The 64,894-nt window shown below is 52.0% G+C and overlaps 1 protein-coding gene across 3 annotated transcripts; it reads left to right on the forward strand.

The window, feature by feature from the left end:
- The first annotated feature begins 8,298 nt into the window (after positions 1 to 8,298).
- Pcdh1 (protocadherin 1) lies at positions 8,299 to 33,570 on the forward strand. Of its 3 annotated transcripts, XM_041659699.1 has the most exons (6): positions 8,299 to 8,369; positions 15,568 to 16,430; positions 19,171 to 21,366; positions 26,342 to 26,561; positions 27,473 to 27,511; positions 28,859 to 28,994. In XM_041659699.1, exons 1-5 carry the CDS (start codon positions 8,324 to 8,326, stop codon positions 27,496 to 27,498), a joined length of 3,351 nt encoding a protein of 1,116 aa, XP_041515633.1. In that variant the 5' UTR covers positions 8,299 to 8,323; the 3' UTR covers positions 27,499 to 27,511; positions 28,859 to 28,994. The 3 variants fall into 3 exon arrangements, with proteins under 3 accessions (XP_041515633.1, XP_041515631.1, XP_041515634.1); XM_041659697.1 differs by lacking the exon at positions 27,473 to 27,511 and having other exon boundaries at positions 28,859 to 33,570; XM_041659700.1 differs by lacking the exons at positions 26,342 to 26,561; positions 27,473 to 27,511; positions 28,859 to 28,994 and having other exon boundaries at positions 19,171 to 21,992.
- The last annotated feature ends 31,324 nt before the right edge of the window (positions 33,571 to 64,894 follow it).

Below are 64,894 nucleotides of genomic sequence, written 5' to 3' on the forward strand. Positions count from 1 at the left end.
AAGAGAGAGAGAGAGAAAGAAAGAAAGAAAAAAGATTCTCTCTCTTCCTTTGAAAACTCCCACCTTCCTTTTTTTCCCACTCTGGTGGCCTCAGTGACATGAACAATGATGAAGACAAAAGAGGCATGTATGTTAGAAGGATAAAAATCCAGGGGACAGCTGAACTTGGTGGCACGCGCCTTTAAAGCCAGCACTTGGGAGGCAGAGGCAGGTGGATCTCTGAGTTTGGGACCAACCTGATCTACAGAGTGAGGTCCACAGAGTGAGTTCCAGGATGGCTAGGACTACATAGAGAAATCCTGTCTCAAAAAGAGGGGGGGTGGTGGAGAGATGGCTCAGAGGTTAAGAGCACTGGCTGCTCTCCCAGAGGTCCTGAGTTCAATTCCCAGCAACCACGTGGTGGCTCACAACCATCTGTACTGAGATCTGGCTCCCTCCTCTGGCGTGTGGGCATACATCGAGGCAGAATGTTGTATACAAAAGAAAGAAAGAAAGAAAGAAAGAAAGAAAGAAAGAATCGAGGTGACAATAAGAGAAAGAGAGAAGGAAGGAAGGAAGAATGGACAGGGAACCACAATGGCAGAGCAAAAGTAGACAGGTTACAATGGGAGTGAAGCTAAGCTGAAGTGAGGGAAGGAGGTGGATGAAGGGGTGTTTGAGGGACATATGGGTCACTTCATGGCTGTTGCAAAATGCCTGGAAAATAGAAGACATTTTATAAACATTTACAGAACCAACTCAGGGAGGTTCTGGGAGCAGGGTAACACAGCATGGGGCATACTACCAACATTTATGGAGTTTCGGCATAAGCCAAACTCCACTGAACATTTTTATCTTCACTAACACTCCATGAGCCCATTTAATAGATGAAGAGACTGGGGCTCAGAAAGTTGAAGGAGCTTAATCACAGGGGCAGTAAGTGACAGAGATAAGAGTTGAATACTTGTTTGTCTAAATTCTTTCCAGTACACTGTATGAACTCCCCTTTGAGTCAAGGGTCAGTTTGTACCCCTCACTTCCCTTACTAATTTAAACAGCCGAAAGTCTAGAGGGGACCCCCAAAGGTATTGTCCTGAGAAAAGTATTAAAAGAGGGGAGATGGGGTGCTTTCCCCCACCGAGGAGGGATCATATTAAAGCCTCATCTTCAACAACAGAAAGAAAAACAATTTGAAACTTAATCATCTCCCAGAATTATGATCCCTCCCCGCAGCAGGGAGCACATTAGTAGAACTGAGAAATGATAATTCAGCAGCCCCCAACCCAGCAGGGAGGAAAAGAGGAGGGAAGGGAGGAGAGAGGGAGGAAAGCGGGCATAGGCAGAGAGGTGGGGGAGGGGATGCAAGGCCTGAACTCCGAGGGTTTTTTTTTTTTTCCTGCTCCGATCTGAGACTGTGTTCGGAGGAGCAGTCTCATAACAATCTCTTCTTCGGTTCTCCTGAGATAGAGTAAGGGCATGTTGCTCCCCAGGACAGTTCTAAGCATCGAGGGATCCCCCCTCCCGCTCCCCGCCAGAGCATCCAAGCCCACCTAGGATAGTTGTAGCCTGAGGTCTTAACTTAGGTGAGGAAGACTTCATGAGCTCTTAGGGTTGGCTCCAGAGCCCGTGTCTATAGGCACCTAGGCGAATTAGCAGTTTCTCAAACCTGAAGTGCTGGACAGCTCCCGACTCTGCACTGGTTTTTCCCGAGTGCAGAGAGGTGGGGCCAGACTTCGCCCGCCCCTTTTCTAACACCGCAGCAGTCCCCACCCTCAAGGGATGCGCGAAGGCTGCTGGGAACTACAGGGGACCCAACTTGGGGTCACGAAAGGGTCCCGACTGAGATCTGGTGGGGACCTTGAAACTAGAGGCCCCCTCCCCGGAGGGGCGGGCAACTTCTCCAGACGCATTCCTTCCTTCTGAGTCGAGACCCCTCAGTCCCCAAGCTACATGCCCCCCCCCGCGGGGGGGGGGGACAATGGTGCCTTCAGCCCCCAGACATGAATGAGGCCTTTGAGAGCTGCACGCCATGAGGTCAGCAGAGGCCACTGGGTCCCCTGGGGCTGCCCAGCCTTCTAATTCCAAGTCGCTGGGCTAAGAAGGATGAGGAGCTGTTGGGGGAGAGGTGTCCCATGGTCCCTGTCTTAGAGACTAATGGGTCCTGCCTGGGAAGAAAGTCATTCCCAATTAAGCAGTTTCTGATAAACAAGGATCTTAAAGAGGTGAAGATGGTGGCATATGTGTGTGTGTGTGTGTGTGTGTGTGTGTGTGTGTGTGTGTGAGAGAGAGAGAGACAGAGAGAGAGAGACAGAGAGACAGAGAGAGATTCCCTTTCTCTGTGCCAAGCGAAGATAGTTCTGCGTTCCCTTCTCAGGAGGCAGCAGGGCAAACTGCACACAAGTAGAATCTAGCAGGCATTTTCTACCTCTTACCTCCCCTCCCCAAAGCAGGGTCCCACTCTGGATGGAGCAGATCCCCACGTTCTCTCAGTACCCATGTTACTTCATCTGGGGCTGCCCTTGAGGCCTGGTCCCTCTTTCCTTCTGTCTCCCCTCCCACTCCTGCACTGCACAACCTACCAGGTTTCTATGGAAACGGGCTAGGAAGGCTCTGCCAGGAGGCCAAGGCCACTACTGCTCTTGAAGGGAGGGGAGAAAAGAAATTGAAAGTGAAGATCAGGAAACAAGTTCTCTCGGCATTCCCAGAGGGAAAGCAGGTGTGTTGGGAGTGGGGCACAGGAACAGAGAGAGATGTAACTGAATGATTAAGGGGTTCCCTCTTATACCCCCAATTCCCAGTGCTACAGACAGACAAGCTCCCACAGAGGGATCATTAGTGAGGGTTAAAGGACGAGGTGGGGGACACAGGACAGGTAATACCAAGACTTCTGATTCTTCCTCCCTTGCCACCCACGGTTCTCTTCGTTTTAGAATCTGTCCTTTGGAGAGGATATCTCTCCAGGGAAATAAGAAATGAGAGAGGAAATAAGAGTGGGGTTAGAGTATTTGGGGTGCTGAGGAACCACCCTTAGGAAGGCAATGCTAGAGGTGGCCAGATACCTAGTACTGTTAAGTTCTTTAATGGCACCCTTCTCTACTCACTGAGGAGCTGGGGATGGCTAGGGTGGTCTGAGGGACGGCAGTTTTCTTGCCTCAGTCCATCCCTTTAAGATGGATGAAAAAAAGAGGAAAGTGGAGGTGACCAAGCATGGGCTAGGAACAGAGGAGGAGGGATAAGCCTAAGACAGGGCAGGGGAGGGGTGAGTGGGTGGGTAGGTGGGTGGGTGCAGAAGGATTCTACTAGGGAAGGTATGGAGACTCTTAGATCTTACTCTCTCCTCATATGCTAAGCCCAGGAAAAGCTGTCGCTTGACCAAGGACTGCTGAAAATCTCAGAATCCCAGGAAAGTATGTTATGTGATCCCTTGGGAGCAACCTCCCAGGTTATCAGAAGGTTCAGAAGCTTCTCTAAAGAAGAGGGGGAGTGGAAGGGCTCCCATGAGAACCAAGGGTTTCCAGAATATCACCCATCAACACTTTTTTGGCCATAGCCCCAAGTATAGCCATCCTGGTGTTTGCTTATTTTGGTTATTTTTTGATCAGATATTTTGGCACTATGCACACTGCCTCCTGTTGCCATGGCAGCCGTGACAGGGGCTGAGGCACCGTGAGAAAAATACCAAAATTAATGAGTGAGCGAAAGTGCAGCCGAGAGAAAAACAAGGTTAAAAAAAGAGTTAAAACAGTAATGAAAACAGTCTTCTGAGCTCCACAGCAGAGCAGCTGCCGAGGCCTCCTGGAGCAGCAGCTCCAGCCTGACCTTAGGTTGCTGGCATCTCCCAGACCTCTAGACAGGACTCACCTGCCCTCCCCCACCTAGCCCATCCCAGACCCAGCAATGGCCGCTGGAGGACCATCCTAAGCTGATCCGCTCCCATCTCCAGTAGCATGCTACCTCCCAGAACAGCATCTTGGGGAACAGCTCCTCATCTCCTAGACAACGGAGTCTTAGCTACAGCCCCCACACAACAGTGGTCCAGCTATATTACCAAGAAATGGCGTCCTAGCTACACCAGAGCTTCAGAGCTTTAGCTGCAGGCGTAACAGCATCCCAGTGAGAGCCTTGCACACAAGAACAGCCCAGTCACAATCCTGGGCAATAGCATCTTAGCTATAGCCAATCCTCAATACGCTGTCATCACAGCTATAGCTTCAGGACCAATAGCGTGCCAGCTACAGTCCTATATACAACAGTAGCTCGGCTCTTATCCCAGCGAACAGCCTGCTTCTCAGGTACAGGCTCCTAGCAACAGCTTTTTTATCTCCTAGACCTACACAGCGTATTTCAGCTACAGCCCTAACCACATCAAATTAACACGGAACAGCTTAGCTATAGCCAGTCCCAGGGGTACCAGTGTCTTACCTACAGCTTCCAGACCAAAGGCTTTTCAGTGACAGCCCCCCTTCAGCACGCACACAGGCATATAAACCCATTACTTCACAACAGCTTCTTGGGTCCTGTGATTATCTGGTTACAACCTAGGCACGCCAGCATCACAGCAAACAGAGGCAACAGCCTTTCTCTTGGTCTCAGATTCCAATGTATCCTAGCCTTCTCAGCTAGAGCCCAGCCCAGGTAAACACATATCAGCAAGCATCCCAGCCATTTTCCTACCTAGCAGCACCCAGGCTTCATTCTCTGGACACAGTCCCAAATGGACTCTCAATCACTGTCAGTTTGAGGAGCCTCCCCCAATGCCTCACTTGCCAACTGGTCCTCCTCCCAGTTTGGTACAGGGCCAAGAGCCTGGCTTCTCTTCTTCAGACGCTACCCTCTCTACTCTCCAACCATTCTCCTCAAAGTGTCAGTTCTGCCTGTCCTCCCAGGGGAAAACAAGCCCCAATACTCATACCTACATTGTCCCAACTCAGTTCCCCACAGACACAACCTGGCAGCAGGAGTAGGAAGGGACATATAGCAGGAGAGACTAATAAGCACTTCCCCTACTATTACTGCCTTGGCCCAGTTCGATTCCAACCACTTGGTGCAGGATTAGGGGTTGATGGTGGTGGAGCAGGGAGGACGGAGGGGAACATCTGGGAGATTAGCATTTCCTGCCCAGCTCTGAGGCTGCTGATCCTGCTCAGCCCTGAGCAAAGGAGGAGAACAGAGGAGCCTTTGAATAGCTCCCAGCAAGCAGCCCGGGGCGGGTTTGCTGCAGTGGGCAGCAGGCACATGCTGGGGGCAGGGAGTCTGGGGCAGCTCCTCTGTGGAAGATTTCTTCCCTCCGGCCCACTGATTTGCTTCTCCTCGGTGCTGTGCTCTACGATGGGGCGAGTTTTGCAAGGGACAGAGAAAAGCTACTTAAAGGACAGGCCCTCCTCCTACCAGCATTCTGCGTCTCCTGTTGAGAACCCCAGCTGGGCTCCTGGGGCTGAAGGATAGGGCTATGGGCGAGTAGAGGGTCCAGATCAGGAAGGGAGATGAGTGGAGATTAGGGATGCCCTTCCAGATGGTAGGTCTCCATTGCTTCTTCAGCTAGCTACAGATCTCACCCCGACCTCAAAGAATGTCCCACATAAAGAGGCCCAGAGGCTAGAAAGATGAGAAAGCAGAAGAAAAAAAAAACACGAGACAGAAGAAAGATAGGTTGGAAAGAGATAGGTAGGGGAAATGAGGGAGGGACAGAAATGGAGTGGGGGTGGGGGTCGGTGGCTATGACAGAGACCCAGAGAACAGTCGTCTCATGTAAGTGCCTTTCCCAAACATAGCACCAGACCTTGCTACAGATGCTCTTCCCCATTCGTCTGACCTGGAACATGGGGCCTTGGCTTAGAAAGCAGCGCTAGGCAGGAGGTCCTACTGAATTGGGGCACTTGGCAGCCTGGGTACCAAAACCTGAGCAAGAGGGAGTGCCCAAGCTGCTCAAGCACCTCAAGATGGCGCCAGAGAGCCAGAGCTGAGCGCTAGAAACCAAGTATTGGGAGTGTGAGACACTGCGTGTGACACGGTGTGTGACTCGCCCAGTGTGTGACAGGGAGCCTGTGGCACTGTGAGGGCGTGTGACACAAGTCGTGACACTGGGCAACTTCACGGGGTAGCGATCCCTTTGACTCTATGAGGTGTGTTAAATCACCGCCTCAAGTGCATCTCTATCTACACCGCCCAAGAGGGCAGGTGCTGAGGGGACCCTCCAACAGCTTCAAATCAGGAGCGTCATTTCATCCTCACACTTGAACACCTACCTTCCTCGCCCTCACTCTAGAGCTCCAAGATCCCCTGCCCTAAGCTTTCTACGGTCCCCTTTCCAGTCTCACCCCCACCGCAGCTCCGTCCGGAGGGGGAGGGGCGGACTTCCCCTGAGCGCAAAGAGAAGGGAGGGCCACTCGGGGTGACCCGGGGGTCTGACTGGGAAGAGGGTGGACCTGGTTGGTCAGCTGCCCAGGGAAGATGCTGGGGGGAAGAGCTAGAGGAGACACTTCCCCTGCCTTGACTTTCCAGGAGGCAGAGTGGGGGGGACAGGTGTTTGAGGCAGGAGAGAGCATTTCCGACGGGGTCCTAGATGGACGCTTGGGTGGGATGAGTGTAAGGTGAAGAAGAGCCGAAAAGGAAGCCAGTGCACCCGGCCTTAGGCAGGAGTGTGTGGTGGTGGTGTGTGTGGGGGAAGCGTAAGAGGAGGGGGCACTTGTTTGGGGGAGCGGTGCTCAGGGTCCCCTCCCAGCGGGACCACAGCGGTCCCGGCTCCACCTCCCGGCCTAAGGGGGGGGGGAGGGCGGGCAGGCCGGGAGGGAGGGGGAGGGAGGGGGCGGGCCGGCTGTGCGCTCCGCTCGCTGCTGGCTCCGCCGCCGCCGCCGCCGCCGCCGCTGCTACCGCCTCACACACTAGCGGAGCGGGAGCGCGGCGCGGACGCGAAGCCGCCTGGCTGCTGCGCCCCACACAGCCTGCCGGAGCCGGAGCCGGAGCCTGAACCGCAGCGCCAGCCCCTGCCGTGTCGAGCCGCAGCCCGCGCCGGGGCCGGCGGCGGCTCACGGACAGCGGGGCGGGCGGCGGGTGCTGCCCCGAGGCGGGTAAGAATCTAGCAGCGGCGGCGGCTCGGGGCCCAGAGCGGCCATGGCCGGCGGGAGCTGAGGGAGGGGCGCTCGGTGGAGCAAGGCGACCGGGGCCCAGCCGGTGTCCAGCGCGCCGGGGCTGAGGTGGGGGTCGTGGGGACACTGAGTGAGGAGGCTGCGGCTGGGGTTCCCTAGTCTCCGAGGTCCACTGCAAGAAGCCGAGGGAAGGGAGGGGGTGCTGAGTTGGACCCCAGCCCCGGCGTCCGCACCCGAGCGCGCTCCAAGCCGCGGAGATGAGAGAGAGACTCCAGGAGCGCGCGGAATGGAGAGGGTTTGGGGGAAGCGCAAGGCCCTCAGTGGAGCCAGGGGCTGCCGGAGGAGCAGGCAAGCTAGGAACATTATCCAGCACACACACACTTGTTGGGCGATCTGCTCAGCTCACTCAGGCGCTTCCAGCTCGTTGCGGACACCTGGAAGAGTCACAGCACAGACCCAGGCACATATACATTCATCCGTACATATATGTGAACACAGACATACCTCCCGCACACCAGCGCCCACTGGGCACAGTCACCAAGCTCAGAATCTGCTTCGGCGCCTGCACGATCAGCAGCGAGGACACACAACCCGTGGCCATAGATAACTACAACACAATCGGGTGTGATACTAGGCAGTGCCAGACACACAAACACAACCTCGTGCCTTCCTGTAGGGAGAAGACTGCCTCGGTTCGCCAGATGAACGCTCCAAGCCTAGCTCCTTGTACACACCGCTGAAGGAACACACCCTGACATAAACGATTGCCCACTCCTTGGCCAGGATATAGGTACACGGCACAGGTCTTCCTTGCCCCCTCTACTGTACCCACACACACACAACCCAGCGTCTCATCACACGCCTTGGTAGCACACACCCTAGCACAGAGGTACCTACAGCAGAGACTCATAAACAGAATCCACAGCTCAGAGCATCTTAGCACTGGTTGTCACACACACACACCTTACACCAACAGTGTCACATTACACTCCGCAGCGCGCGCGCGCACACACACACACACACACACAAAAACACACACACTCCACTTTTGCTGGTCAGATCCCCTCAGGAGAAGCCTCCAGGTTCTCCTAGAAAGCACCCTGTCACCTCGATCGGGACTTTGTTGTTGTAAATATCCACACAACTGGAGCCCCGGGGCCGGCCAGACCGGCTTCCAGGCGGCACCTCCCCCCACTTTGCACTCCAGGGCCCGACCGGCTGGGTATTCCGAGAACAAGGTGGACAGGGCAGGCCGCGCCATGCCGCCACCCTGGGGTTGTGTGACCCTAGGTCCTAAGGCAAAAGGTACATTACTGAAGGAGGTGTTGGGTGTTTGAGATTCCGGGCCGTTTAGCTGAGTTCTCCGGGCCACCTGGGTCCCCAGCACACCTGGGTCCCGCACACCTGGGTGCCCCGCTACGGGACCCGGTCGCAGGCCTGTCCTGTGTGCTGACAGGGCCCAGGGGCCGGAATGGGGACCGCAACATGCGCAGAAGAGCTGGTAGGCGAATAGGACTTTCGTCCCTTCCCTCGGCCACTCTCTGGTAGTTCAGGCTCTGGCCTCAGTTTCCCCAGCAGTAGAGGGCGACTATTCTTTCAACAGGAAAAACGGGTGACGCTGAGGCCACCGCGGACTGAGCGCAGGGCTAGTACCCCGTTTCTGCCGCCGCGAGAGGATAGGTTTTATGAGAATGTCCCCGCCCGGCCAGGCTCGCGGCTTTGTGATTCCGGCGCCGGCTTCCTCCCTGCCCCCTCCCGGCGCCCGCTGTGCTTCTCCCGCCGGCGCCGGCTTGTGGGGGACCTAGGCGAGGCCGGAGATGCGGGAGAGGTGGGATTCCCCGCGGCGATTCTGGAAGCAAGGGAAGCGAGTGGCCGCCTGGCCTAAGAGAGTTCTCCCTGTGCTGCGCCTCACCTAGCCTCACCTTGGGCTCCAGAAGACCAGGCGTCACCCTGGTGGGGGGCGGGGGTGGGGTGACTAGAGCTTTAGGAGTGGCCGCCGTCCCCCCCACCACACACACACACACACACACATTTGGCGTCCTCTGGGAGAAGGCGCTCGGGCGTGCTGGGTGTGTGCTGTGAGCGCTCACTGACTGAGCTGGTGAGGACGAGGGTTGCTTATGCTGGCTGAGCCCAGGACTTAGGAACGACCGGAAGGTGCAGGGCTCTTTCCAGCACCTGCTCTCGGTCAGATGCCTGGACAGGGACAACCCAGAAGGTGGTTGTGGCACCCTTAGAAGAGGTCTGGATGTGTGTGAGAGCGCCTGGATGGTACTTTCTTGAGTGTGTGTGTGTTGGGGGGAGGGTGTCCGCGGTAGGGTTGAGACCTATACTAACAACTAGGCTAGAGCATCGGATGGGTTTCAGGAGAGAATCTACCAAACCTCCGAAAAGAGCGAGAAACAGAGTAGGGGGAACAGGCCTGGGTTCTGGTGCAACCTCATCTTGTTGTCTCGCTTCCTTCAGCCATCCCTAGTTCCTTCCATATTAGAGGGGAACAACTGTAACGGATATCTTGCAGCTCTGGCTACTTCAGCAGAGAGTACTGGGCAAGAGATGGTGATACCGCCTGGAATGGGGCCTGCATGGGTGGGGAGGAGCTAAGAGGGAGCCCAGGTTCTGATTTGGGGTGAGAGGTATCCCTGCCTGGAACAAAGCTAGTTGGTGTTGCAGAGAGCGGTTTCGTTAAACAATGTTTTGAGCAGATGCCGTTCGTCAGTTGCCCACTATGGGTGCAGCAGTAGAGCACACACTAGCTCTTCTTTCATAGGCTAGCAGATTCGTTTGTTCCTTCTTTGAGCCGGAGAGCACCTACTATGTGACTGGTGGTGGGATAAAACGCACCGCTGCAGGACTGGGAGGCTTACATATCTCATCTTTCTTGCAATGTAATAGAGCTTAGGTGCATTAGATCTCATTTAGTTCTCCCAAATAACTTCAAGAGGCAGGATTTTTTTTAAAAAGCGTATTAACTTTATTTATTTAGTTTATCTGTGCGTGCACACACATTTGGAGGTCAGAGAATGACTTCCAGTCGTTAGTTTTCTCCTTCCACTATGTAGATCTCAGAAATCAAACTGCAAGTCCCCTTATCCACTGAGCCATCTTGCTCACCGGAGAGACAGGACCCCCCCCCCCCCACACACACACCATTTAATAATGTGGAAATGGGTTCAGAAAAGTGAATCACTTGGATAAGGTCACACAGCTAGGAAGTGTTAGGGTGAGGGTTTGAACTCAGCAATCTGGTTCAAGAATGCAGGTGCCTGGAAGCCTGCAGAGGCTAATAGAGGGTTCTGGAATAGAGGAAAGGAACCGAGTACTGCTCGCAGTGGGAAGCCTCTGAACAGCTCCACCCCATGCAGCTTCACTTACTTACCCTCCGCCCAGGCTCTCAGATGGTCCCTTTGTCCTTTGGTGTTTCGAGCTTGCTGCACCAGGGGCTGTTGTGTAATGGTGCTGGGGCAGGGGTGTGTGTGTGGGTGTGTGTGTGTGAGGGGGTGTCAGAAACTTCAGAGCTGACCTGGTCACTGCCACAGTAAAAGCTCTTCTCACAGCATCCAGCAGGAAGTGGACCTTAGTCCCAAAGTGGTGTGCAAATGAAGGTTCCTAGTGAACCCTCACCCGCGCTCATAACTTCTCAGATGTTGACACAGATGAAGTTTCCTTCTACCTTTGGGGACTCTTGTCCCCTTGTCCCTCACTCCTAAAGCTTTGATGGGCTTTTGTTGATGCTGTTTTGTGGTCTGTTTGTTGTTGTTGTTTTCTTTCTTCTTGGCTCCTCAGTCCTCCTGGAGGTGGGTCGCTGTGCCTTTCTCTCCTTAGGCTCTGTCTTGTCAGGATCGTGGGCACCCATGTCTCTGGGTGGAGCGGCACCCTTGCCTAGGATAGCCTCTGCAGATAAGGCAGCTTCAAAGGCTGCCGCCTGAGACTAATGACTCCCAACACCAACCGCCTGGGACAAAGTTCAGCAATGTTGGGGGTAGGGACATGGAAAGGCCACTTTACTGCTTCTCCCAGCTCCTTCCTGGCAGGCCACATGACTCTCTCCACAGCTGCAAATGGCTGGGAGGCTTGGGTTCCCTCCTGGCTAGGCCAGATTGGCAATCTAGGGTTGGATGAGAAGTAATAAATGTGATAAATACCATATTTCAGCCTCATGCTTCTGTTGATTCTTTTCCCAAATCCGGTCTTTAAGAGGAGATCCTGCCTGTTCATAACTGCTTCTGTGACCCAGACTGTTTTACATATTTTTGAGTCTTAGAACATCAGTTATGGGGGGGCGGGGGCAGATGGTGGTGCACACCTTTAATCCCTGCACTTTGGAGAAAGGCAGAGGCTGGTGGATCTTTGAGGTCAGCCTGGTCTACAGAGTGAGTTCCAGGATAACCACCGAGAAATTCCTGCCTCAAACCCAAAAAAGATTTGGGGAGGGTGCTATAATAAATTAGTAATATCTACTTCAAATGATTAAATTTTAGCAATACATTAGTAGAACATTAGTTTTTTTGGGATGGTGGTAGCAAAGGTGGTGATGCTATAGTTTGCAGGGCTTAAGCTCCTTTTCAACTCCCTGAAACTACTTTCTCCCAAGGTTGTTTTCTAAGACCTTTGCATCACAGTCGCCTAGGGGGTTTCTTCAGGTCCCACCTCCAGATCAAAATTCCTAAGGGCAGGGCCAGATAATCCTTATTTTGGTAGAACTCTTCAAGTACCTAACCCCTCTTTAACACCCATTTGGGGCCACCCTCCCTCCAGACCCATCTCCATCCCCATAACTTTCTTGAGTTGTGCCTTACCCTGTGGTAAGCCCTTCGTGACTGCTGCTGACTGGAAGGGAAGCAACCTCTTACAGGGAGGTGGGGCTGGGAGGCCCAAGGGGTTTATGTTTCAGGTTGTGATTCCCCAAATAGGATAAAAGTCCCAAGTGAAGGGCTTAATATTTAGCTATCAAAGTGGCCATGAATCAAAATCACCCTGACTTTGTCAGACTACAGACCCTTCGATTTGTTGCCAAATTTTGTGGGCAGACATTTTCCTAGAAAAATCCTGCTGGATAACGTTGTACAGTTCTCAAAAGGGATGTGATCCCCAAACATAAAGTCTTCTTGACCTGGTGGTGGGGAGCAAAAGTGGGGAAGCACTCTGGGCAGTTTTGGGTTGGAGCTTGAAGTATGATTGGGTGGGCTCAAATGGGGCACCGTAAAATCCTTCCTTCATAGAGAATAAGCATGTGTGCTTACCTCACAGGCTGAGGAGTGGCCAGGAGGGGCCTGCCTTTGGGGGAGGCTCCTCAAGGGAGGTGAAGTGCTTGAGTTGTGCAAGGAACCTGTACATTTGGTGAACATTTGCTGAGCGTTCCAGCAGAGTAAACTCTAAGTGGAAACTTACACTTTATCCCAGTAGATTCCTAGGGAACTGGCAAATAGGCAAGTGAAAAAAACCATTTACCATACAGCCAAGGCCACCAGGAGTTAAACCCCGGGAATCACACAAGAGCCGTTTACTTCAGGCCTGCTGTGTGTCTGGTCCAGTGCTGGATAGCTTCTAGGCACAGCAAACAATTAGAGGGTTGTAACTGTGACTTCAGCTCTCAAGAAGCTTGAGTTTAAGGTCATCTTGGACAGCATCTTGAATTCTAGGACAACCTGGGTTACAGTGTATGAGACCCTGCCTCAAGAAATGCTCCCCACTTACAGTCCTGTAGGAAAGATAACCAACCATTCGCCAATTTTCCAAACAGGCCTGAAGCTACCATTGTGCTAAGTGCTTTGAAAGGAAAAGACCATTTGTTGAGTGTCTGCATTGCCATAAACATTCAACCTACGTTAACTTCAACCCAATAGGAAAGAGATAGTATCATTTCCATTTGACAGGTGAAGAAACTGAGGCTTTCAATTGTTTACTTCAGGAAATATCCAGCAGGGGCTTGTCTCAAATTATCTGAAGTCACAACCCAGGATTATCTCCACCCTGCTGCCTTCTTTGTGCCAAATGGGTACACAGAAGTAACCCGGCAACCTGCCTGTCACTGAGCTAGAACCCTTGCAACATCAGATGGGCCCAGTCTTTACTGTTGTGTTCTAGTGCCCAGGACATAACCTAGTACATTCTGGTTGACTAAAACTTTTGCTGAGTACGTGAATGAGCACTTGCTTTATAGCCAGTTTGACCTAGCTACATCAGTCGGGGGGGGGGGGGGCAGGAGGGGGATTGTGTGAGTGAGTATATGAACTCTTGCCTCTTTGGAATGTCTGGCGTCTTCCTGGGGAGTCAGAGAACTCAAGAATAGGTGCTCAATACTATAGTTGAACAACAGGGCCGGGCGGTGTCCGGGGCAGCCCCGTGATTCATTGCCTTGGGATTGGAGTAGACAATAAGTGGCTGTGAGTTGAAGGAAGGAGAGGTCACTGTGGGCTGAAGAGGCCTAGGAAGGCTTTGTAGGGCTGCGGGCGGTGTCAAAACCCGTCTTCAGTGGGATGGGCATAGTCAGGGTCAGACCTGGGATAGAGATTCTAGAAGAAGGGAAAATGAACGGAACCTGAAACCCTCTTCTCTCCCCACAGAAAATGGTGGGCCAGAAACTTGGGATTTGAATAGAGGAAGGGTTTGCTATCATTGTTTAGAGATGTTGGACCAGTGACGGGGACAGTACTGGCAGGTCTGATAACATAGGCAGGCGGACAGCCTCAGATTGGGGTGATGAAAGAGGCAGGCTATTGTGGTGATGGTGGTGTAACTTGTAGTCTAGGGTGTGCACAGCATAGCCCTTCCTGGAAGGATCTGGGACCGGCAGAGAGAGGAGGGTATGGCATACACTGGACCAGTTAGAGATGGGGGAAGGGATGAATATGCAACAGGTTCTGGATGTAGGTGGGATAAGGGTCAAACAAGAGCCAAAGCCAGGTGTGGTAGCGCACATCTGTAATCCCAGCGTTCTGGGTTTGTTGTTTTGTTTTGAGACAGTGTTTCAGGTTCTGATTCCAGCATTCCAGAAGCTGAGACAGGAGGAGTTCAAGGCTAGTCTGGGATACCTAGTGAAACTGTCTTTAAAAAAAATAAAGTCTGGGAAATGTAGCGCAGTAGTAGACTATTTATCTAACATGTGCAATGCCCTGTGCTCAATTCTCAGCATAGGGCCGGGGTGGGGGTGGGGCGTATAAAGAAGCAAGCAAGCAAGCAAACCAGGAGGCAGCAGACACAGTGAACCAGTGAAGGCTGATAGTGTCATTGCAGCTCTGTCCAGTTAGATCTGCTGAGCTCTCTGTTGCTAAGGACAGGCCAGGGCAGCTCCCAATGTCAACTTGAGGGTCAGTCAGTCCTAATCCCAATTGTGACCTCTACTCCTTTCTTCTACACACCTGCCTATGGCAACAGGCAGCAAGGAGTATGAGAACTGTCTGTGTGTGTGTCATACAGTGCTTTGAGATATATTTGTGGGGAAGTGAGGGAGGACTAACACCTACTCAACTTTAACGTTTTTTTAATTTTTTTGTTTTTGTTTTTCGAGACAGGGTTTCTCTGTGGTTTTGGAGCCTGTCCTGGAACTAGCTCTTGTAGACCAGGCTGGTCTCGAACTCACAGAGATCCACCTGCCTCTGCCTCCCGAGTGCTGGGATTAAAGACGAGCACCACCACCTATTTATTCGTGTGTCTGTGTGGGGAAATGCTTGTCACAGAATGTGGATAGAGGCAGAGGATAGCTTACAAGGGTCGGTTCTCTCCTTCTGATGTAGGTAGGTCCCAGGGATTGAACACAGGTCATCAGGCTTGGCAGCAGGCACCTTTACCCACTGAGCCATCTCATTGGCCCTGCTGCTAACCATTTTCAGTGGTGGGAGTGGGGAGCATTGGACACTGTGGATCCCAAAAAAAGGAGGATTTGGGATGTAATAATAACTCATACACATAGCTTATTTGGCACCTCAGAAGAAAGGGGAAAAAACACTCTTCCCCTCTTCCTCTAGCTAACACGAGTGGAAAGTGTAGGACAATACTAACTCTCAGGGTCTGGGGGACCTGTGGGGTGGGCACATGTTGCTTTTGTGCAGCAGATGTGGGGAGGAGCGCTGCAGCAGGAGGCGTCCCAGACCTAACCCTTCCACTTGGTTTTGCTCCCTATCTCAGTATCAGGGTAATTACCATGGGTGACTAAGGCAGGATGCTGGTGAGAAGGAGGTGTTGTGCAAAGCAGGGAGCTGAAAGCCGGGTGGGGGGGCGGTACCCAGGGAACGTCAGCTGGGTAAGGGCGTGCCATGGGCAGGAGCTGCTGTAGACCTGCCTGTCGTCTTACCAACTTCTCCAGCTGGGTCAGATGCAGCTGCTACACCCCACTGTGGGTGAGGCTCTGGGTTCTGGAATCACATATCTGGGCTGGGGTTGACTCTCTCTGTGGGAGGATGGTGAATCAGTGGGAGAGGGAGAGAGGGGTTGGCTCTGTCAGCCTTTTGGGTCAACTTCCTCTTCCTACCTGACGGAGCCTCTACTTTGTGTCTTCTTGTAGTTCTCCTGATCCTGGAGCCTGCTGGGATGGGGCCTCTGAGGCCCAGCTCTGGGCCCCGGGGGCAGCGGTTGCTGCTGCCCCCCTTATTGCTGGCACTGCTACTCCTATTGGCTCCATCTGCAGGCCATACCACCCAGGTAGTATACAAGGTGCCAGAAGAACAGCCGCCCAACACTCTCATCGGGAGCCTTGCCGCTGACTACGGTTTTCCAGACGTGGGTCATCTGTACAAACTAGAGGTAGGTGCTCCATACCTTCGAGTGGACGGCAAGACTGGCGACATTTTCACCACAGAGACCTCCATTGACCGAGAGGGACTCCGTGAATGCCAGAACCAGATCCCTGGGAACCCCTGTATCCTGGAGTTTGAGGTGTCTATCACGGACCTCGTGCAGAATGGCAGCCCCCGGCTGCTAGAGGGACAGATAGAGGTGCAGGACATCAATGACAACACACCCAACTTTGCCTCGCCAGTCATCACCCTGGCCATCCCTGAGAACACCAACATCGGCTCGCTCTTCCCCATCCCACTGGCCACAGACCGTGATGCTGGCCCCAATGGCGTAGCATCCTACGAGCTGCAGGCTGGGCCTGAGGCCCAGGAGCTATTTGGACTGCAGGTGGCTGAGGACCAGGAAGAGAAGCAGCCACAGCTCATTGTCATGGGCAACCTAGACCGTGAACGCTGGGACTCCTATGACCTCACCATCAAGGTACAGGATGGAGGGAATCCTCCACGAGCCAGCAGTGCCCTGCTGCGTGTCACTGTGCTTGATACAAATGACAACGCTCCCAAGTTCGAGCGGCCATCCTACGAAGCCGAGTTGTCTGAGAATAGCCCCATTGGCCACTCCGTCATCCAGGTGAGTAGCTTCCTCCACCTTTAGAAATGGGACCTACCGAAACCAGGTGGGAGGTTTCTTCACTTGGGGTGGGGGAGAAAAGCCAGAATGTTTTGGGAAGCTCCCTTCTCCCCAGCCCCAGCCAAAGGAGAATTGATCATCACCTTCCTCTCCTCCATCTGAGCAAGTGACAGTGACATAATAACATCATACCTCCCCATTAGACTCAGGAATTACCTTCTCTTAGCCTGGGCTGCATCAAGTAACTCACCTCTTACCCTGTAGACCCTCTCCTGCCGTTAGAGTAACTTCCCACCCAGGGGCAGGTCCCTTTAGTCAGGTGAGAGTTTGCTTTGGTTGGGCCTCATTGTGCCCCTTCTCAATAAAATCACGAGATTGTGTCAGCCAGGAGGGTCCTCGGTTTGAATCACACTGGATTGTTTGCACATTTGCCTTCTTCCCCAGACACGGGGTACCAGGGTTTGTGGCGGTCAGCAACTATGAAATTTCTCACCACCCTTCTCCATGGGAACTGCCCCAGGGGCTGGGCAGCAGCTTGGTGGGGCTGGGGCCTGGGAAGGAGCGGAGAAGCGTCCCTGCAGACAGGTGGGTGTATCTCCCGCTGTCATCTCAGCCCTGGCCTCCTGCCAGCCTCATCCTCTTTCTCCTTCGCCATGGGCTGAAGCTATCTCTGTCCATGTTGTGCGCTAGCTAAAGAGAGCTCAGCCGGCCTGGACACCGTTACCCAACCGGAGAGACCCTTCGTTCTGGGTCCTGGAGCTGGGGTGAGTGGGTGGCAGGTTTTATCTCTTCTGGAGACTGGCGGACTAGAATAAAGAAATGAGGCTGAGAAAGAATAGAAAGACAGCCGTTCAGGATGGTGAATAATAATAGCCCAGGTGCCAGGCACTGCTCTAAGTGCACTATGTGTGTTATATAATTTAATCCTTATAGTACAAGGTAAGTAAGCATTATCCCCATTTTACAGACGGGAAGCTGAGCCCATGGAGATTTCTTAATTTGCCTGAGGTCAGAGCCCACCTTAGCTCATGCCCTTCAGTCTTGTTACACATACTCTCAGTGAGATGACACAGGACACACAGAGTCCTTAGAGGTCGGCAGTACTGAAAAGTGGCAGAGGGAGAACCGAGCAAGAAGTCACAGACAGAAACAAAGATGGGAGGTGGGGGGAAGGGGATAGCTAAGAAGTAATATGGCCAATCTAGAGACAGGGAGGGCATAGGAGCATAGCCATAGAGCTGGTGGCAGACAGACTGGGGTGTGAAGGGACACCAGGATAACTGGGAGCCCTTGTCCGGGAGTCTCCTCTGCAGAAAGCCTTGACAGCTATGGACAGAGCTTCCCTTCCTAAGGGGACAGAAGTCCAGCTGTTGCATGAGGGCCTCTAGGTATAGTGCTCAGTACTGCATAATTGAATTTCTTAGAAACAGATGCATGGAAAAATGAATGAATGAATGAATGACAGGCAGATCAAAAGAAAAGGGGAATTATTTAAGAATCACTTGCTGTGTTCTAGGCAGCATTAGGTATTTCTTTATATTATCCCATTTAACCTTCACCATAACCTTATGAAGCAAGTTCTATTATTCATCCCCATTTTATACATTTGTAGAGCGAGGCTTGGGAAGACTAAATAATTGGCCCAAGGTCACATAATTAATTGGAAAGCAGTAGAACTGGGATTTGAACCCAAGATTTTGGTTTTGTTCCCTAGAGACTGCCAAGGTACACCTACCATTCCTTTCTACCCTCTGCCCCTCAGACAGACAGACAGACACACACACACACACACTCTATTACATTCTGTTTGGTTGTAAATACTTTCAACCCCTCATAGCCATCCCCACCTGGCTTCTGTTGCCCCATTACCACCCATGTTTGTATAGACTTGGTCCCAGTGTAGGGCGGCATTGGCGTGGGAGGGCGTGCCCACTGCAAAGGGACAGGCAGTTCATTGTTTGGTGCTGGAAGCCCAGCCCGCTGCCAGCAGGCTCTGTGGCCTGCACAAACCCCTCCCTTCTGGCCCCAGGCTCAGGCCGGATTCCTCACACTGGTGCCTTGCCAGCAACAGACAACAGTCAAGGAGCTGCAGAAACAGGTTCCCCCAGTTTGACAGCAGTGGCTGGGTTGGGCCTGCTGGGCTCTTTCTGACCCGTATCTCTATCTGGCTGCTTTCAATAGAAATCTCCTCACCTGGGGCCTCTAGTTGGGCATGGGGGTCTCCACTGATACATGCACACACATGAACAAACACACCTTCTCGCACTCAAATATCACGGCTTACAGTCACATACTTCTGTGTATGTGACATGCCTGCATACAAGGTATGCGCATAAGTGCATGCATGCCCACTATCTCTACAGCTCAAACACTTTCTCATCTCTTTAGAAAGTGGTGGGGGTTGGGGATGGGAGAGCAGTTCATTCGGCTGTAAGGGTTTGCTCAATGATGGTGAGCTAGCTCTGTGTTTAGGTGGAATGGTGCAAACCAAGAGTGGAATATAATTCTGCCTGGTCCTAGGGATTCAGTGTCACTAAGAAGGATTTGCAAGCTACAATCTGGGTTCTTTAGGAAAATAGGTTAGCAGTGTCTACCAGGGTGTCGGGCCTAGGGGAAAGACTGTAAAGTGCTGCTATTGGAAAGGGTGCTGAGTTCGCTTCATTGAGTCTGGTGTGCTTGTGGGAAAGGACATTAGCAACACATGCACCTTAACTTACTAACCTGTCCCTGTTCCCTGTAGGTGAAAGCCAATGACTCGGACCAAGGTGCCAATGCAGAGATTGACTATACCTTCCACCAGGCGCCTGAAGTTGTCAAGCGTCTTTTGCGACTAGACAGAAACACTGGACTTATCACCGTTCAGGGTCCTGTGGACCGTGAGGATCTAAGCACTCTGCGCTTCTCAGTGCTCGCCAGGGACCGAGGCGCCACCCCGAAGAGCGCCCGTGCCCAGGTAGTCGTTACTGTGAAAGACATGAACGACAATGCCCCCACCATTGAGATCCGAGGCATAGGGCTGGTGACTCACCAAGATGGGATGGCTAACATCTCAGAGGATGTGGCGGAGGAGACTGCAGTGGCCTTGGTGCAGGTATCTGATCGAGATGAAGGAGAGAATGCAGCGGTCACCTGTGTCGTAGCAGGGGATGTGCCCTTCCAGCTGCGCCAGGCCAGTGAGACAGGCAGTGACAGCAAGAAAAAGTACTTTCTGCAGACCACCACCCCTCTTGACTATGAGAAAGTCAAAGACTATACCATTGAGATTGTGGCCGTGGACTCCGGCAACCCCCCACTCTCTAGCACCAACTCCCTCAAGGTCCAGGTGGTAGACGTCAATGACAATGCCCCTGTCTTCACCCAGAGCATCACTGAAGTCGCCTTCCCAGAAAACAACAAGCCTGGGGAAGTGGTGGCCGAGGTCACTGCCAGTGACGCTGACTCCGGCTCTAATGCAGAGCTGGTGTATTCTCTGGAACCCGAGCCAGCTGCCCAGGGCCTCTTCACTATCTCACCTGAGAACGGAGAGATCCGGGTGAAGACGTCGCTGGATCGGGAACAGAGAGACAGCTATGAGCTGAAGGTGGTGGCGGCTGACCGGGGCAGTCCCAGCCTTCAGGGTACAGCCACGGTCCTTGTCAACGTGCTGGACTGCAACGACAATGACCCCAAGTTTATGCTGAGTGGCTACAACTTCTCTGTGATGGAGAACATGCCCGCACTGAGTCCAGTGGGCATGGTGACTGTCATTGATGGAGACAAGGGGGAGAATGCCAGGGTACAGCTCTCGGTAGAGCAGGACAATGGTGACTTTGTTATCCAGAATGGCACAGGCACCATCTTATCCAGCTTGAGCTTCGACAGGGAGCAACAGAGTACCTATACCTTCCAGCTGAAGGCGGTAGATGGTGGTGTCCCACCTCGCTCTGCCTACGTCGGCGTCACCATCAATGTGTTGGATGAGAACGACAATGCACCCTTTATCACCGCCCCCTCCAACACGTCTCACCGACTGCTGACCCCGCAGACGCGGCTTGGTGAGACAGTCAGTCAGGTGACGGCGGAGGACATTGACTCCGGTGTCAATGCTGAGCTGACCTATAGCATCGCTGGTGGCAACCCTTACGGACTCTTCCAGATTGGATCACATTCAGGTGCCATCACCCTGGAGAAGGAGATTGAACGGCGCCACCACGGGTTACACCGCCTTGTGGTGAAGGTCAGTGACCGGGGCAAGCCCCCACGCTATGGCACAGCCTTGGTCCACCTTTACGTCAATGAGACCTTAGCCAACCGCACATTGCTAGAGACCCTCCTCGTCCATAGCCTGGACACACCACTGGACATCGACATCGCTGGGGACCCAGAGTACGAGCGTTCCAAGCAGCGTGGCAACATTCTCTTTGGTGTCGTGGCCGGAGTCGTAGCCGTGGCCCTACTCATCGCCCTGGCAGTGCTTGTGCGCTACTGCCGGCAGCGGGAGGCCAAGAGTGGCTATCAGGCTGGCAAGAAGGAGACCAAGGACCTGTATGCTCCCAAGCCCAGTGGCAAAGCGGCCAAGGGAAGCAAGAACAAAGGGAAGAAGAGCAAGTCCCCGAAGCCCGTGAAGCCAGTGGAGGACGAGGATGAGGCCGGGTTGCAAAAGTCCCTCAAGTTCAACCTAATGAGCGACGCCCCTGGGGACAGTCCCCGAATCCACCTGCCCCTCAACTACCCACCAGGCAGCCCCGACTTAGGCCGCCATTACCGCTCCAACTCCCCACTGCCTTCCATCCAGCTACAACCCCAGTCACCCTCGGCCTCCAAGAAGCACCAGGTGGTGCAGGACCTACCGCCTGCAAACACTTTTGTGGGCACCGGGGACACCACGTCCACGGGCTCCGAGCAGTACTCCGACTACAGCTATCGCACCAACCCCCCCAAATACCCCAGCAAGCAGGTAGGCCAGCCCTTTCGGCTTAGCACACCTCAGCCCCCACCCCACCCCTACCGTGGGGCCATCTGGACCGAGGTGTGGGAGTAATGAAGCAGATGTGTCTTGCCTGCCATGATCAACTAAATCATGTGGGAACATCCTGAGCTAGCTGTGGGAGGTGGGGATACTGATCCGGGGTACTGAGGCCTCACTAAGGACCCTGCTGCCTTACTCAGATATGAAGGGTTAGACTGAGTGGAAACGGATGGGGAGGGGGGCTCTGTAGTGTCTTCCCTGCTCCTCCCCACAAGGGAGAGAAGTCTGTGACTTCTCATTAGATCCCAGGATGCTGTACTAGCTACTGGGTCTTTCAGGTGAAGCCGATGATGGGCAGGTGAACAGGTTTGGAGACAGAAGGGAACAGGGTAAAGTGGGAGACTCTTCCAAACCTGGGTCTCCCTCAGAGATCAGCTATACAGGTGCTCCTTTGGAGGGGACTCTGCTGGGGAGGGAGGAGCCTCCCCATTTGTGCCTTCTGTATGTATTGTGTATTAATTTCTTCCTCATCCCCAGGCCCCGGGGGCTGGCCCCGCATCCCCTACCCCAGCCCTATTCACGTGGCCCTGATAATAAAGTTCTCTATTTTTGGAGTTTTGGTTTCTTATTTTCCTGGAACTGAGAGAAGCAGCGAGAGAGACTGGAAGCAGTTTTGTTCTCAAGTCCTGCCTCCATTTCCCCATGTCTACCCTTTATCCCTCCCTACTCCCCTCCATTTCCCCATGTCTACCCTTTATCCCTCCCTACTCCCTAGGCCTGCCTACTTTACTCCAGCCCTATCTTAGTATATCATCTCCTGCCCACCCCCACACCCGTTTCCATGTCTGGAGAAAGTTCCAGCCTTCAAATGGGGGAGTATGCTAGCACGCTCCCTCACCCCATGTCTGTGGGGCCTTCTCCCTGGCATGAGACTCCTCACCAAGAAAGGGTAGGAGGGGAGGCTCTGCCTCCTAGTCCAAGTCAGTGTTTTCCCATCTGCCTTAATGGAGTAGCTTCTGAGAACACCTGTGTGGGGTGGCAGCCAGCCTCCTGCCTCAGGTGAAGCCAGAGAACCTTTTGATTACACCATCTACCTTCCCTCAGGGCAAGCTCTTCCCCCAAGTCCCTTTCCCAGACTCTTCAGCACACCAACACTCAGCAATTAGCTGGCCCTGCCCTGTGTCTCCCCACCATCATCAGCCTGGGCTCCAGAGAGGGAGGGTCCTGGGAGAGGCGAGGGGCTCCTCTGAGGCTTCAGAGATCCACTTTACACCCTCCTGCTCGGGTGAGCCATTGTCATAGGTGTCCCAGTTCTGCCTCCTGCCCAAGGCCACCTCCTTCCCCTTCCTTCAGATCCTTACTCTAGCCAGGACTGCCAGCTAGCTCTCTTTCTCTCTCTCCCTCCGTCTCTCACTTCTTGCTCTCCTGGGTCTTCCCTGCCTCTGGTTATGCCTGAGGGAAGTTAAGGTGTGGTTGAGGGGCCTCTGGTCCTCAGGAAGTCTCTGAGGCCAGAGGCAACCATCTCCATGGTGACCGAAGAGGCTTGAGACACTCCCAGGAGGTCCAAGGCACCAGCTCTCTTCTGGGTTCCATCTATAAACTCCCAAAAGCCCTGGGGTACCCCCAAAGTGAAAAACATCTGAAGAGTTTTGGAGGAACGGAATATAGGGAGGTCATATCTAGTTACAACTTCTTTCTCCTGAGAAGTTAGCTTTCAGGTGACCTCCAGAAACTTCTGGCCTCACACTCTTCTTTTCCATTTCTGCCTTGCAACCATTGCTTCTTCCATTCCTTAGTTCATTGATACTTTTTTTTTTCTCCCAAGGTCTGAGGGATTGTCCCTCACTGGGCTCCAGCCCAGCCAACCCATCCATGAAACCACAATGAATACCTCCTCCCAACATCTGACTCTAACCAAACCTTTCATTGTCTTCACCAGAGCACACAGACCAAGTTCCTACTGCATGCTCAGTGTGTATTCAACTTTGATAGAAAAATGGTGTCAAGTGAGAAGGACCATAGGCAGCTTTTCCTTATGTGTACTTTTCTTAACAGGATCTCACTATGTTGCTTTGAGTGGCCTGGAGCTTGCTATTTAGACCTGAGTGGTCTTGAATTCAGAGAGATCCACTGTCTCTGCCTTCCTAGTGCTGGAAGTAACTCATGTGCCACCACGTCTGACTCTGTGAAACTTTTATTACTGCTGTTCTTTCTCATTTTGGGAGGCCTGGCTAGGTGCAAGGTACCCTGTGTAAGTTCACTCGGTGCTCATGACTGTGTGACACAGGCCAGTTTATTATAGTCATTTCATAGAAGTGAGAACTAGCAGTTGGTGGAGTCAGAAATGAAGCATAAAGCATCAGGGAATCTGGTTTCCAGACTCTGCCATTATCTACTATACAATTAAAAGCTGATTCCATGATTAAGTTAGTGAGAGACTAGCTATCACATCCTATAAAAAGTTCTTCAAAACCCTGTCACAAAGGGTGAACTTGTTAAACTTGTATAACTGAGTTTTCCACATTTGTTTGACTATAGTGACTCCTCCTACTTTTAGGACATAATATGGGGGGAATAGGAATGAGCTTCTGGGAGGAGACTAGGAACCCAGAGCTAGCTTGTGATGGGTAGGATTAGAGCAGAAGGGCCGCCTTGCCTAGGGTTACTGTGTGAGCAGCTCTTGAAGCAGATGGGCATGGCACAGTTGGAAACTGGGAGAGGGCAGAAAGGGAGTGATCTAGTTGGATCGCTGGTGGAGGCTGTAGGAGAAAGTACAGTGAGCCGGGAAGAACTATATATTGAAGAGAGCTAGGATACCTTGCTAAACATCCCTCAAGAGGAAAAGTCCCACACATCCCAGTTTTGCAGATGAACTGACTTTTAGAAAGGGCATTGGCTTTGCCTAGCCTGTGTAGAGCCCTAGCTCTATTCCTATTGTGCTAGAGGTGGGGGGACTGGAGCACTGAGGTTTGGACTAAGGATGGCAGTGAGGATGACAAAGACAGGTGGATGGATCTGGCTGAAGTAAGGGAGAAAGGGCCAACGATATTCACGATCCTAATTGATAGGGCATAGGGGTGGGTTTGAGGGAGATATCAGCTTTCTGAGCGCTGGTGATGGGCTAGTGATGAGCTCACTGCTTATGTGAAAGGTAATCAATGAGAAATAATTTGATTTCAGACATGTTGGATCTGGAGGTTCGGTATGGGTAGCCCATGAAATACTCAGCAAGTACTCAGGACTAAAGATTGAGTGATTTGGGGAACTGATCTTTTAAGATTTGACTGACGTGCAGAAGCAGTTAAGGTTGAGTATAACCACCCAGCATAGGGGTAAGCCCAAGGGACTTGTCCACATGCAAGACTGAAGCCCCTGATAACCAGGTTCTTCAGGGAAGAAGGAGAAGCACCAATAACCAGGCTGCCTTATGCCTTTGAGGACCATCCTGGAGCCTGTTTATCCCATTACCAGGTGGACCTCGCTCCTTTATAACCTCCTAGCTCCAAAGTTGTAGATCAGTTCTGGAGACCTTGTTTCGTCACTCAGACCTTGCATTATTTGGAACTGAATGGGTCCCTGCAAAGGAGGGGAGGTAGCAGTGGACTGTCCTACCAGAACCAAAGTTCCTTGTCCTGATATTCCTACCCTTGACCTCAGACATCAATAGGAGGTTGCAGAAGGGGTGGGGAGTGGGATTACAACCCGAGATCACCTCTCTTGGCTAGTCCCTTGACCTTTTATGAAATGGCTACAGAGCTGAGACGTGGTGCTTCTGTCTTGGAGGATTAGAGTCTGTTGATTCCTCAACAGGACCTGGGCCTTTGATGCTCCTCTGGCCTCCAGGGATCCAGGATCTGTGCCCTCCACAACTCTTAATTTCTGGTTGGCAGGAAAACCAGTGGAGGTCCCAGGTGGGTGGCTTGATGGTTGTGCCAAGTGCCAGGCTGAGGTTGCCAGGTTCCTGGTCTGATCATTAACCCATGGCAGGCAGATAGGATTGCTGGCAGGAAGCAGCCCACCGCTGTTCCATTCTTCCAATGCCAGTACCCAGTCTAAACTCAAGTCTAGATTCACCAAGCAGGGCATCCCTCCTCGAGCTCCTTTCTGTTTCCTAGAGAGGACTCCATCACGTGTTCTGCCACACTGGGTCTTGTCATCTACAGCCCCTTCCCTGACACGGAGCACTGAAGGGGTCTATTTATGTTCTCTGACACCACAAGTTTGACTTACCAAGTTCCCTCTCCTCCCTCCATCCCCTCCCACACTCAAGCCTCTATAAAGGGATTTGTAGAGGGCTGGGGCCTGAGTAGGAGGGGCTCTTGGAAGCCTCAGCACTGCAAACTTGGTCTGAGGAGCAAGATGCGAAAGGTTGGTACCCCTTTGGATGGAGGCAATGGGAAGTTGCAGAGCAGTGAGACAGGAGAGGAGCCCAAGCCTGGAAGGTACAGTTAGACGGACAGCGGACGGTTCTCTGTGGAAGAGCTGAGTGGGAGAGAGTCCTCTGCTTCCAGGAAGCTGTTCCAGAAGCTTGAGGCTGTGCTGGTGTTTAGAGGCTAGGCTGGCATCTGGAGTTGGCTGAGACTGTGCTGTTCTGCTCTCGGGCTCTACTCTACTGCAACTCACTCTGTCCTGAAAGACAACGGGAGGCCATGCCTGCATCGGGAAGCTGTGCTGGCACAGGATTAGGGTGGTCATGGCAGTATGGGGCTGTAATAACAGTGGGGCCTATGCTGCGTTGGGACTTTCAGCGTGTGAACTTGGCTGCACTGGGAGCGAGCCTCGAAGTAAGAGGCATCTCTACTAGAGTCTACGCTTTCTGGGGCCTATGCTGTACTAAAGGGGCTGGGCCTCTTCTTGGCTGTTGCTGAGATCTGGGAGGGTCTTTGTGGGTTTGGGATCGGTGTGGTGCTGGGCCCCATGGAAGAAGCTAGCCAGCCATGACTAATACCCTCTCTCCCTGCAGTTACCTCACCGCCGTGTCACCTTCTCGGCCACCAGTCAGGCCCAGGAGCTGCAGGACCCATCACAGCACAGTTATTATGACAGTGGCCTGGAAGAGTCTGAAACGCCATCTAGCAAGTCATCCTCAGGGCCCCGACTTGGTCCCCTGGCCCTACCTGAGGACCACTATGAGCGCACCACCCCTGACGGCAGCATAGGTGAAATGGAGCACCCCGAGAACGGTGAGGAGCGTCTGCATGTCCGAGGCATCCTAGGAGGGAGTAGAAGTTCAAGAGAGACGATGATGCTTTAGAATGGTCCTCCATGTCTTGAGTTCCATTTGTGTGTGAGCGCCATACTCATTGGCTCCTCACACTCTCTGACCTGAGAACGTTATGGTACCCGCTTTACAGTGGGGAAAACTGAGACTCAGAGAGGTCCTGCAACTTGTCCAAAATTACACCTCTGGAAAGTGACAAACCCGAAAGGGATTTGTATCTATGTCTGACTCTGGGGTCTTTGGGGTCAGCATTGCCTTACACTGACTTACTGGGGACAGGGACCCCTGAGGATGGTGGCCTGGAGGCTCAGATAATGGTGAGGAAACTGGAAGGACGATGGTGGTCCCCAAATGAGTGAGAGGATTTGAGATGAGAGCATAAGGCTCCCAGATGCTATGAAGGACTCAGAGAAGGATGGAATCTCCCTTGTCCCCAGGAGAAGAATGGGAGAAGGTTTGGCTAAAGAGGAGCTGGGAGGAAGTCTGGAAGGGGTGGGCCTCCCTAGGAGGAGTTTGAAGGGAGGAGCTGGAGCAGAGGTGAGTGTGGGAGTGGATGGTGAGATATTTTGTGAGTCTGCCTGTGCTGCCCCGGATGTGTGTGTGAGAGGGTATTCATGGCAGCCTGTGGAGGAGAATCTGAAGGAGCCAGCCCTTGGGATAGAAAGACTGTCTTAGAGCTGTCCTTAGGCCTCACACTTCTTAGTCCAAAGTCTCCCTCCTCCCCAAAGATGAAAAGTACCAGTCTTTGGCCCTGAGTCCTAGGGCCCTGTCTAACCTCCCCGGCCCTGGGCCCAGAGCACCCTCTGCCCCCTCCCCTGCCATTCCCTGCCTGCGTGATCTCATGCCAGTCTCGTCCTTTTTGTGCCCGCGCAGAGCCGGCTGGCCGGAGCAGGCCCTGAGGCAGAGTGCCAGGTAGGTGGGAGCTGCTCTGGGGTCTGGGGTCTATGGGACTCGCCCCAGCACCCAGCCCCGCCCACCCAGTGCTCTGTGCCGAATTGGGTCCCCCAACCGTGAACTAAAGAGCTTTGGTGCTTTAAGGGTTAATAACAAAACTATCCCCTCCTCACCTTACTCTGGCAGGAGGCCAAGCTAGAGTGGGTGGTGCTGGGGGAGCCCCTGCCCCAGGCAGATCTTCTCAGTCATGTCCCTGAGGGGGGTCACCGCCTGGTGCTGTCCCTGAGTGAGGGCGGCCCAGGGGCAGCTGTGACAGGAAGTGCTCATGGCCCAGCCGTTCCCATGGAGACTCTCGCTGCCCAGCAACCACACTGGCTACTGCTGATGTCAGGCGGCCAACTCCTGTTCCCGTGGGTGTTCTGGGCAGGGAGCTGGGGGCAAGGCCAGGGTGGTGGCTGGTGAGGGGCTGGTGTGAGGTGGGCAGGGGCTGCATGTGTGCGCTGTTGTGTGTGTGTGCTTAAGCGTGAACATCCCACATAGAAGCTCACCCCTCCCCTTGGCTTTAAAGTAAGGCCTTGCTGTGCTGGGGTGGGGTGGGGTTCTAAGGAAGCGGGGAGCATGTAAGGCTTGAAGGGACTCGGAAGGAAGGTACGTGCTGTCTTTGTCTGAGGACCGAGGTGTCCAATGGCATAGATTTGTATAACCATGACTCTGTATGTGTGGGGGGAGGGGCCTCTAAATCAGGATGGGATTTCCTCAACCCTCTCTGAGGGTGGAATTCCATGATTGAACCTGTCTGGAGACAGGTGATGGTTTGTAGATGAGCTGTTTGTGCACCTGTCTGAGGGCAGATTTGGTGGGTGTGTGAGGAGTGCTAGAGGGTAGATGAAGCTGGAAGAGCAGCACCTAGTTAAGGAGCGTGTGTGTGTGTGTGTGTGTGTGTGTGAGAAAGAGATTGTGTGTGTGCATATGTGTGTGAGAGTGTTGTGTGAGACAGAGTGTGTGTGTGTGTGTACGAGAGTGTGTGTGAGAGAATGTGTATGTTTGTGTGTGCGTGTGAGAGTGTGTGTGTGTGTATGAGAGAGAGAGAGAGAGAGAGAGAGAGAGAGAGTGAGTGAATGTATGAGAGAGAGTGTGTGTATGAGAGAGAGAGAGAGAGAGAGAGAGAGACTGACCTAGAGAGCAGCAGTACAGTGGGTTACAGGTAGATAAGAGAGTCTGTGCTTGCCTGAATGGTGTGTGTTGCTCTGTGGGCAGGAGAAACCGCCCCTCAGTATAGAAGCCAAACGCATATGATAATCGGAGACCACGGAGCAAAGGTTTTCGCTGCTACCATCTCCAATGGCTGTCTTTGCTTTCCTGCAGACCTCCGCCCTTTGCCCGACGTCGCCATGACGGGCACTTGTACCCGGGAGTGCAGCGAGTTTGGTCACTCTGACACATGCTGGATGCCTGGCCAGTCGTCTCCCAGCCGCCGGACCAAGAGCAGCGCCCTCAAACTCTCCACCTTCGTGCCTTACCAGGACCGAGGAGGGCAGGAGCCTGCGGGCGCCGGCAGCCCCAGCCCCCCGGAAGACCGGAACACCAAAACGGCCCCCGTGCGCCTCCTGCCCTCCTACAGTGCCTTCTCCCACAGTAGCCATGACTCCTGCAAGGACTCGGCCACCTTGGAGGAAATTCCCCTGACCCAGACCTCGGACTTCCCACCCACAGCCACACCGGCATCTGCCCAGACCGCCGCCAAGCGTGAGATCTACCTGTGAGCCCCCTTCTGGCCGGCGGCCACCCCTCCCCCAGTCGCCGGCCAGCTCCCAACTGGGTCTATTCCAGGGCCCCACTCAATCCCTCCAGCGTGGACTCTGTGGCCAGGTCCCGTTCCGTAGGAGAACTGGCTTCAAGACCACGTTGGCCCTTGCCCCTATGCAGGGTCCAGGTCCTTCCCCCATTCCTACCCCTTAGCTCCAAGGAGCCCCTTCTTCCCCGTCTATGGGGCTCCTCCACCCAGCGGATGCCCACGGGCTCCTCTGCAATGACTGGGCTCCCTTCCATCTACTTCCAGGGAGTACCCCTTGCTTTGGGCAGATGGTGGAGTCAAGAGTCAGCAGCACACTTTAACTCGGTGTTTCCTTCACGGATGACCAGGGCAGTGTAGCCTTGCAGCTGGGTAAACTGGGGGACTTTACTCCCTGGGAATGCTCAGAGGAAACTCTCCACCACAAGGGGCTCTCTGAAGGGCTGTTGTTACCAAAGGTGGGGTGGGGATTGGGGTGAGAGCGCTGCGAAGGCCTTCTTCCAGTACTGCTCCTGGGCTGGCCCACCTGCCTACAGGCTCATGTCTGATCCCGTCTGGGCACCCCCTTCCCTGCTGGTCTTGCGGTGTCTGTATATAAGGACCTTGGAATGATGTCCCCATTTCTGCCTGATTTGCAACTTTTCTCGTTGATGTTGTGTTGTCTTGGGGGGGGCCCTCTGGGGGGACCTGCCCTGTGCCCCTCCTCCCTGCCGCAGTGCCCCCCCCAGGCCTCTATTGTTCCATGTTGTAAATACCCCTGGGGCCGTGGTGGGATGGGGGTGCAGGCCAGGGAAACAAATGGTGGGTGGGGGTGGGGACAGGGGTAACATTTGCCTATCAGCAGAGCTGGGCTTTTATTTAATTTTTTTTAAAAAAAAAATACAAATCTCTATTTTTTTGGAACTGTTGCGCTGTGCCCTGGGGGGTGGGGAATCCCCTCTCAGACTGGCCTCCCACACCCAGACAGATGAGCATCACAGAGGGGCCCTGAGGCTGTGGGGGGCAGCTGGACAGGGATGGGATGACTGTGCCTCTGGCCTGGTTGGGTGAGTTGGGAGCAGGAAAGTTTGCTCAGGGGGTGGCTGGTTTGCTGCCTCCTATATGGGGGACCCGCACCTTGCCTCCTCCCTGCCCCCCAACCCCCAGCCCCCGCCATGACTGACCCATCAGCCTGTAAAACCACCATTGCCTTGATCTCAGGGGGTGGGAGGGCTGCCTCAGGGCACCCTGGGCTCCAGGCCCCTTCTTCCAGTTGGGCTTCCCTTCACCAGGGTCAGGGGTCCCATGGGGGAGGGGGTTGGGAGGTTAGGGGGCAGAGAAGCCCAGTCAGCCATGATGAGGTGGGGGTTTTCTTCACCTCAGGGGGCCAAGGTGTGAGGGGTATCCTGCAGAGCCCCCGTCTCCCACTGTGGCCATCTCAAAGCCTCAGCCTCTCTTCCTTCCAGAAGCCCCCACTGCCTTGGCCCCTACCTCTCCAGCTCCCCAAGGGCCCAGGCTGGGAGGCTGGAGACTCAGGGTATGGCCCCCACTTGACTTAGTCTAAGCTTGGGGGGGGTGGCCCATGTGTGGAGGGGTGGACAGGCTGGTGGGTTGTCTGGTGCCTTTGGGAGCTGTGCTGCTGGAGTTTTGACTCCTGTAACCCCAGAGACCCCACTCCCACCCCAGAAAAGCCAGGGGGCTGTAGAAATCACCCTATTCTCTGCCTCCTTACCCCTGCTTTTGTTTGGGGTAACAGTGCTGGGAAGGAGTGCATTGTTAGGGTGGTGGCCCTGGCAATCACAGCCCTTCTGTGGAGGGCAGTGAGTAGGGTGGCTAAGGTGACAACAACCAGGTCTAGGGGTTGGCCAAAGGCTCCTTTCCCTGGGGGAGGCCCAAGAAGCGGGCCAGGGGCTTGTTAAAGACACAGCCCTTTCCCCTGCACAAATGGGGCAGGTGCAATAGCGGTGGAGCTGGTAGAAAGAGGGGCAGTGGCCTGGAGGGCTGTCCTGGGTCCTGAAGGTTAGGATCCGGACAAAAAGATTGTATGAGGCCCATCTGCTCAACGGAGAGGGTAATCCAGCCAAGAGGCATCCCTGGGGTCAGCAGACTCCCACTGGAAGCCCCTGGTGGCCTGGGTACCCTGGCCTGGCCTTGGAGACTCCTGAGCACTGAGCTGGAGGGCAGAGGAACATTTTGCACAATGGAGAAGCCAGAAGAAGGAAGGGGGTAGCCTAGATGGCTGGGAGGGCTCAGAAGCACAGAGCAGAAGTCCTTCCACAGACAAATACAGAGCCCTGGCCCCCTGGTTGGGGTAAGGGCACTGAGTCTGTCACCACCTGGGCACTCAAGAGGTGAAACCAAAGGTGGGCAGGGGACGGGTGACAGCACTAAGGACTAGCCTTGTTGGTCCTAGGTCTGTAAAATCCCTCCCCAATGCCTTGTGTCGCGTACAGTTTTATGTACCAATAGGCGACATTTGGCCAGAGGAGACCCCCCTCAAACCCAGCCTGACCCAGTCAGTGTCTTCCTAGAGGGGACCAAGTTGGTCCCCATCTCCCTACTTCAGAGCATGTCTCTTAGTAGGGGAAGGGTATGTGGGGACATACTTTCTAGGGTCCCTGAAGCATCTCTCACATCAGAAGGGGAGCTGTCTCTAGGCATCCCTAACCTGGTGGCTTCCTAGTCCTATGTCTCCCCTTGGGAGTCTCTGGGGACATGAATTCCCACCAGGGACCATGGGAACATGTCTCGCTTCCCTATCCAGGCTCTCTGAGGAGCCTGTTTGCCTCCCAGGGTTCCTGGGAGTACCTAAGACAAGTCAGTCTTGGGCTGGCTCTCTTTCCAGGGAAAAGCTGTCTCTGAAGCTCCCGGGAAGAGATGTCTCTGGCCCTCCCCCATCTCTCCTATGAGGGTGTCTGTCCTGCAGCACTTGGAATAAGGCTGAGCATCTCTGAATTGTCTTTTCTCCTTGGGGCTCGAGGATACCACTCTCTCCTGAGGGAGGCCCCCTGGAGCCATTTCTTCCCTGGGCGGGGGCTGTCCTGGTGTTGGGAGGGCTTGTGTTGACCATGTGAAAGTCTCTTAGGGAGGCATCTCCTTGTGAGACTTCTCTGGGAGGGAGGGCCGTCTCGCCCATGGGGGTTCCAGGGCGGGTATGTCTGCCCATGGGAGGGGAGACTGTGTCTCTTCGGGTTATCTGAGTGGGGAGGGGGGCCGTGTCTCTCTCGTGTGTCGGGGGGTGGGGTCGGGAGGGGGGGTTTGGGCGCGTCGGGTGCCCACTTCGGGGTCGTGTTTCTCTTGGTTCGTGCCACTTCCCACCGCCTCGCTCCTCCCGGGAAGGGCCCCCGCCCCCACTCCATCCCCAACCCCGGCGCTGCGAGCACAATCCCGTTGATTTGTAATGATTTCTGTCTTTTCTGTCTTTCTCTTTCTCTGACCTCCCTCCCCTCGCCGCGAGCATGCGCAGGCACCGCCCCTACCCCCTCCGGTTCGGTTCGTTTCCGGTTTGTTTGCTGAGCTGTCAATGAAAGACCCATGTAATTATTCCCGAGCTTTACAATAAAAGTGTGAAAACCGGACCCCACTTCGCTTCTTCCAGCCCCTCGGGTCCACAGCCCTGGGAGAGTAGAGCTATTCTTGGGTGGAGGCCTTGGGCTAGGAGGACGTGTGTGTGAGAGAGACCCATACTGGAATCACAGTGCCTTGGGGGTTGAGGGGGCAGGGGGCGGCGGAAAGAACTCAGAGATCCCCGGTTAGCACACCTCAAAGTGACGCCTATTGGCTCCTGGCACTCCACCCGCCCCGAGCTCAGGTGCAGGTCAGGAACGGAGGGGCTCTCTGGGAGGATGGTACCGTATGATTTTCTTCAGTGGGGAGCCCTCCAGGGACTCGGGGGGTGGGGGAAACTGGGCCCCGGGTGTCGTTCCCTGGTGTATCACTTCCCGCTCCTTTGGCAATGAGTAGGCATTGCGGAACTGGATGGGAGGGGGGCGGGAGGCATCTGTGTGTCTGGCACTTCCTCCCACGCTCAGGAACGAGGGTTGGAAGTTGATTTTGGGGAAGGGGACTGACAAGGTTTCTGTCCTGGGCTCCAGCTGCGCTCTCTTTCCCCTTTCTGGACTGCAGCTGCCTAGCCTTCTCATGCTCAGCTCCCGGGTAAACACCGGCTGGAGAGAGGTCGAAGAACTGACACCGGATCGGCCAGTTCCCGGTCCCGCCTTCGGGGACACACCTCCTCTCCTCGCCAGGCGTGTTTCCGCTCACCCTGCGTCCTGTCCAGGGCCTGTGCTTTCAGGGCCTAGGACTCTGGGTCCATCCAGCCACTGGGATTAGTTGAGCACGGGACTAATCCGGGATGAGCCATGGTGTAAACCCGGATTGACTGGGGGACGGGGGGGGGGGGGGGGGGGAGGGGGGAGGCGGTGTCGGTCGCTGGTGCCCCATCATCCATTCCCAGAGGCATGGCATGATGGGGTCTAGAGTCTCAACTCCAGGTCTCTGCTACTTTTGAAGTGCCCTGCTGTGTGTTTGTTGAGGGGTGAGGATGGATGGGGGGAAGTGCTCCAGAGCTAGAGAGCATGCATGGCGAAGATGCAGTGCATCAGGCACCCACAAGTGTGACGCGCATTGGTACTGAGGTGGGGGAAGAGAGGAGAGAAGCAAGGTTCTTGGTAGCCTTGAGTCCATAGGGTTAGGTCAGCTCCCTAGTTGAGTCTGCAGCCCAGTCAGTCACCCTATACCACAACTACAGACTCACAAACCCTCCCTCTCTCAGTGGCCATGGTGATGCCCCCAGACTTTAGATCTCACTGAATCAGGAGGCAGGTTAATCAGTATGGAGGGCCCAGATCATTCCCACCCTGATTTGATTAGACAGTGGAGGATGGGGAGCCCCTCCAGTTAAGGCCAAGCCCAGTAAAAAAAAAAAGTCAAAGGTCAAGGGAGTTGAAGGAGATGGGAGTGGCCAGCCAGGTACCAGAATTCTGATCCTGGCTCACTTACTAATTCTACAAACATTCCCCAGCCTCTCCCTCTTACTAGCCCGGCACCAGATACTGGGACACCACAAGAATGACACATGATCTCTATGGGAATGAAGACGGGTAAACAATGACCACGTCTTGACTTGAGCCTGAAATTCTAGCTCAAGAACCACCAATGAGGGTGGCTTCCGAAGGCCAGAAGGCTTTCCGGAGGGGTTGGGTCAAGGAGGAGTTTCAAAGGTTCAAAGGGCAGGGTGACTGAAAACTCACGAGGGTGGGGGTGGGATGGTTCTTCCTGACAGGCAAAGGAAGGCGATTTGGGAAGGCCTGGAGGTGGAATTTCTATAGGGTGTCTTGGAAAAGCCAGTGAGGTTGAGTAGAAATACAAGCCAGAACTAGAAGGACCTGCTAGTTCATCTAAGAACTGCGGGGAGGAGAGGGCCAGAGAGTCTACACCTCCGAGAGAAAAGGTCAGATTTACATTTTTTATAGATTCTGTCTTCCTTCCTTGCCCAGTTTCTCTGGGGATGTCTGGACTGTGGAGAGGCAAAGACAGGAAGAGGAATCAGGTTTGTTTCCGTTTAGTTACCATAGTCCCATGTCCGTCTGTCCGTCCGTCCGTCACTTGTGGACTTAGTAATAGCAGAAACCTACCTAGAGTGACCTGGTTGGGGCCGAGTATCAGCGGCAGTTTCTTCGTCTATAAAACGGGGATGGTAGTAGGGAGATTGTAAGATTTCAGTGTAGTCAATCACCTGTTTTTTTATCTATAGCATATGGAAGGCCCTGTGCCAGGTGCTGGCATCAGGGCACTGAGTTAGGCGGGGTCCTTACTCTCTCCCCTGGAACTTACACTCCAGTGGAGAAGACAGACAACAAACAAACAAACAAATGAGGTAATTATAGACTGTGCTGGGAAGGAAACAGTGGGGCAGAAAGGAAGATAAATAGAGGTGGAGTAAGGGAAGGGGCTGCTTTATTCAACATAGCCAGGGATCTTTTTGATTGTTGAATTCGACAAGCTTTGGTGCTTAGGGAGAACCTTCAGGTGCTGGGAACTGCAGCTGCTAAGGGTTGGATATGGAAGATAGACTTCCTTTTGAATCCCACTAAGATGTCAAGCTTCCTGAGGGCAGGTACCTTGAGCTCCTTCGACATCAAACCTTCAGGCTAAATCCAGGGGAAGCAACTAGAAGAGAACCTTGTCCATTTTTCTGACACCCTCTCCTGCCATTCATTGGAATGGTGTCAGGGAGCTGTTGGTCTCTTTATTAGTCAGCCAATCTGTCTGGCTGCTCTACAACTGCCTTCCCCGGTTCTCTAGGTGAAGTTAACCCTAGACCAATTGAGTTCTATTCACGCCTAATCTTTCTCTAGGCTTCTTTCTCTCTTTAGAGGCTGCAGAGGCAGGTTCTATACCTTCAGAATCTGCCTGTCCAATGCCTGGACTAGATAGAATTTAGTATCTGACCTGGGGGAGAGTGTTCCCAGAGGAAAAATACCCAATATTTAAAGGTTTAGGTCTCCAGAGTGCCGCCGCCTAGAACAGTCTCATTTCGGGGAGGTGACCCGGATCCCTGTCCAATCCCCCTTGCAGAATGCTTCCTACACACCCATGCATTTCCCACAGAGCCGCCCGCCCCTACTGCAAAGTGCATACAGCTCCTCTCACACACTCACCATCCAGCTGCACACTGCGTCTCCATGGCAACTGGGAGGCCTGGTCCATGGATGTTAGAAACAAGTGCCAGAGGAAGAAGAGAGAAGGTGGGGGAAGAGAATGGGAAGAGAAACGTCAGGGGAAAAGAAAAGGTTTTAAAAGATGGCCTTGTGGGGAGACCCCTAGCCTAGCTTTGTATCTGCTTGTCAGGAGGCTTCAGTGGACTCAGGGCCTGAGAAGGAGGGGTGGAAGTGGGAGGTTGAGAGTGGACGAGGAACCAGGTGGTCACAGGTAATGGTGCTCCTGTCACTAAGAAAGAAGCAGAAATAGGAGAGCGTGGATGACAGTGTAGAGTCTTGGGAGGAGACTATTCCTTTTGGGTAAAAGACAGATATGGAGGGTAGGCTGGTGGGGGAGGGACTTGGGGAGCTACTTTCCCTTATTCCTGACCTAATTGGTTGTTCAGGCTGAAACCATCTCTTAGTCACTTAGGCTAATTAGAATTGTTCTGGAGAAGATGTTGGGGGAGGGGAAGGAAATAATGGGGGGAGGGTGGGTGGAGACAGGAGTGGGAATGGGCCTTCTGGTTCCACCTCTCGTCATTGAATGGGGTGGTCTGTAAGAGTCCGGGCTGCGAGTCACCCCACATCTGTCTTACTGTCACGGGACACCGTGCTCTTACTTGCCTGCTTTCTACTCCCCCTCCCATCTCTGTCTCAGTGTGTCTCCTTCCTTCTACTCTCCATTCTCTCCTGGTCTTTCTTTGGTCCCTGAGCCCCAGCACTTTCCCTCTTCCCCTTCTTCAAGGTCTCCCAGCCTCTGACTACTGACAAGTTTTATTTAATGAACAGATAAGGCATTTGGGAATCAAAACTGGGGAGCTGATCCACTGGGACACAGAGACTGACCTGGAGGGGACAAAGCAGAAGCTGGCCTGACAGAACTCCCCAGACTGGTGGGGACAGCAGATAGAAGGACTAAGATGCACTCAGCGTCTTTCTGCTTCCTAAGCCTCACCTCTTGGGAGGTTATCAAAGAGAAGAGGGAGGCCTGTGTGAGCTCAGCTGCTGGACTGTCTGATTGCCTTGGGCAAGTTATTTAACCTCTGTGAGCATCAGTTTCCCTCGATGGAACGAGGATAATAAAGCCAAAATCTGTCTTGTGGATGTAAGGTGATCTTGCACACAAACTGCTAAGTAAATGCTCAGGAAGAGCTTGTAAATGGTAGCTTTAAGTCAAGCATTGTGAAATATGCTCATAATTCCAGCACTTGGGAAGCTGAGGCAGGTGGATTGATACAAAAAGTTCAGGACAACCGCTAGGTTACATAGTGAGCTCAAGACTGGTCTGCGCAAGAAGGGAAGATGGTGTCTCAAAAATTTAAGTGGATAGCCAGGCATAGTGGCGCATGTCTTTAATCCCAGCACTTGGGAGGCAGAGACAGGCAGATCTCTGTGAGTTTGAGGCCATCCTGGTCTGTGTAGTATGTTCCAGGACAGCCAGAGCCAAATAGTAATGCCCTGTCTCAACAGTAAATAAATAAATAAAATGAACACACACACACACACACACACACACACACACAAATAATGACCAGACTCTTTTTCTCTAGAGCACTTCAGGGGCATTGTCCTCTTGAAACTTCCTCTTTCACAGGAAGCAAAATGACCCCTTCCTAGGTCCAGATCCACCCCTTCCCTTGCTCTTAGGCAACTAAATGGGTAAGCTCTTTCAGAGGGTATAGCTGCCTGGGGGTGGGGCTTAGGCTCTGCCTCCTGTCCACAGGATCAGAAAGACTTTTCTAGCTTCGGGGCTGCTTTTTCCTGCTCTGCCCGCCTCTGAGGGGAGGAAAGAGGACAGCCATAAATGATGTAGAGGAGAAGTACCCTTGCAGAGGGGGACAGTAAGAGATGTGCAGCATCCAGAAGCCTAAATATTTCATGGGACTGCAGCACCAGGAAGGGCAAAGTCCCTGGGCAGTGTTTGCCATGTGCACATGGTTCCACCATGTGGCTTGGACCTATTCCACCGGCCCAGTGTCCTCTGCACTCCCCGCCCTCCATAGCCTGCGCCCACAGAAAGCTGCCCCGTGAGCCCTTTCCTGGCCAGGGTTCTTCACGAACCCTCCCAGAGCATGCATATTTTATTCTTGCAGCAGTAGAAGCTTGTGTAGCATGGACTCTGCTAATACCCTCTACCTGAGGGCGGGGAGATGGCTCCGCAGTTCAGAACACTTGCTGCTCTTTCAGAAGGCTTCAGTTCAGTTCCCAACCCGTGGGGAAGCCAACGCCCTCTTCTGGCCTCTGAGCACACGCCACCCAGATGTATAGGCATACACATACATAAAATCAATTTAAAAGAAAAAAAAATTTTTTTTTGGCTTGGCCATGACTTTTTTTTGTTTTGTTTTTCGAGACAGGGTTTCTCTGTAGCTTTGGTGCCTGTCCTGGAACTAGCTCTTGTAGACCAGGCTGGCCTCGAACTCACCCTGCCTCTGCCTCCCGAGTGCTGGGATTAAAGGCGTGCGCCACCACCGCCGGGCTCCATGGCTTTTCTTGTCCATGTATTCAGCACCTCCTTTTGCTTGTTTGTTTTGTTTTTTGTTTTTTTTTTCTGTGTAGTGATGGAGATTAAATTTAGAGTCTCCATGCATGCTAGGTAAAATTTCAATCATTGAGCCCCAGCCTAAGTTTCTTTATTTAAATTTCTCTCAAAAGGTCTAACATAGTAATGCACACCTTTATTCCCAACACTCAGGAGACAGAGGCTGTGGATCTCTGTGAGTTCAAGGTCAGCCTGGTCTACAGGGTGAGTTCCAGGATGGCCAGGACTGTTACACAGAGAAACCAATATCGAAACAAACAAATGAGTTCCCTAGTAGTTGGCACCTTAGCTCCTCATCCTCTGAGCACTGTGAGATACAAGTAGCTGGAAAAACTGGTGGGAAGGCTGCTGTGGAGGAAGCCACCATCGCTGCCATGGTTGACTGAGCAGCTGGTAGCAGAGGAGAGCAACAGACCGAGTGCCCCCATCCTCATGATGTGCTGGAGACAGCCCATGCAGATGGCACTTCTTTCCAACAGCCCTAGTGGACTGCTCATCACCCTGACTTTCCATATCCAAGCGGTGAAGCATAAGTTACCCTTCTCGGTGTTTTTTCTTTTTCCTTTTCTTTCTTTTTTCTTCTTTTGAGACATGGTTTCTCTGTGTAGCCCTGGCTGTCCTGGAACTCACTCTGTAAGACCAGGCTGACCTCGAACTCACAGAGATCCTCCTGTCTCTGTCTCCTTAGTGCTGGGATTAAAGGCGTGTGCCACTCACACCCAGCTGAGGTGCCCCTTTGAATTTGGGTCACAGGCCCCTTTTGGTCCTGTGTCCTGACCGTATCCAAATCTGTTACTACTTTGTTGTTTGTTCCTCTTTTATCTTCCCATGATAATAAAAGCTTACAGAAGGCAAGAATCTTGTTTGTGTTAGTTCCCACTGCACCACCAAGAGTGATTGAAGAAGGAAGGACGGACAGAAGGGAAGGAGATCTGCTTTGGGACTGTACAGCCAAAGCAAGAAATGAGGAGGGGGAAGGGGGTAACTGGAGGTTTGGAAAGGGGGTGTAGGCAAGGACTGTGGTGGGAGAGGGAAGAGGGTGGGGAGGGGCTGAGAGGGACACTGTGGAGTGGGGGTGGAAAAGAGGGAGGACTGGGGTTGAGAGCAGTTGGACCTGGAACCTGAAGCTGTGGGCTTTGGGGATGGAGTCCAAGTTTCTAGGGAGGCTAACAGTCAGCGTTTTGGGAAGGAGGTCAAATAGGATCTACCCTCTTCAACGCTGTCTGAAATTGGGATCTAGGGCCACAACAGGGAGGATGGGGGGCTCATAAGGAGCAAACCGAGCCTTAGGGATTTCCATAAGTGCTTCTCCCAATTACATTCACCCCCAAATCTGGGCTGGATATCCAACCGAATGACTTTCTCTTACCCTTCCAATCATAAAAAGAAGTAACCTAGGCCTGACTGGCCAGTACTTCCCTGAGAGAAAATGCCAGGTGTTTTCCTGTAGTTGGGGAAGTACCAGAAGCCTGCAGGGGCTCCTGACTCTTTGATTTCCTATGCTATAGGCAGGGGGCCCTTTACAAGGCTTCCATCCTCCCAAATCAAAGATGACAGTGATATTAAGTCATTAGCAATGAGCCCGGAGAAAACTAAGTTGGGAGGAATAATTGTGTGGGGGGTTTACTCGGGTCCCTTGGCCCTCTCCCCAGCCGAAAGGCTTTGAGAGAAGGCAAGGAGAGACAGAAGAGGTGGTCCAGAATAGGTGTTGGGAGATTTTTGTCATGAAGGTGCTCCCTCACCCCGAATTGGCCAGTATGGCTGTGTTGGGATGGGGGTGTTGGAGAGGGAGCAGAGGATATTGGAGGTGAACACCTGCAGTGATCGTCATGGCAACCTGACTTGGATCCCAAGAGGGTGGCCTCTCCCCCAAAGCCCTATGAAGTCTGGAAAAGGAGAAGGCGCGCGCACACACACACCACAGGCTGGGGTTGGCAGAACTCCTCGCCAAGGGTTGGTCACTTCTCCAAGTGTAGGGAGCTGGGGGTGGCATTCATGTGCACTGTGCCTGGGGTGGTGGCCCAGCCTGTGGAGGACAGCTGTATGTATACTCAGCTCACCCGCCTAGGTCCTGCAGCCAGACCACACAGCAGGGAGGTTAGAAGGGAGATGATTATTAACAGAGACAAAGGCAATCACAGTTAACTTTAATTGAGGGCTTATTAAATCCAACTATGTATGTGGTTATGCTAAACATTTTACGGGCAGTGTCCCATTTGACTCCCAGAGCAATATAAGGTAGGAATTATGAGCCCCACTTACACGTGAGAAAACGGATCCTATGAGGTTAAATACCTTGCTCTAGGTCAATGAGCTGGAAAGAGATAGGCAAGACCCTGAGGGAAACAAGAAGGTGGTGGCAGCCCTGAAGTCATTGGCCCTGTCTCTAGGTCACATGGGTCACTCATACTCAGGTGCTTTTGTGTTACTTGGCAGGGCCAGTTGGGAGGCAGGCCCGGGAACCCCAGCTCCTGGTGCCTGCCCGGGCTGAGCTGGGGCAGCTGAGGGCACCTGTGGGGGTGTGGGGTACACTGAGCAGCGGGCATCGTGATTGGCACGAGCCAGGGGAGCGGCTGGCAGCCTTGTTCCTGGTAAACACGAGGAGAGGTTACTTCACAAGGAAACAGTAATTAACTTTAATTAGCACCTTGCATCTCAGAATATTATTAACATCTCAATTTCTCTAATCAAGGCAGCAGGAGAAGGGCGGCATCTGCTCTGCTGACTCTTTCCTGGCCATGCTTCCCCGCTTGGCATGGCTCCTGAGCGGCCCCCACCCCTGGATGGTACCCAGGAGTACATCCTCAGGGACTGGTTGCCAAGGGGAGCCAGCTAGTGAGGAAAGAGGGGGCTCGGGCTGGCAGGCCAGAGAGTAGGTACAAGCTGAGATTTCCAAACCAAGGGACAGTAGTCAGGGGTCTGTCTTTGGCTACTTCCTCTTTGCAGACAGATTGTAAACTCCCAGGCAGGGCATGCTTATGCTCTGTAATTCTGAGAACAGATATGGTCACCCTCCTTCCTTCTTCCCTCCCTCCTTCCCTCCCTTCCTTCCTTCCTCTATCCTCCCCTTCTCACTTCTTAGAAGTTGCCATCTTCTCTGTTACTCTCTCCTATTTTCTCCTTTTCTCGTTCTCTCTCTCATCCTCTCCCAACTGGAATTCTCTGTCCCAACAGCAACACCCGAAGTCTCTCTTTTTTTTAGAATGAGGGTTCTGCTCCCACCTTTGGGGGATACAGAATGAGCAGAAGGTAAATCTGCCCCAGGGTTTAAAAAGCCACGGGTCTAAGTAAAAGATAAGGCTTGGGTATACAGAACTCTCATTTGGGTTTCTTACCGATAGGCATCATAAGGTAAGGGAGATAAAGGCTGTGGGGCTCCAGGAGAAAGGCAGGGATAGGAGAGGCCAGAGTCCTAAACACATACCAGGACAGAGACCGTCAGAGGCACCAGGAAGGCTGCAGGACCCTCAGCCATGTCAACCAGACGTGGGTGCTGATTCACCTTCAGAAGGCCATCTCAGAAGGAAGTCCCTGAGGGCACAGGAAGTGATTCTCTCTTCATTATCCCTACCCTCAATGGCTGTTAACCCTGCCATGAGTCCAATATTAATAAGTGACTGCCCTCCTTGGTCTAATTACAGCAGCCGGCTGCTTGCACAATTTGGCATTTATTAGACAGACTTCAGGGATGTCTCTCTGGTTCCTCAAGTTTGTATTTTTTTTTAAACTGAGTACCTACTATGTGTCAAAGGCTTATCACGCTGGAGTAGGTACTGTTATTGGAATTTCTCTCTAAAGGAGCTGGAGGAGCCAAAAGAAAGTGGCCTGGGCATTTTGGCAAAAACTCCTGGCGGTGTAGGCACAGGAGCCTCAGAAATGAGGCTGTATCCACGCTGATCTGACCAGCAGTCCCTGTCTGTTGCTGAACTCATACCCACAGTGTCACGCTGCTCCTCGTCTTATATAATATAGAGGGCAAAGTTAGAAGGAAAGGAATTCGGGGGGCAGAGGAACGGTTAATGGAGACCCAGCTCAAGCCCACCCATGTGGAGGTACAAGCCACTTCATTGCCTCCTTTACCTGACTTATCAAGCTGCAGGCGCAAGGGAGGAGAGCGCCGTAGCTCAGCTGAGAGGGGCAATGGAGAAGCCAGTGGGTAGGACTGTCACTGAGGCCTTAAGTCTCACTGAAACCTGGGAAAGCAGGAATTATCAGACCTAGTTCATGATTGAGGATGGATGTAAGATGGGGGTGAAGTCACCTCGCTGGGGAGAAAGTGAAAGGAAGAGGGGGCAAGCACGCTAGTCTGCCCACTTGATTGTGAGCCTTCCTGACCTGAGCTTGGCTTTTGGCTCAAGAACTCAAAGGAGGGCCACTAGCTTGTGAGGAAACAGCCTGTCAGTTCTCCCTCCGTCCTTCCCTTCCCGCCCCCTCCCCAGTTCCAGCACCCCGAGGGCCAGGGGCTGGGCCTCCGTAATTGTACAGTAGTCTGCACAGGGCGGGGAAGAATCTGACGTTTCCAAAGGCCATTTTGATGCTGATGATTATGGCGGTGATGAGGCTGTCCTTCTAGCGAGAACCAGGCCTTTCTTTGTTTTTTCCCCTCCAGCTCAGTGCTCTGGGGACTACTTCTTAGGAGCATAGCACTGGCTTCTCTTTGGTAAAGGGTGGGGACAGAGTGGTCACAGTAAAACCTGGGGATGCAGCTCACCCTCACCTTCTTGCTGGGCACTGGGATACATTGATGAGATCATTAGCATAACATTTGCATAAGAAACAATTGAGGAGATTGGGGCCCTGCCTCAGAGGAAACACCTGCAATCATCTGTGAATGAAAGCCTTTCCGTCTCCACCGAGATCTCTAGGCCCAACCCCCAGGATCCCAAGATGGCTGGGACCCTATTTGATTAATGATGGCCGTGATCGGTTACCCTGCACAGAGCGCCTACTAAGCACCGAGCGCAGATGTGCACGCTGTTCCTTTTGATCTTCACAAATGACGCCCCTGAGGGGATAGCTTCTATAATCCCATTTTACAGAGAAGGAAGCTAAGAATCAGCTACACACACTCCATCTACATGCCTTCAGGACAGATGGACTTTGAGAAGAGGCCACGTGACCCGTGCCCTCCGCTCTCCCAGTGGAGCTGGGTGCTTCAGTCACCACGGAAGCATGCAGATTCAGGACCCGTGGATTCCATGATCCCTAGAGGCTTAGATCAGAGCTCAGAGACAGGCTCTGATCTAATACACAGATACACATGCTCACACGCTCACACGCATCGTACCACCCCTCCCCCACTCTAGCTTCTTGAGGCAGAGGAGCCCGCTGACTCGGCCCATAACCAGGTTAGCCAAGATCCAATTAACTAGTTAGCACAGGCAGGACTGGGGGCAGGCAGGGCGGGCAGGGGAGCGGACGGATGGGTCGGGTAATATGCGGAGACAGCCAGAGACATCGGCTCCCAGCTAACCTGATAAGCAGCTCTCAGCATCCAGGTGCCCTGCTTAGCTGGATGAGAGACCCGACCCCAGCAGCTGAAGGGAGGGGGGGAGGGTTGGCCTCTGACCTTTTTCTGCCCTCCCCCAGTGAACCCTCCTCCAGTAAATTCCCAGCACCCTCAGCCTCTGGGCTTCTCTCTAGGTAACCCTCTCTCCCTTCTTTCAGATGCTGTGAAGTCCCAGCTTCAGGAAGACATATTTTCATTCCAATGAGGCCAGAGTAGGGACCTGGGCATGGCTTATCCTTCAGGGAAGGAAGCAGGAGGGAGAGGAGGGTAGGGAGCTGCTGGAGACCCTGGGGGGAGGTGAATGTAACAATAGCCACTGTTTATGGAGTTCACCAAGCACTAGGCTCTGGGGAGCCTCTCTTGTGTACTGTCTCATTTCCTCTCCAGCAGTCCGTTGCAGTAGGTGTTAGCAGGACCTTCGTTTTGCAGAGGAGGAAATGGAGACCCAAGGAACTTGCCCAAGGTCACACTTCCAAGCTGCCTCACCCTCAAAACGACTGTGCTGCATCCAACCTCTGGACCAGGTCTGACAATAACGACAATAACACCGTTGCTTTGTACACCCCGTAGGTTGACAAAGGTTGTCTGGCTCTGCCTGTCATAGGCAGGCGCTTTACCCTAAGGTAGCTTTATTTCAGATCTGCATTTTGCAGTGAAATGAAACTGAGGCCCTGAGGAGCAATGGGATTTGATCAAAGCCTCACAACTAGTATCCGTCAGAACTTGAATCCAGGCCAGTTCTGGCTTCTAATCTAGCACTCTTCGGGAGGCCGCATGAAAGGAAGCGACAGCCTCTCCTGCAGCTGAGGTAGGCCACCCATCTATTTGGGTTTACTTCTTCATCTCGGGCTCATTGGCAGTCCGGGGTGTGCAAGCTGTCGCCCATGCCGAGCATACGCATTCAGAGGTAGAAGCCTCTTGCGTTTGGTTGCAGCATCAGGAGAGGGAGCACCGAAATTCGGTGTCTGTGGACTCTTCAGGGCAGCAGAGGACCAGCAGATGTCCTCTCTCTGCTCCCCTCAGCACCAGCATCTCTGTTTTGTTTCCCAAGGCTGTATCCCAAGTGCAGAGCTGAGGAGCTCAGCGAGGTCACAGTACCCAGACGGAGGCAGAAATACTAACCAGGTTTCTAAGGTTAAAGCCTCTCAGCCTGGGCTCCTCATTTCTGGCAGGGTGGGGACTTCCTAACCCCACAAGCTTTGGTTCAGGCTGATGTCCTCTCACCCCGCAAGAGTGACAGAGCTTGTGAGCGCACGTGTGGCTTTCTCTGACACCAGCACCGGAAGGGTTAAGGCATCCTCAGCAAAAGGGACAGAAAAGTTGTCCTACAGGAAGCTACTCTCCAGTCCCAAAGGCCTCTGGGGAGGGGGAAGGGAGACACTTTTTTCAGCCTGTTTCCCAGGCTCCTCGGCCTCCCCGGGGATCCAGCTCTACATGCCAGAGACTGACCCTTGACCTGGCCCCTTCCATACAACCTCCCCAGCCGGATAGAGTCTGATTCCACCCAGGGCCTCAGGGTAGTGGGAGAGTAGGACTCCCCCACTGCCTCACCTCTCTTTTCCTTCCACCCTCCCATCTAGTCCCCTCACTCCAGTCCTGTACCACAGTCACGGAGTTCAGACCCTCCTCCACTCTAACTCTGGGTCTCTAGTCCTCTCCTCCCAGCCCCCCCCCCACCCCCGCCTTCATAATCTTCTAAAAATAAGAGCCTGTGATTCAAGTAGGCAACTCCGGAAATACACAATTCAGCCCAGGCATCCGCCGGGTTGGGGACAAGGAAGGACCCACATACAAACACCCAGACCAGGCAGCCCCAGGTAAACACAGGAACACAGACTGTTCCTGAGGAGAAAGAAGGCAGTAGTCGAGGCTGGAAGGGCACGGAAGGAAGAGAACATCTCCGGGGGAAGGCGGACTCCCTAGGATGGGCTCTAATAAAGAGTGTCTGGGGTCTTCCAAGGCTTCTTGTCTGCCATGGGTGTGTCCTACTTTCTCAAGAAGTATTAACTCTGTCCCCACGGGTGGGCCTGACTACCTAGAGTCTCAACTGAAACCCAGGGAAATCCCCTTCCTACAGACAGGTTTGAGCCCATTCCCTCGGGCCTTCCAGTTGATTGGATTCCCAGGGAGGGAGGATGGTCACTTGGGGTATGCTTGTTGAGAACCATCTATTCCTGGCCTGTTGCTGCCCCTTCCTGGGCCCTGGCCAGGACAAAGGTCAAAGGGAATCTGGAAGTTGGACCTTCTGAGGTCTGCCTTTGTTCCCAGCAGTACCAGTAGGTGGTCATGGGAAAGGGCTCCCATGGGGGCTTGCAAGGGTACTCCTTTAGGGCAGTCGAGGCCATAAAACCAGGGCAGAAGATCCTACCACATCACACTTTACTTGAGTAGGATTCACTTGCTGGGTTCTTCAGCATTCTTGACTGGTTACAGGGATTCGGGAAAGTGCCCTGCCAGCTTCTTCCTTGTTTCCAGGGACTGTCATCTAGACTACTGTTTTATAGGCCTAGCCGACTCTTGTTGGCCACAGAATAGCACCAGAAGTCGTGTTTGCTGTTTTTATTTCCTTCGTTGAGTGGAGATGGAGCCAGGCAGCTTGAAAAGGCTGGAAAGTCCACAACTCAATGGCAAAGGAGAGAAGATTGGTCTAAAGACTTGGCCATCGCCGGGCGGTGGTGGCGCACGAGGCCAGCCTGGTCTACAAGAGCTAGTTCCAGGACAGGCTCCAAAGCTACAGAGAAACCCTGTCCTGAAAAACAAAACAACAAAAAACAAACATACAAGCAAAAAAAAAAAAATGACCATCTATCTGTCTCAGCCCTCGGTTCAGCCAGTGCCTGTGCTATGCTGCTATGTGTGGCCTCTGCCTCCTAAAGCACAACTGACCACTTTGCTGAGGCTCTGCAGGCTCTCCCTATACATGATCGGGCAGTTTAGGATTATAGCCTTCGTTTACACAAAAATTTCCCATCACATGGGCATTAGACGGTGTGCTTGAGAGGACTCTACCATTAAAGCTGATAAACGTAGGTAAACATACACACACACACATACATCTGCATATGCCACAAAGCTTGGGCATGCTAGGCAAACGCTCTTCCACGGAGTTGTATCCCTAGCTCCTATACACATCTCTTGTTCTTGTTTTAGAGACAGGGTTTCTCACGGAGCTTAGGATAGCCCCCAAATTCCAAGTTTCATGAGGCTGAGAATAACCTTGAACTCCTGATCTTCCAGTCTTTACTTTCCAAGTGCTAAGAGCTGTTAACTCAGAGACAGTTTTTGGTAGTTCTGGAGTTTGAACTCAGAGTCTTACATAATGCCAGGTTAGCAATGTTCTGCTAAGATAGAGAAAGTCTCGGTTCATTTGTTTTGACTTTGAGACTGGTTGACTTGGAACTAGCTGTGTGGCTCAGCAATGTGGGATCCTCCTGCCTCATTTTTCCAAATGCTGGGGTTCCAGGCTTATACCGCCATACCTGATTCCCGTATGCACCCTTATTTTTTCTCACGTATGAGAGTGAGCATTGTAGGGTGCATTGTACGTTCATGTTGCAGAGGTCAGAGGACAACTTTAGGTGTCATTCTCGGAACACTGTCCGCTCTTGGAAATGAGTCTACCTTTGGCTTGGAGATAACCAGTTAAGCTAGATTGACTGGCCAGTGAGCTCCAGGAATGTACCTGTCTCTGTCTCCTCGGATCTGGGATTACAACACTCACCAACCACCACACCCAACATTTTTACCTGGGATCAAACTCAGGCAAGTACTTTATTAGCCGCTCACTCCCCAGCCCCCTTCCCATTCACGTTCTTATTTAACACTTCATTTAAAGGCAACTCTTAGGGATGGGTGATAGTCATCTTCATTTTGCAAGTGAAGACACTGACGCCAGAGGTTTACAGTTAGAAAGTAGATGAGCTAGGATTTGAACTCCCAGATTATAGAGAGGGATGTGCAGACCCATTGGCCTTTGTTTTTTTTTTTTTTTTTTTTTTTTTTTTTAAATATTTTTATTTATTTATTATGTATACAATATTCTTTCTGCGTGTATGCCTGCAGGCCAGAAGAGGGCACCAGACCTCATTACAGATGGTTGTGAGCCACCATGTGGTTGCTGGGAATTGAACTAAGGGCCTTTGGAAGAGCAGGCAATGCTCTTACCCTCTGAGCCATCTCTCCAGCCCCCATTGGCCTTTGTATGTGCCCCATAAGCACACATACCCCTGAGATAAAGTTGGTATTTCTTTCTGGATGTCTAAAATTGCTCCAGGTTGTTCCTTCCATATCCACCAACCTAGTAAGGCTTTATGATAAGCCTCTAATTGGCTTATCTAACCTCTAATAGGCCAGCAACTGCCCTCCTGGTCCAAACTCTCCTGCTCAGTAACTTGTGGCTGCTGTCACCCATATAAAGCCCTGTGAAGTTCATCTCATTATGACAATTCTTCATAGTACCCCGCTACCCAAAAAAAATCCTCTGTCCTTTTCATGTTTGTCACTTGAGATCCTAATTTATATGCTCCCTTTGTCCTTTGTGGTTTTAGATCTTACCTGATCCTCTCTCCCGCTGTGACCTTGGGGGTTCCAGGACAATTTTCATTCAGATTCCCCCTCCGCATTCCCACTCAGACAACCTTGATTTAACTCTAGCCCCTGCTTTGGCCATTCTGTTATCTGGCGACATTTCTGTAGACTCGTCCCTCCTGTCTTCCTGTGACTGCCTCCTGTGTCTCTATCAATGCCTGTCTCTCTGAGCCAGTGTCACTGCATCGCTCAATACATGTAACTTACAAGGAACCTGAGGTTGAGTGACGGTAAACAGAACCTTGGAGACCCAGACAGAAACAGAAACGAGGGTTTCCATGGACTCAGGAAGAACTCAGAAACACGGCAGGGCAAGAGAGGAAGGGAAGGGAATGATCAAAGCATTGAGTCGGAAGGATAACGGGGAAATGGAGGGCGGGAGAATTATTCATCCACGTCCAAACAATCCTTAGCTATCATCATGGGAAGAGCCTTCAGAGATCAGCCAGTTCAGGAGTGGCAAGGACGCAGTCCCAAGCTTTTGTGGAATGAGTAACCTGGATGCATGCTGAGAAGGGCACACTAGTGTTGACTGGCAATGGGGGTCCATGTGCCAGAATTTCATATACCTGCTCCAGTTGCAACCTTTTCAATGTAGGACAACAGAAGAACCTCCGGTAAGGCATCTGTCTAGGGTTTCAATCCCACCCTCGCCTCTGCTCTCTTTTTCAAGAAGGGCTTGTGTAGCCCAGGCTGCCCTTGAACTCCTGGCTCTCCACTTCCCAGGTTTACAGACTTTTGACACCAAACCCAGCTGGAATCTTCAAACTTTTTTTTTTTATGATTTATTTATCTTTATTTTATGTGCATTGGTGTGAAGGTGTCAGATCCCCTGGAACTGGATTTTCAGACAGTTGTGAGCTGCCATGTGGGTGCTGGGAATTGAACCTGGGTTTTCTTTTTTTTTTTGATTTTTCGAGACAGGGTTTCTCCGTAGCTTTTGGTTCCTGTCCTGGAACTAGCTCTGTAGACCAGGCTGGCCTCGAACTCACAGAGATCCGCCTGCCTCTGCCTCCCGAGTGCTGGGATTAAAGGCGTGCGCCACCACCGCCCGGCTGAACCTGGGTTTTCTAGAAGAGCAATCAGTGCTCTTAACCGCTGAGCCATTTCTCCAGCCCTGGAATCTTCAAACTTAACACAGTCAAGGGACTTGAGATCCGGTACCGGCTGTGTGATAACAGTCAGAGAGCAGACAATCCCCAGCCGTGGGGAAGGAAGTGGTGAGTCACCGGCTGGATGTGGGACTAGTGTTTCCACTGAATGCTAACTAGCCGGACCTGCCCAGCCCCTGCCTCTGCCTCTCTGATTTCATGCTTCTCTTCCCACCTTGGTCTTCCCACAGAAGACCAGGAGGCTCCTTGAAGAAAGTCTTGACTTTCTTTTGACTGAGTAGAAAATACAGTTGGGAGGCAAGAAGACGGGAGAGAGTGGTGCTGGACAAGGTTGGCACCCATGTGCAGAGGCCCTGGCAGTGTGGCAGTGAGAAGACCCTGGCAGAAGGCAGCCATCAGGAGGAGCAGAAGACCAGAGACCACTAAGCTAGCCTGCACCACCCCTGACTGGAGGATGCCAGTGAGGCTGGGAGAGAACGGCTCACCTTCAAAATTTGCTCATGAGCCTCTGCCTTCTTCCGCTCCTGTGCGGTCCCTGCCCCTATCCACACTAGAGTGTGTCCTGGGTGTATGGTGAGACTTAGGCCAAGGAGCTGCTTTAATCCAGATTGTGGGGCCGAAGCTAGGCAAAGAAACCAGGCTGTGAGGATGCCTCCAGAGCGTCTCAGCACCCCGCCAGTTTTCCACAGAGAGGAGATAGTGCCCCAGATCAGTAACAAGGCTGGATAGTCGCTGTCAGTCACTGTCAGGTTCTCATCTTCCCGCTGGTGAGCACCCCCAGATCCTGCCTGCAGAGCACGTCTCCCCATGTCTGGTTAGAAAGGGCTCTCCAATCTTCCTGGATAGATAAAGGACTGGATCTGGCCAGTCTGTGCCATCTGTCCATGAACCACAAGGCACTCAATAGAAACAGACCCAGTACCATCAGCCGGGGGCATTTTGCTGACCTCTTGGGGAAAGGGTGCTTTTTCTCTGCATGGTTTGCTATTCTGGGACATTTAAATATGGGGCTGCTTTAGACGATTTGGGGTGTGGCTGCCCAGAGAGTAAGGCTAGCACCAATGAGAGCAGGCCAGATGCCCAGTGACATTTCCTAAGTGCCCCATCCAGATATCGCCTGAAATCTGTATCTCAAGTTTTTCAGTTATGTGAGGAAAAAAAAAAACAACCAAGCAAACAAAACAAAACCAAAAAAAAAAAAAAAACACGTAAGCTGCCCTGATTTGGAACTCCTCCCCCAACCCCCACCAGGATCACATGTAACCCAAGCTGGTCTTCAACTCTGTAGCTGAGGATGCTCTGAGCTCCCGATCCTCCTGCCTCCACTTCCCAAGCAGGGATTGTAGGCATGTACCATCACACACGGCATGGTTTCAAACACAGGTCCTTGTATGTGGCAGGCAAGCACTGCACCAACGAAGCCTCGTCCTCAGCCTCTTGAGCCGGATTCATATCTTCCTATCGTTTACATGCAAGAGGCTGTGGATCAGCCTAGAGACAGGCAGAGAGAACCCAAAGAGAGAAAGAATGGCAAGAAGAGGAACTAGTCTGAAGGGAAGGGGGGGTGCATTTGGATCAAAGGGCTGACATTTAGCAGTGAGACAGGAAGGTGAGAGTTTGTGGAAAAGACCACAGAGCCGGAGAGGCCTGTTGGAGGCGTGAAAACCCCTCGTTTGGCTGTCTAACCATGCAGTGATAGTGCGTTCGAGTCCCAGACCTGTACAGGTGGTAGGAGGATATAGGGCGAGAGGAAGACAAGGTCAGCTGGAGTGTCTCTGGTTTATCAGCACTCGGTCGCCACGGATGTCCTCCTAAAGATGAAGGAAAAACATTCAACAGGTCCCTGCATGTCTCAAGCCCAGAATGCCCTGGTCCTTGTCAGACGCATCCGGATCTCGTCTGCTGTACAGTATACAAAACACAATGATAAACAACGGAGACCTAGGAGGAACTCAGTGGCCCAGGTTGCCTTCATCCAATGCCATCAAGAGACGGCCCAGAGAAGTGAGACCTCAGCATTCCTCTGCAGTCTGTAATGGCAAGATGTGCTCAATCTCCACTAATTACGATCCTAATGAAGTGAACCCTGGGCCCCAAACAGGGGTCTAGTCTGAGACTCCTTCCGGAGGTGCCAGGCCAGGATGGGGATGGTGGGAGGAAGCGGTGCCCAGCACTGATAAGCCACTCCCTTCCTTTGTCCCAGGCACTTTTCAATGTCTGCTAAGTCTATGCACTGGGAATCCTCAAGGGAGAGACAGAGAGGAGACAGGCAGGGTGGAGGGGCTGCTTCCTGGTGCCTGGGAGCCTCTTTAACCTTCCCCACCTTGCTTCACTTCCTCTCACCGGGGAACCATCAACACCATGTAAAGAAACCTCAGCTATATAAATACAAAATGTATATGCAATATATGTGCACATATAAAATATATGCACATGCATCCAATAGCTGAGGTACTGTATTTTCTCCGTTGGTGTACAGTCTGGCCTGTCTTTCCTCGTGGCCACAGTACTGTACTTATCCTTCCCTTGCTGATGGACAATCAGGTTGCTCCTGAGCTTTTGATACTGCAAACAAGACCATCTAGACTCTGTGCGCATGTGTAAATGTTTCTTGAGGATTCATTCCTAGAAAAGAGATTGCTGGCTCAAAACGTCTATGAATTTTTCATTTTGAAAGATTGTGCCAAGTTAGAGTGGAGACCTCTTTCCTGTGAAGGAGCCCTTCCTCTCCGGGGCTTAACCAGAGATGAAAGATACGCAAGCCAGAAAGAGCACAGACAGACTTCCCATTAGACACGGGCAGGTTCAAGTCCTGGCTCTGTCACCTTCTCTCTCTCTCACACACACAAACACACACACACACACACACACACACACACACACACCACATACACACAAACGTATACCCAAACAGGCACATTTCATGGCACATGTGTGGAGTTCAGAGGACAACCTCAGGTTGAGTCTCAACATTCACCTTTGTTTGAAGAGGGGTTTCTTTGTTGTTCGCCATTGTCTATACCAGGCTAGCTGGTCCGGCACCCAGCAGGCTCTTGACCAATATATGTTCTCTTTCCCTGTCTGGACCATCTGTCTTCATCCACCACACAGAGCAGCTCTGGGGAAAGGCTGCAGAAAATGCTTACTAGTGAGTGTCATGCACACGTAGGACTGCATGAGAACAGTTTCCCTCCAAGGTCCATTCAGCCCAGCCAATGCTTCTGCGGTCTCTGCAGAAGAGGAAGGGGTCAAGAGCAAAAGGATGGCTGGATCCAATGACAGGGAATGACCAGATGCTCTCTAACATAGAGCACAGTAGAGAAGCACAGTAGAGGTCTGTGGTTAGCAGCACAGGACTTCAGTATAGAACAGCACACGTGTGAGGCTCCAGCCCAGTTCAGAGGGAGGGCTTCTGAGAAGGGGTCTGGAAGTCCTTGGGAAGGCGGCAGCTGCAGATCACCTCCAAAGTCCCGGCGGGAACCCTCATCAGCACATCATTGTGCTCTGCCAGCTCCAGAGCTTCCTGTGGTAATCAGATCTATAGTTTCCCGCCCCTGGCAACATAATGGACCATGGGACTTCCAGACCAGGCTACACTCCCTGAAAGCGGGTATAGAAGCTGCTGGTATGGGAATCAGAGTGGTGATCCAAACCGGTAGAACAGATCAGCATTGTGACAGCTGTGGCCACAGACCTCCAGATGATGGAGCCCTGATGGGCGGTGATCTGCAAGCCTTGCCTGGGTTTGGACAGGTGGTTTCCAGTCCCAGATCCATCCGGTAGATGCTCTGTGGCCTGGAGTGGGGGAGGGGCAGTAATAAACCCTTTTAAATATCAGTTTCTTCATTGGTAAAATGAAGATAGTAACCACCACTGTGACTACCTCCAGAGGCTGGGTGTGGTGGCTCATGCCTGTTACCAGCACTCAGGAGTCTATGGTAGGAGGATTTAGAATTAAATCCAGTTACAGAGTGGCCTCGTTTTATTGAGTCTATTTCAGTACAAAAAAAAAATGAAGTTGAGTAGAGTGTGGTGGCTTCTACCCGCAAGTCTCCCCGCCAGAGAGGCTGAGGTCTGAGGCCTACTGAGAATTCAAAGCCAGCCTGAGCAGCTCAGCAAAGTCTAGGTTTGCAAGAAATACAGAGTGAGATTTTTATCTCCAAAAGAAACAAACCAAAGCAAACCTAAAAGAACTGCAGAAACCAGGAAAGTAAAAAGAGACCTTTTTAGAAGGTGGGGGTGGGGGCAATGGAGAAGGGACAGGTGATCTGAATGGAGAAATGGGGAAAATTGAGGGGCTCTAATTAGGGAGGCGATCACGGAAGGAGGAAGAAAGAGAGTAAAATAACATTAAGGACATCTGAAAAAGTCACAAGGAATCCTACTATTAACTATCTACCCCCAAAAGCCTATAATATTTGTAAGTTGATATATAAACACACATACATAGTTTAAATAAAAAGTTTCCATCTGGACTGACCTCCGACACCAGTCACGAAAAGCTCTTTTTTGAGTTGTTGGTCAGGGTTGTCCAGGAGACTCTCAGAACATTACAGGCTATCGTTGTTGCCCTTGGTTGCCCCCAGAAGTGGAAGGTGAGTGTTCCTATTGCTGAAGACACCCTGAACTTCAGACACAGGGCTCAGAGAGCTGGAAACCACCCGAATGCCTCCTCCCTGACGACTAGCTTTCTTGGTACCAGAAGGTATCACTCAAGTTTCCAAAGAGGGGAAACCACCAGATATGACACCTATGAACCACAAGAGTGTGCAGCCTGGCACGATAACACCAACGGTGCAGTAATGACATGCATACCTTAGCAGTAACCAACAGCTCTCTCTAATTGGACTTAGGCCTACCCAAGAAAAGCAAAACCATGTGTGTTACCAGAAACATAGCCAACTACCCAGGGCTAGTAAAGTCATGGATCTTGGAGGAGAACCCAAAATTACCATTTTACTTAATAGCATAATCCCTAACTATATTCTAAATATGTCCTTATACCCACAGATAAGTGCAGTCCTCACCCCACATGCACTGAATGCTAGGGCAGATATGCCAGAATACCTCAGACAAGGGGGGAACGAAGAGAAAACATCTGCTAAATCCTGGCCTGACCTCGTGCTGGAACTATGTTCAGCCTGACCCTCGGGCAGGCATAGTACTTTATGGGAACCATAACTCACCTGCCAGTGTTCTGCTCCTGTAATTGCAAGGCTTTCTGCTCCCCTCCCTGATGAAACAGTTGTATCATGCTAACACAGAGATGCCTCATTTTAGCAGAAAGTTCATAGCCTGTTATGCTCGTTGACAGCCACCAGACCCGCATCAACAGAAAGTGCCCAACTTGTGGGTTGTGTCTTTATAAGTGTCCTACTATACTGACTTGAGGTCACCTCTTTAGACTTGTAGTCCCAGGAGTGCAAGCCCCAGGCTGGGGCTGGGTGGCATCCTGGTCCCCTCTTGGATAACAACAACCTGCTTAGCAACATCCTCAAGGAAATTTTTCTTTGCTAAAGAAAGAGACCATTTCAGAAAACCACAACCAATCAAAATGCAGAGTTGTGGGGTTCAGTCCTAAGGATACGTCTACAAAGCAACCCTTGCACCTAAGGCTTGGGGGTCATTGTGCAAAAGAGGGCAGAAAAAGTGTAAGAGCCAGAGGAACAGGGAGTTTGTTGTGAGATTGTGTCTCCTAGAATGTCATAAGCTATACCCAGAAAGTCTCACCAACAACTCCCTAAACAGGAACTGAATAAGGACAACAATAGACACACAAAGAGGTATAGGGGAAATCCCAGGAGGCCTCAGTCCTAGACAAAGAACTGCAGGCAACTATGGGATGGAATGGGGTAGCAGGCGAGAGGGCATAGACTTCCCCAGGGAAAAGCATACCAATTGGTTATTCAATACCAAATGATCAGCCCTGAAAACATCCATACAAGTAACAGTGTACAAATGAGCAGGCTGTATTTGTGTATTTAGGGATATGTAGTGTGTGTGTGTGTGTGTGCAACAACAATTAATGATAAAAAAAAAGGAGGCCATGGCTGGGCAGTGGTGATGCACACCTTTAATCCCAGCATTCAGGAGATAGAGGCAGGTGGATCTCTGATTTTGAGGCTAGCCTGGTCTACAGAGGGAGTTTCAGGACAGCCAGTCTCTCTCTCTCTCTCTCTCTCTCTCTCTCTCTCTCTCTCTCTCACACACACACACACGCATGCACGCGCACACACACGCAGATCAAGAAGAGTATATTGGGGGCTGGAGAGATGGCTCAGTGGTTAAGAGCATTGCCTGTTCTTCCAAAGGTCCTGAGTTCAATTCCCAGCAACCACATGGTGGCTCACAACCATCTGTAATGAGGTCTGGTGCCCTCTTCTGGCCTGCAGACATATACACGGACAGAATATTGTATACATAATAAATAAATATTTTAAAAAAAAAGAAGAGTATATTGGAGAAAGGGAAGGGAAGGGAGGGGAATGGTATAATTTATACTATAATTTCAAAAATAAAATAAATAATTTTTTAAAACCTAAAGGAGTCAGTGTTAGGTACACTCCTAAAATCCCAGAACTTGGGAGACAAGAGACAGAGGATCAGAAGTTTAAGGCTATAGTCAGCTACACATAGAATTTGAGGCCAGCCTGGTCTATATAAGACTGCATCTTTAAAAGAAAAAAATTAAAAGGAAAGGAAAAGAAGAGAAAGCTTTTTGGTCACGCCTTTTGTGATGTCTCTGTTAATGCTCTTTGCTGGTGCTGGAAGTGGGACCCAGGGCCTTGTGTATTCTGAGCCAGTGTTCCACCACTGAGTCACACTTCAAACCACTAACAGATGCTACTAACAAGCTCACATGAAGAGTGAATTTAAGTCTGACATGGTGCTGCATTCCTGTAATTCCATTACTCTTGAGGCTCAAGCAGGAGGGTCAGGCGTTCAAGACTATCTTCAGTTACACATTAAGTCTGAGGCCAGTCTGAGTCACATGGGACCCTCTCTCTAAAACAAACAAACAACGAATTTGAGTATTCCAGCGGATGGACAAAGGTGACAAAGCCGATCTGGTCTTTTCCTCCCTCCAGTGTTGTCTGTGTCTCCTGGAGGCTCCATTTTCTTCATTGTATCTATCTCGTGGTTCCTGATCCCGGACATGGGAGCAGCAGAGATTTTCTGGTTCTTACTTCCATTAGCTCTTCACAGTGATGTCCTGGCATTGGGCCCAGTCCCCACTCACAGGTTCTGGAACTGAACTTGCAGGCCCCAGCACCCTCCCACCCAGCTTCAGACAGGGCCAGGGCTTGCTGAAGACAATCCATCAAGACTTTCATGGAAGCCGAATGCTCTTCCCACCTCCCTGACTGCAGTGGCTGGCAGGCTGGACCAAGTGTCTCAACCCCAGAGGTACCCAGTCTCTGGGGTCAGAAGGATGTCAACTCTGTACCTGAGCATGATTCTGGGGTGAGCAGGAGAGAGAAAACGCAGGGCGGGGTATGGAAACTGTCCAGGGTATGCATTCCCCAGATGGTCCTTGATCCTGTAACCGAAATGTACCCTGGAACTCCTGAACTTCTGATTCTCTACCTGCCATCTCTGGTCACCCCTCGTCCCTGGGCTTCAGGGCTATAGCCCTCCATCTTGCTACACTCGGAAAGATGAACAATAGTCAAAGCACAGGCCATCATAGGAGAGCCGGCTTCTAGGGCAGTGCTTCTCAACCTTCCTGATGCTGTGACCCTTTGATAGAGTTTCTTATGTTGTGGTGACACCCCAATCACAAAATTTATTTCATTTTTACTTCATAACTGCAATTTTGCTACTGTTAGGAATTGTAATGTAAATATCTGTGTTTTCCGAGGGTTTTAGGTGACCCCTGTGAAAGGGTTGTTTGACCCCCTCCCCCAAAGGAATCGAGACCCACAGGTTGAGAAACACTGCTCTAGAGCGTGTGTGTGTGTGTGTGTGTGTGTGTGTGTGTGTGTGTGTGTGTTAGAGACAAAGTTCAAGCTGCCTTGGAAAAGGAATGAAGCTAGGCTAGGGAGGGGGTAGTGCTCGCCAGTGCCCTCTAGTGGGGGAGTATCAGAAGAGAACGACCCTTTCAGGGGTCAGCCATTTCTTTAGGTTTTAGGAGAGCCTGGCGCAGAAGGTGCGAGCTCCAGGGTTTGGTGTAGTTGCTGGGGAAACTGGGGATCTGAGAGGTTCTCACTCCTGCTGCTAGAGAGACTCTGACCTGGAATGGAAACTCAGAATTGCCTGCCCGGCTGCTAAGGGGTGTTTTGTATCATCCTCCACATGCAGGCCTTTGCTCCATGCTCTGGTCCCTCCCACCCGCCCTATGGCTCCGTCTCTCCCTGCTCCTCCGGTCTCCTCACACTCCTCACTTCCTTCCCTTCCACTTTGGAAAGCAGCCACGGGCTTTTTTCTTCCATCGGAGGGAAAGAAAATGGTCTCATCCACTACACCCCAGGTCCTTCCATTCTCTCATCCATCTAAACCTAAGCATCTCTCTCTCTCCTCTCCCTTCCTCCTCATTTCTTGCTCCCCCCCCTTCTGTTTATCCATCACTAGAAGCCACCCCCTTCCCTCTTGCCTGTAGGTTCTGTGGCTATAATCAAATCATAACTTTTATTAAATTTAAGATTACTTTTTAATGGAATCAATTTCTTGTGTGGTGCTTCTCTGCCTGCCCGCGGGCTCCGCCGGCTCTGCGCTCAGCATCCCCACCCTCACAATTGTCTCTGCCGCTGGCGTTTCTAGCTAAGCTGCCTCCCAAGGAGGAGTAGGTCTGCCATCCCTACACACACCACACAGAAACACACACGCACGTGCACACACACACATCAAGCTGCGCCTTCCTCAAAACCCCAGACACACAACCTCCAAGCCCCAGGCTCCCACGCTGGGTGATGGGGGTGGGGAGCCCGCATGAAGGTGGTAGGGGCAGGAGGAAAGAGCTGCACAGAGAAAGCGGTGGGTGCAATACAAACACGGAGTGGAGCAGACATTTCTCAGCCTGCTAATTTCTCACAGTTCTGTTTTCTAGCCTCAGAAACAAGCTGGTTTCTGCCAGTTCACCCCTTCCCTTCACTCCATTGTGCAGCTGGTGAGCTGGGGGAAGTTGCAGGGGGAGGGGAGTCCAAAGGATCAACCAGCCAGGAGACTCCGGGCTTCCTTTGATTTATAAGAGCACATGCATGATGATATAAGATGCATTATACCGGTTCTGCCATCCCCCCAAGTCACAAGCTCATCAGGCAGATTTGCAACTGGTTGCCCCCTAAGTCTACATACATGCATGGGCCATGCAGGGAGGGAGCCTAAGGGTCCTAAAGGGAGGAGAGGGACACAGAAGAGAGGGGTATAGAGCCACTTTGATGGACTTACACAAGCAAGGGGAGATGGATTACAGGAGAGAGAAAGCCATAGTGGCCCTTAGGTTGGTGGGGGCCATCTGTAGACTCAGCAAGGATGTGGTCACCTCCAGGGGCTTTTCCAGGAGGTTGCTTAGGCAGACCCAGGTGTGCAAGAACACGTAGGTGGGCAGGTGCATTTGAGGCTGGGCATTGCCATCTTGGCTCTCTGCACTCTCTCAGCACATCTGCTTCACTGTTAGGAATGGAAACTCAGGTTCATCCAGGTGGGTAGGAGCCCAGCCTTCGGTGTTGGGTGCTTTCTGAGTAGCCACTTGGATGTTTTTTATAGGGTGACCTTGAACATGTGACCTAACTTCTCCGAGCCTGATTCTTCTCCTGAAAAGGGGTATTTATTTGAAGTGATGCAGGCAGAAACTGGGAGAGGTGGTCCTCAAGAGACGGAGGCAAGGGGATGGCTAGAGTTCAAGACTCATCTGGGCTACATGGTGATCACTAGGCCAGCCAAAGCTACATGGTAATACTATTCTGCCTGGCAAAATGTTGGGCAAGGGATGGAGAAATGGTTCAGTGGTTAAAAACAAAAGCTGTTCTTGCAGAGGACCCGAGTTCAGTTCTCAGTGCCTATATCAGGGTCTCGTAATTGCTGATTTCTCCAGCACCCAAGAGAGCTAATGCTTCTGGCCTCCGCAAGCACTGCACTTGTGTGCACATACTCACACAAACACACACAGAATTATTTTTTAAAAAATCTTTTTTAAAAAGGCTGAGCATGGAGGGATAGACCTGTAATCCCAGCACTTACAAGGCAAAGGCAGGAGAATGCAGGAGTTGAGTGCGCAGTAAGTGAACCACCTGCTTTCTGAGCAGCAGCCAGAGGCATCTACAGTTGCCCAGCCTACATCAGTCCTGCCACCGGAGACACCTCCAGGCAGGCCTGGGTTCCTGGATGAACTCAGGCTGCGACCATACAGCATGTGAATGGGTGGTCCTGGAGTGGATCCCAGGGCATGCCTAGCTTGAATCTAATTTTTCATTCCAGTGAATTGGTGGCCGATGTCTGTGAGGAGCCAAGGAGAAGAACCCATGAAGGACTTTGACATTGAGCCCTCATCCTGGGCTTTCAAGGGATGTAGAGCTGGTACTAGTCTGCTTCTGGGACAAGTCAAGAAAAACCATCTAAGCCTTCTCTGCAGCCTCAGCAGGCACCTGCTGTCTTTGAGACTTTAGAGGGCCCCGACATCCATAGACAAGGTCCAGACCAGGAAAGTCTATCAAGCTTTAATGAGGCATGGGGTATGGGTGACCCTTGCTGCTCATTCCTTTCCCCCCAACTCTGGGGAGAAGGAAGAACATTATGAAGAATGCAAAAAGGGGCCAAAATGGTGAAAGCCAATTTCCCAACATTTAGCTAAGCTTAGGAGCAGATGGCAAACATGGGCCCAGTCATAACCTCGCCAGGTTCTGCAGCTGGGCCCAAGATGAGAGGCCCCTTAGAGCTTGGCAGCTGTTTTGGGGGAGGCACAGGAGCCTCCCCGCTAGGGCAGACCTTTCCTCAACTCCAGCAAGGAGGCCGGTCCGACCTGCTCAGCCTCTCCCTCTGCTTGACCCTTGGCACAGGCATGCTGTTCAGTCTGTACCTGAACCTACACACCTGTATGGGCCTGTCTGGAGCCAGAACATTCCCACGGGCCATGCAGTCACTCCTACAGAGTTACTGCCTGAGGGGATGATGGGCTTGAAACATCCTCTTCACATCATGTCACTCAGGACAGCCCAGATTGGAGGAAGGGGGGCGGGGAGCAGAAGTCATTCAAACTAAGCGGCAGGGCCTGACCCAGGTCTCCTGATCTTTCTCAAGCTGCTTGCTGGGTTCTAAGACCCTTGCCCTGGAAGTAGTTGTAACCCTGATCTGCACCTAGGGTTACACCTTGCAGAGTGTGCACAGAGAGTTATCATACCACTAACTCTCCTCTTCTTTTCTCCTTCCTTTTCTTTCCTTTTCAGATTTTTTATTTGGGGCGCGGGGGGAGGGGGGTGTGTGTGCACATGCCACGACAAGCATGTGTAGTCAGAGGACAGCCTACAGAGCCTGTTCTTTCATTCCTCCACGTGAGTCCCGGAAGTGCTCTAATCCGATGAGCAATCTCTCAGGCCCTCGCTCTTTCTTTTTGAGGGGGGGGATGTTGCTATGTAGACCACAGAGGCCTGAAATTTCTAGCCAGGCTTTATTTGAATACCTAGCGGTAATGGCAGTACTACCGCACATGTCCTATTGTAGAGATAAAAAGCCGGTGCTCAGAACAGTTAAGTCAGTGAGTGCTGCAGCTGTTTTGTCTTTTGTTGTTGTTGTTTTGTTTTTAGAGACAGGGTGTCTTTGTAGCTTTGGAGCCTGTCCTGGAACTCACTCTGTAGACCAGGCTGGCCTCAAACCAGAGATCTGCCTGCCTCTGCCTCCCGAGTGCTGGGATTAAAGGCGTGTGCCACCACTGCCTGGTTGTTTTTGTCTTTTTAATGATCCTGAACCCTGACATCCTAGGCAAATACTGTGCTCCTTAGGCACACACAGGAGCTGGAATTTGAAATCACAACATCTGTTCCTAGATCCCTGGCTTTTACCTGTGATGTTGCTTCTCCATTCTGGAAGCTTAACCCGCACCTGCATGTGCTCCCTTCATTTCTGCTCTAGAAGCTCCCCCCCACCCCCACTGCGCCTATAAGCATTTCCTGCCTCTTGTCCTTCACTCTCACGCTTTCCAATCCACCCCTGTCACCACCTGCCTTCACAATTCATCGTCTTCTCATTTCTCATTTCGGTTCAAGACAAATAATTACCTGAGACTCAAAAGCAGGCTCAGTACCACTCTGGAGGTCCTTCCTCCTCTATCTTCCTCCTCTTCTTCAACATCACCGCACCCAGGGCCATCGTCATCTTCACCGTTTGTAAAATATCTAACTGTAGTGGTGGCCATACTTACAGAGCAGAACTCACCCACCTCCTTCTGTGGGACCAGAGGAGGGGGCGCAGTTAACACTACAGGCACAACCTAAGAGCGTGGAAAGTCCTCAGAGAAGAAGGGCAGAGGTGGGGGCGGGGGCGGGAGGAGAATTGAAAACAGCCAAAGAGTGTCTGTTGAGGGAATTAATCAATGGCCAGGGAGATTGCTTGTCATCTTTCAGTATCTGTAAAAATAACAGGCCTCTAGAGAGGGAGAGCCAGAGCGCCAAGGGAACGGAGACCAGAAGATGCTCTGCCCAGCCCAGGCCAGTGAGGAGCTGCAGGGGACAGAGAACCACCCATTTTGGGTGTTGGCCAACAGTCCGCTGCATCTTCCCTAGCCACAGTAGCTCTCCCACCCCCTGGATGCTGGCAGCCTCCAGGAACACCACCCAGGAGCCTGGGAATTGCTTATCGCTACTAGTCTGAATCTCACCTGCCTCCCAGCCCAACAAGCTTGCCTACTCCCATGAGTGCCGGCTGCCATCCACATCATCAGCCTGCATAGGAACTTGAAGAGAGGGCAGTGGCTTCCCCGATCAGAGCCTCCACCCAAACTTGCAGCCAAGGCCCCAGAGCTCCCAGGACCTGGAGGGTTTTTTTTTTTTTTCTCCTGGTTGTGTTTGGAATTGGCTGGTTTTCTGGGCACCAGGCCCAGCTCAGTTTAATTTTTGTTTATTTTTATGTACAGATTCTCTTCTGTTTGGGGAAGAGCTTTGTGTAAATTATTATTATTTATATGATAAAGAATAAATCACACCAAATAAAAAAACCCACAATCTCTTTTCTCAATAGAATTACTAAATTAGGGGCTGAAAAGAACAGCCGATATCTGGGGTTTGGTTTTAGAAAGCTTTGGACATGGATTCTCACAAAGTGTCTTCTCTGGGCTCTGTCATCTGGATTTGATGCTTTGTACAGCCAGCAAAGGCACGTGGGTTGGCCGATGAAGACCAGAGCCCAGGCAGGACCTAAGGGTGTGGGTTTCCTGATCTGCTATACTCCCATCCCCTGGGAGATGAGTTGGGCATTTTGATGTGATTTGCTAGCTTGGAATGGGGAAAAGAACAAGGGGAAATAGAGGAGCTAGGGGATTCCTGCCAGAAATAAAATCCAATGCCCCAAATGGGCACGGGGGTGGGGCACATAGGAGTTACTTGAATAGTGGCATTTATTACATCAGGGGAATGAGCCAATCATTTCTTTGCCTGCTCATTAAATCTGCATATTTCAAATCTATTGGCTGGAATGAAATGAGCCAGGAGGAGGCAGGGATGCAGATGGGCAAAGGACCAACTTGGCCCTGAGAGTGTCCCCAAGTGCCCCCTGCCCCCACCTCCAACCAGAGTAGGGAGACAAATTTACCCAAAGTTCTCTGCTCACCTCTTTCCTTCCCCTTACCCCCGCCCCTCCACCCTCAGTCCCGTCTAGTGGTTTGTAAAGCTCTGTTAGAAGGCTAGAGACACACCCAGGACTGGTACTCCACCCCAGGGCCTGATAGCCTAAAGGCCACGAAGAGGAAAAAAGTCATCAGTAACTGTTGCTTGTTGATGAAGGTTTAGAACCCCAAACTACCCAAAAATTGATAAGACAAATTAGGGCTAGGAGCATAGCCCAGAGGTAGCATTTGCCAGCTAGTGTGAAACTTTAGGTTTGACCCACAGCAGGCAAAAACAAAAAGTGAAACTGCTCAAACCGTGGCCTCTTCCTGGAATGTGATTGTCCGATCTGCCCAATCAGCTTCAACTTCATTTTTTATTTGTTTGTTTGTTTGTTTGGAGACAGGATTTCACTGTGTAACAGACTTGGTTGTCCTGGATTGCAGACCAGGCTGCTCTCAAACTCACAGGAATCCACCTGCCTCTGCTTTCTGAGTGCTGGGATTATAGGCGTGACTCATGATATATTCGGCTTCAACCACCATCAGGATGAGGAGTGGAGGGAGGGCTTCTGCACCTTCTTGAGTTTGAAAATCCATCCTTCCACTGCATGGCTAATAGTGGAAATTTTGAGCACACTGCTTAGCCCTTCCTGAGCCTTAGTGTGCTTGTCAGGGAGAATATTAGCAGTCCCACAGAGGGGCATGCGTTCTCACACCGTCTCAGAGTGGGACCATAAGAAAAGCCGTGTGAAGTCGTCTCCTGCTCACTCAGTGTTCCAAATCTGCCTCCGTCTACCCCAAGTCAGCTACTGAGCATGGGCCTGCCCATCCTTTGCCAGGCTAACCACTTACTAGGCACAGTCAACAATTCCTTTTTTTGGCGGGGGGGAGATTGGGAAGAAGGGTTCGAGACAGGGTTTCTCTGTGTACAGATTTGGCTGTCCTGGAACTCTCTTTGTAGACCTCAAACTCACTGAGATCTGCCTGCTTCTGCCTCCCAAATGCTTGGATTAAAAAAAGCATGAGCCACCACTGCCTGGTCACAGTCAACAAATTAATAAATAAGTAAAATAATAAAATATTAGGGCCAGGATGTAACTTAGAGGTGGAGTGCTTGTCTCAAATTCTACCCCCACAAATAAATTCTACTTATTTATTTATTCACTTACTTACTTGCCTATTGATTGATCAATTGATTGATTAATTGATTGTGTGAGCATGAATGGACATGTGAACCCAAGTGTACACAGAGCCTAGCAGACAACTTTCAGGGGTCCCCTTTTTTCCATTATGTGAGATCTGGGATCCAACTCAGGTCTTCAGGTCTGGCTGTCAACCCTTGCCTAGCCTTCTTTTTATGAGAATCTGTTTGCATTTTATGTGCTTAGGTGTTTGCCTGCATGTGTGTATGTACTAGTGGAGG

This window comes from Microtus oregoni, unplaced genomic scaffold (assembly GCF_018167655.1).
Source record: "Microtus oregoni isolate MIOR12 unplaced genomic scaffold, Mior012 000011F_ref0000422, whole genome shotgun sequence".
In the NCBI taxonomy this organism is placed as follows: domain Eukaryota; kingdom Metazoa; phylum Chordata; class Mammalia; order Rodentia; family Cricetidae; genus Microtus; species Microtus oregoni.

Excerpts from the sequence above, each read along its gene's own strand:
- Pcdh1 (XM_041659697.1), top strand. The coding sequence starts at position 8,324 with ATGCCGCCACCCTGGGGTTGTGTGACCCTAGGTCCTAAGGCAAAAG. Across the intron at positions 8,370-15,567 it reads CCTAGGTCCTAAGGCAAAAG|TTCTCCTGATCCTGGAGCCT; the intron begins GTACATTACTGA and ends GTCTTCTTGTAG. Across the intron at positions 16,431-19,170 it reads TTGGCCACTCCGTCATCCAG|GTGAAAGCCAATGACTCGGA; the intron begins GTGAGTAGCTTC and ends TGTTCCCTGTAG.